Source organism: Bombus pascuorum, chromosome 9, assembly GCF_905332965.1.
Source record: "Bombus pascuorum chromosome 9, iyBomPasc1.1, whole genome shotgun sequence".
Lineage (NCBI taxonomy): Eukaryota > Metazoa > Arthropoda > Insecta > Hymenoptera > Apidae > Bombus > Bombus pascuorum.
In genome coordinates, this window is record NC_083496.1 from 12,364,581 (window position 1) to 12,425,528 (window position 60,948).

Consider the following 60,948-nt stretch of genomic DNA (forward strand, 5'->3'; position numbering starts at 1 on the left):
AACTGTCTAAAAAGTTCCACGTTGTTCGTAGAACATCCTGTACGCAATTTCCGGTTCGTTTCATCATCGAGCAACCTGCGCTTGATTCCTGGACCATTTTAGGATCCCCGTGCATGGAGATCATCAGCCGGCACACATGTGTGCCTTGCTACGAAAAGGAAACGCGCGTCGAAAGGAGAGCACGCGGCTCGCGTTAACCATACAGAAAACTAACGGTGACTGTTGCGTGACGTATCTCTCGCGTTCTTCGTTCTTTTCCAATGCTGATTTGCCGGTACCATAATCATCATTAGTGCAGGACCATAGAAAATTACGCATCCGCCTGTTCTAATTCTTACACGCTCGATTTTACGTATGCGGAACATTATACTTATTTGAACAATTGAATAATTATCTTGATGACTATGTGATGAAAAAATGCAATATGACATGCTATAGTATCATATACTTACTTCCATCAACTTTTCTTTTTAATTTGAGATGTATTTCCTTCTTCAATGTTTCTTAAATTTCATTTAGTAATTTACATAAATGTTGCTAGACTTAGTCTTGCTAAAGTGGTTTCTTTAACTCAAGTAATACTTATTAATGACTTATTAGTAATATATATATTTATAAAAATGTGAAAAATTTACGCTTCATAATGAACAGTAAATATGTTTTAAAACAATATAAGGAAGACAATGAAGATTAAAGAAAAGTAAAGTGAAGATTGTTCAGTAAGAAAGTAGTATCACCTTTAAGAATATACCGTACCACATTACATTCTTGTCATATTAAATGAGAAATATATTTGTTGCCACTAAAACTGGTCTTAAACTTCAGTACATATCATCATATCAAATAGTCAGTATCATGGTGCAATACCCTACTGTCATCGATATTGTCGATATATGAGCCACGATTTACATGCGACATTTATATTCTTCATTCACCTTTTCTCATTGTCCTTCTAAACACTTTGTTTCATTTTTCCACGATACCTTACAAACGGTCAACAAGGCGACAAAGATGTATACAGCGTGTAGGTCGCGAGTCTTTCCTCGGTACGCACAGGCCACGATACACCACGAATACGGCTATGTCAGGATATTTTTCGAATTCCCTACTCGTAATATGATTAAAAAAGTGGAATTAGGCCGCTTGTGCGTTCACCTCGTCGCGATCCCAGCGATCTATTAATTGTACCCTCGAAATCCGCTCGATGATGGACTTTCCTTCTCGCGCGACGATGCTCACAATTTAAGAGTGTCACGCCGCGCCGTCTGGAAGAATGCGTAATGGAATCCACGGGAAACTGGGACGGATGAAAGTGATTTTAGGAATCACTTGTGTGACACAGAGAATTTTGAATGAGAAGGAAATGTGAAATGGAAATGATAAGCGACTCTGTAAATAGAAGGAGTTATTTTTGGATTCTGAAATAACATTTTAAACAATTTTGTGATATTTGAAGTTATTGTAAAAATTATAACAATTGGAGAATCCTTGAATTTCATCTGAATTGTTACTTTAAACTTTCAACATTCTGAATCTGAAGTTCCCAAAATTTGTATCTTTTAAATCTTAGGGGTTTTGATACAGATTTATATTGTCTATTTTAATTGCTAAACTACTGTAAAAGAGATAATATTAGTTGTACGACACGTTTGAAATCTTGACATTCTATGAGATTGAATATCAATCTCCGAAATATCAGAAAGTTGTTTCGAGAATCCTCTGCAGTGCTATTACACACTATCTGATGTGACTAAACTCTCGAACACTGAAAAACTCCGAAAAATCTAGAAAACATTAAATTGCTATTAAAAATACCACATAAGTATCATATTCCACATTCTAAATCTCCAAATTTAGTACATTGAAAACATTAATTTTATCAAAAGTACCATGGTGTTAATAATTATCAAAATAAATAATCTCTCTCTGTCCCATATTTGAATAAATTTTATACTTCTACTCTTAGAGCATATGACTCTAAAATATTTCTGCATCCTTTCAATTATCAAATTACCATATTTTTGATCTTGTAAATCTCCCATCTCAAAATTTAAGCTTCAAGATCTCAGCTAATTCTTCCACGATTCTAAATTCCACACCTCTTAATTAGAAAAATCATGTCAATTATAGATCCTCCATTTATTAGAAATAAATTATATTACATTTACATTTGCAATAACTCAAATCCACCTACCTAAAATTAATTTGCTCCATCAGTTATTATTTCTACGACTATATAGTTAACAAGTTAAAATAACTGTTGCATTTATAAGGAAAAATTCTCATAAATCCATAACTCCACGTTCTCCAAGAAGTATTTATACTACTATCCACCTTTACAACGACCATTAACCAGTGCAAAAATCGCTGGAGGCAGTAGCCTATACACCCGCGATCGACGAAAGGTCTGCAAAAACGTGTATAGTTGGCCGATAGTCGATTGCAGATCTTGGAACACAAGCATAGGTGCAAAATCGGCGAACGATACCTGCAGCCACGCAAGGATCCGCTCTCGTTGAAGGCGGCACACGGGCAGCGGTGGTGCTCGTGCAAAGTCGGGACAAGAAGGGGCAAAAGTGGAAACAGAGAGAGGGAGAGAGGCCGGCTTTCGTCGCAGTAGCATCAGTCGCCGACACCGCGCGATACACTGCGCTTTGCACATCTTCGAGTCTCGTTTTGCCTTGTTCGAACGATCGTTCTCTGACGAGAAAAAGATTCTAATGCGAACCTAATACGCGATCACGTGTATCTAATCGTAATTCAGGGAATATTTACTGTGAATTTTCTGCCTGAGGGAGTTCGAGATCACCGGATGGTATTTGAGAAGTCGGCGGTATAGCAACAAGTTGGGAACAGCAAGTAATTGTTTTTATCGTTGTTAGTTTGGGAAATTGAGAATGCCAATGTGATGCGTTGAGGTTGTGGTTTATGTAAGAATAATTTACTGACTCCAGTTTTTAGACCGCGAGATTGAAGTTTAGATGTGGTTATAGTAGCCGTTAGCTACCGCCGTAGCTGCGGTTTCGTTTGGAAAGTTCGAATCGTAGCACGTGTATGTGATTTTGGTAAAATTGAGAATCAGCGAGTGATCCTATTTAGTTTGATTTATTTTTTGGAAATTAATTACTTTCGTATTTGTTTTTAAATAGAACTGTACTATCGTTCCAAGTTTAATTTTTCAAAATTGGTACATATATATATATATATATATATATATGATAAATTTAGGTTTGAGAAATGAAACTCAAATGATAAGATTCAGAATGATAGGTGGTTACTTTATATTATTAATATAAGGTTTATAAAGACCTTTCTCGCTGAAAAATGCCAGCCGTGCGCAGGCAATAGATTTTCACAATGATATAGATCCTTGTGGGCGTGCGAGTTCATAACACACAAACTTCAATATTCTCTCAACGTACACATATAGTTCATAAACTTAAAAGCCTGGAAAGTGCAACTGGCCAGAGGCACTCAATTACGTGTTTATAAAACCTGAGAGATCCCGGTCATAATACTTCCTTCAGAATCCTTCCTACCAATCAAGGAATTCTACCAAAAACATCAACCGTTTTCAATGTAGCAAATAAATTAAGTTTCTCCGAATAACATTTCATAATCAAGCATTTTAAAGAAATGTAACTTCCAAATTCGACCACAGGTTTCCAGTTTATGCATTGAATAAAGTTACCAAACAGGGAGAACCAAATGAAAGATCGGATAACAAATTAAAGGATTAACAAATTTTCAATCCGACAAATAAATTAAATTTCTCCGAATTGCGATTAATTAAGCATTTTAAAACAAACGATATTCCCAAATTCTACACAGGTTTCGTACGTTGCATAAAATTGCCAAACAGGGAGAAAAATCCGTTAATTACGATTTTAATTATCGTCGAAATTTTTTATGGTAGTTACGCGCGCATGGTATCAATTTGTTATGATTATGAAAATTATTCGGTTCGATTTCACACTCGAGAACTCGTTTTGCGACTTCGCTCTTCATACAGTTACCACTTGCGCTTTGCCTCGTAATAACTATTGTCAAAGTTTTCAAAGAATCGAAAATTTATTAAAAATCGAGCATTAAGCCAAGGTACATTAAAATGACAAAAGTTTATGATCGATCGATGATACGATATAAAAGATTCGTCACGAATCGAAGTAATTTACAACTTCTCATTTTGAGGCCTCGATTGATTCATCTTTACAACTTTCCCGAAAGATTTCTTCTCGAATATTGCATAAACTACCAAGTTGCCCTTCTTCGATCGTTTTATTCGTTCGGTCACTGATACATTCGAGAGCGCACAATCGAATCGAGCAACCGTTATCATAATTTATGCTAATGAATTTGGTCTGGGAGTTGGAATGAATTTAATTATGGTAGAATGCTGTATTGAATTGATAATCGTGGAGTGCATATAGCTTCTTGGATATAATGGAAATTTTTAGATGAGATATAATTAGGCAACCAATAACTTTGTTGCGAGTTATAGAATTTTAAACTATATGATTATTCTTTTCTGATATTTCCAATAAAACTTCTATTTCGTGTGTACATTTGTATAAGAAAATGTGTATATGAATTTCGAAGGAAAAGAATTTCGCCTATATATTCCTAAAAAGATAACGGAAATTAATAAAGAAAATAACTTTCTATCGTGAATGATACGAAATTTCCAAATAAAATACTACAGTATTTGACAAAAATTCATCGCAACAAAATTCAATACAATTCAAGTATAATAAAACTCCTCGAGCTGACGTTCTCGGATAATATAATATTAATCACAATGGCGCAGTGGATAATTATAACGAACGATGCCTTAGAAGCCAACATTTCAATATTTCAAGTTTACAATATTTCATTGACCCCTATAAAACTCCTTTTACAATTTCTCCATATCCGATTCAATATAAAGATACCACTCCGTAATACACGTACACACGCACCAAATAAAAACGTCTGCTTTTATACACACAATAAATACACCCCCATTCTCCAATAGCCGGGCAACGAGCGGGTAAAAATCTCGAGAACCCGTGAACGCGCTCGACCGCGAAGATCGTCAGACAGTCGCTCGTAAAAAAAGCTGGGACAAGCGGTTTAAGAGAGTCGAAATCCTCGCAGATAAATCAGTGGAGAGCCAAGGAGTCGTGACAGGTGGGGAGAGCTTTCCGTGCGAGGCATCCGGAGGAATTCGCGGCGCGCGTCCCACGGTTCTCTTCGAGGAACGAAGACACGAAGAACTCGATTATCTGCGCGAGAAAACGAGTGGCTCGCACTACTATCACCCCAGGAAGAGACGCACGACAAGGACGTACGCTGCCTTCCAGACGATCGACAGCATGCTTCTGACGAAACCGGGCAAGTGGTGGTCCCGCGAGCCAGCGCGAATGCACGCGCGAAGGGTTGCGCGAGCGAGAAAAGCGAGCGTGCACGACACGGGCACGTAGTCTGTCCGAAGGTGAATAGAAGCGTGCGTGTGATGTCGATATCGCGGGCTCGATCCTGGCCGCTTCTGGATCCGTGCGCCAAGCAAGAACACGAAAACGTTCGTTTGGAGAAGGTGGAGCAGAAACAAAAAGCAGCAGGAGAGACGGAAGAGAAGAACTGTCATCCACATAACGGCAGCCCACAGGTGCAAGCCAGGCGACTTCTGTCGAGGCATTATTATCCAGAAGGAGGCTGGGGATGGGTGGTCACGGTCGTTAGCACGTTGGTACATTTGCTGGGACCAGGTTTGCAACTCTCCATCCCGGCCACTCTCGCGCTACCTGCCACCGTCAAGTTTTATCATCATCCTCTGCATACCGCCGGTGAGTTTGCGAAATGTGTATTTGCAGAAGTAAACATAGTAAAGTTGGCTATTCTGTTTGGAGATTTTGGGGTTGATGGTGTATAGCTGATGAAAAGCGTAGGTTACTGGTGGGTTGATCTGGACGGTTATATCATATGGAGCAGATGCTCGTTTTGAGTGGGGGTCGAGGGAGTCACATTATCGCGCTGCAATTCAGGGAGAATTCGTGTTAATTTGTGTTTTGTTGGCACGTAGTATGTGGAATGCGTTTTATAGACAATGTAGTAGGATAATTCTTTGTTTATGTATTTGTAGGAAATACGGTTACTTTTATTAGAATCGCACGCTCTTAAATTTGGATTAGTTGTTACCATTTTGGAAGAATCGTTGGCTGTAAATATTTTAAGTTATGATAGTATATTCGGAGAGTGATATACTGTTATTAGCCACATACACCTTTTAACCACGGGAGACGTGAAATTGTGCAGAATGAAATATGAGATACCCAAACATGGAACGGAGGATTTATTTTCGATGAAGTTTACGGTAACGCTTTTGACGTATAATATCTGTGATAGTTTTCCTTGTAGCACAGAGATAATAGCAATTTTCATAAATTCTTTTTTATTGCACCATTAGTATCGTTCCAATGTACGACCACACGAAACAAATGTTTAATTAGAGGTTTGCCATGATCTATTTTACAGCAACCACATATTTGATGGAGAAACATGAAAGGAAGACACCTCTTTATAGAAGCTTAGGTTCGATTTAACAATCTTGTCCAAAATTTGCGACGCGCAAATGGTTTCTCTGGTTATGCAACCGAGTGGCGAACCTCTGTCAAGTTATGAATGCAACTTCCTATTGAAATTATCTTTTAATTGGCAAAGTCCACGCGATTGTTTCTACCTCTTGATAAAATTTATAATATAATCATATATATATATATATATATATGAAATATATGATATATAAATCATATATATATATATATATGATTATATTATAAATTTTATCAAGAGGTAGAAACAATCGCGTGGACTTTGCCAATTAAAAGATAATTTCAATAGGAAGTATATATATATATATATATATAATTAATATAATTGGAAAATAATATTTAATAGGTAATTGGAAAATTGGAAAATGTGGTATTTAGTATACGAAATTTACAATCCAACTTATCTGATTGACAAATTGAAGATGGAAATTGCAAAACTAGAAACTATTGACTTCGGTATTTGTAAAATTACGAATTTGCATAATTGCAACAAGTTTAAAGATTTTAAATTCCCCAAGTTCTGGGTTTGTTGAAATAACTTGACGATAATTATTGAAATTAAAAATGTTTGAATTTGTAAAATCATTGCGATACAGGAACAGAATATGTACTTTATAAATATTAAATACGTAATACTTATTGATTACATTAGACAACTCGGTTTTCAAGCTAATAGTAGAAATTTTTCTGTTTCATCCCTAACCATTCTGTTTTCCTCGATTTCTTACGTCTCTCCTTCAGGGTGCTCTTAAAGGCAACATATAAGACAAGAGTTTTTATAGGAGAAACTTGCGGTGGCAGTTATGAAAGGCATTTATCACAGTTTTCAAACTCAATCACTCTTATTAGCACCAATACTATAGTATCAATCAGTACATTCATCAAAAGGGATAAATGTCTCATACAACTAATGAAATTATAAATACGCAGATGTTTCGCGTAAAAAAACTTTCTATACGATGCAAATACCCTTGTATTATATACTGAATATTCCAAAATATTTTTCAAATGATATAAAATATTTTAGAAAATTGTTTAGAAAATTTTATGAAATAAATTAAAATCTATAATATATTACTTTTCATGAAAAAAGTTTAAATCAATACAAGACGATTCCTGTACTTGAATTCAGAAAGATTTAAAGGTTATTGCTTTGATTTAATGTTTTATATTTCCAAGTTTATATCAATAATAAGGAGAAATATATTTTTGTTAGCAATAAAATGCATTAGAGACTCGTATAATATTACGATATCACGAATGCAAAGACCGTTTGTTGTTTCTAAAAATAAACGCTGAGTGCTCATACTAAGTTTCATAGCCCGCGGTAACGTTTATATCACATTGCGTTTACGACTAGCGCTCAGGGCACATCATACAGTGACATCTTTCAACGTCGTCAAAAGTCTAGGGAATTTACATGACTTTTAACCTGAATTACCGACTAGGACAGAGTTAACATCATAGCGCACTCTACACTTCAACCGTGTAAGATCCAAAGAAAGCAGTCGATATAAAGTAAACTACTCGTTTTTCATTTACTCCTTTGTCCATCAGTCGGAATTTGCAAAATATGGCGGTCTATTTAAGAAGTTCACAGTTCTGACGAGTTCTATGTAAGTTTTAGCTTAAGAGAACTTCGTTAATATACTTTATCTCTTCGCAACTTGAGAAATATCTTTTATCTATGTGCCTATTTTTTAGTGAAACTTTACTTCTAGGAGATAAATCATTGATAATGTTTACAGAAGAAATGGATGTACTAACTGATCAGAAATATGATTATCCTTTCAGCAGAATATAAATAATTCATATTTGAAAAATATTATAAACATCTTTAAACTAGCAAACGTAGAAAAATATAAATGTATATATAATTTTCATAGATCGTACAATATAATACATACTTCGACTAATTTATTCATTCATTCAAACCAGTTCTATCATTCAAATGAATAGAAAGAAGAGCGATTACAATAAAGAGTAGGCAAGCTTAACTATCTCAATTATCTCAACACCTGCTATACAATGAAGCACTGAGAGTTATTGAAATCAAAATCATCAGGTTATTTTAATAGCAAAATTGTCTAAACCGTAATGCAATCTTATTGAGCAAATCTTCACTTTTATTAAAATAAGAAGAACTCAAAAACTACGAACGATATAATACGACGCAAATGACGGTACGCAAATGACGGCAAATGACGGTTTTATTGCGAACATAATAATCTACAACCCATAACAAAGATCTGGAGCGATTTCTTGCAGACCTGCCGAACACGTCATCCTGGCGTGTAATAGCTGGCAGCCGGTTCTTTTCTCAACATAACACGATTTGGCCCTGTCTAACCCTGATATTACATCAACGTTTAATCCTAGATCTGGACATGTATTCGACCATGAAAATGTGAGCCACATTCAAAGATTGACAGTGAGCAGATTACAAACTGCATTAATTACGTGCTGGAAATATATCTGGAGGCACTATGTTTATCGTTATATCTACATCGACAGATCGCTACTTTCATTGCTACTTTGATCTACCTATTCTTATAAAACTACTCCAATTTGATGCATCAAGGATTCCAATTTTAAATATCTTTTATTATTAAAACACAATATTCCTTACAAAACAGTATTTACATAAACTGTTCTAGAATAGGTGGTACAACCAGGCAAAAGCTCTGTTGAGTAGGCGTGTGCTTGATTCACTTCTGTAATAAAATTACTTTAATTCAGTGCGCGTTAAACGCATCCTATGGAGAACTAATTATCAACAAATTTGCGTATGGCCAATTAATTTTTAAACTCTATCTTCTCATAAGCATAGCTTCAAATAAGAGTTTTTATTTTTATTCGACTTGTTTTCGCGGATAACCTCCTGTTTGAATAATTGTGTCTATTAATTGTTAACAGTAAATTAGTTTACTTTAGACCATTAGTATGTCATTAAGGAATTATTGTAGTTATTAATAATTAATTTACGTTAAAATCATCCAATACGTTCGTAATAAATGCAGACAGTCCATCTCATCCACTTCATAAATTTCTAATATCTCATAAAACAACATAACAGTGAAATTACGCTAATAGGGAGGTTAATAAGGACATGTAAAAGTGTTTAGATTAGTGTCGCGCAGTGTGCTTATTACCACGAACGTGTTAATGTCAATCCATACAGCGAAAATACTTAATTTATGCTGGGTTTATGATCCGAGCCGCGTCACAGCGACGTGTCGTTTAATGTCCGCTAATGATACATATCGGATGATGGAAGGTAAATACGGAAGGCTCACAAATTCATGTATGTATTTCGCTCGAATAGGGGAGAGTAAAGAAGCGAGTAAAGACGAGCGACTACAATGGGCAGGGATTTTCGGTGTGTAAGGGGTGAAAGCACGCCGCGAAACGAAAGGGCTTTCCGACGCAAATGAAAAAGTTAGGATCATCGCGGTGATTTCGTCTTTTTTTATTCTCGGTCTGACAAAATTACTCACGATCTCCGAGATCTCTGAGCATAATTCTATGATACTGGAAAGGATGGAGGCTAACGGGGGTTGCGTCGGATGAAACGCAACTCGGGTAGATTAAACCGGAGACGCTTTTGGTAATTGACGAGCGTCTTCTGGCGACGTGGGTGGTGTTTCGTTTTAGATTCGCCTGTTCTGTTGCAAGAAATGCGGAAAATTATATAAATTGCCAGGAATATTATAGGAATATATTAAGATTATCACCCATTTGAATATTCCGCCCGAATTTCTTTAGAAAGCGCTGGTTGTTGTACTAATTATGAGAAATATCAGTTGAATGTCCTGCAATTTATAGACAATGGATGCTTATGCAAATTTAAATTTATATAATTTCTACGGTTAATATTCTTTAATTATACATTTAGTTGTTGTGTGTTTTATTGTGCACTTTCTTTTTAAGGGAAAGGAGGTTATTCTTTATTGGAATATTAAACTTCCCTTGGTTTATTAAAAAATGCACATAGAGTAGTGAAAATTGCAACTCATTTTCCTCATCAGAAAAATTAAGTTCTGGCTTAATAAAGTACATTATGAAGCTAAACATGTTCGGGGCGCATAAAGTGTCTGAAATACGCTTACAAGCTGCATCACGATCTTTTAAAGGAATATACCGCAAGAAAGTATATCAACTAACGAAGTATCTTAATCGAATGGAACTACGTGGGAAGAATCGACTTGAACAACAAGCTTTTCTGCACGAGATATCTTATCTATGCTTCGGCTATAACTTTAAACACGTTCCTCTCACGAAGAAAGCTTTTTTGTTTACCATGATAACCAATCTCTCTATCAAACGAACCACTATGAACCTTCTCTAATAAAAATTATCATTAAGCAATAACAAATCCATATGTTAACCAACAGGAAACAAATAAGCACAATTGAGGAACTTCCACAGTAACTCAAAGGAGTTTGAATATTTTCATAAGCCACTATAAATCAAAAATCAAAGTAAGCAAGTCAAAAGTAAGCAAGTGTTCACATCTTACTTTCAGTGATAATGTATACAGCCAGCCATAGGCCAGTCATGTATTAAAAGCTCAATCAATAACTTTTGTTTTATTTTATATTAGAATATAAATTAAAGAACAGGTTTATAATAAAATACTTAGGAAATAAAAGCAGGGACTAGCATCCAATTTGTACTAAATGTCAGTTGTTGTTCGAATACTTATAGTCTACACTGGATATTTACCATAAATCTATAGGCTCTTTTTCTGAAAGCTCCTCAATCACCAACTGCACAAACAATTACTTCAAGTATCGCTCTCACATTCTTCAAACCCTTCGAATACTTTCCCGAAACAATTACATTTCTACCTTCGTTTCAAGTAACAAATTGACGAACGTTACTTACGCAACAAGCTCGTTGGAAGCAGCATTTCTCTCGCACAATTGCTTCGCTTTTGCCATCGGAACAACGGCTACCTGAACATTCCGCGAACATACAAAGTAGCTGAAGCAACCAGCGCGGAGGGGGTTTAGAAAAAGAGAGAGGGATTCCTCCGGCTTCGGTTCCAGAAGCGCAGCTGTCGAGCGTGGCCGCGCGGACAGCCGCACGATTCTTGGCCGACGCGGTTCTCCGGCCAGTTTGCGTGCTGAGCGTGGCGCGCTCGGTTGCTTACTTCTCGTATCTTCGACAGCCTTCAGATCGCCGAGATATCTGTATTCAAGCCGTATAAAATCGGGTCCTGTATACGTTGTCACCAAAATCGCGAACCGGTTGAATTTGTTTTAAGCCAGAGAATTTCTGTTTTAAGTCAGATAATTTCTCTAATTACTGTTATAATATTGAAATGTAACAGAATCGTGTAGTTGCAATTGTCAAGTATGCATCGTAACTTTCCTCTCCTACAATGACGTTTAGAAGTCGCATTTAAAAACGGAAGAAAAGAAAATGAATATAAAAGAAAATTAATGACTGGAGATTGTTTTGTAAAATAGAAAAAAGTAGATTATATAAAATGTGTATTAGCTCAAGCGTTGAAAATCATTCTGCAAGTCTAAATTGTAAAATCTTCAACCGGATGATTCATGAAACGCAATTGAACACGTAATTTGACTGTCGCGACATAATCTCGCATTTTCGCTCTGGTGGACAGTAAGTAAGGAATCGGGGATCCTTTGGTGGAGGGGAAATGGAAGAGACAGAGGAGACAGAGAATCGACGACGAAAACGGCGAAGACGACGAAGACGCGAATGGGAAGAGGCTTGAGAACACCGGATAATGGCTGCCTCTCGCGTCGATTTGGAAATCGGCGACGATCGAACGACAGCCAATAAGTCATCGCTCCCCTGTGAATTTCTGACTTCGGAAGATTCAAGTGTCACCAGCGATATCGAGAGAAAGCGAAGGATCGCGAATAAAAATGACGGAATGAGAGGACTCGTCGTCGTGGAGAACCATCACAGGACATCCAGCGAGGACGTCCAAGGACAAAATTTGACGGTTCACGAACATCCAGATAAAAACAGATCGCTTCTCGTTCAAGATGGAAGGAGCAAAAATACGAGAACCACAGAACTTGCTGACAAACCGAAAAGTTCCCGACAGCATGACGCATACAAGTTTCCCACTGAGCACAAGCGGCTCAGCTCAAACTTCAGGCACGATAACTCAATACAGATTAAGAAACAGAGGGTCGCGAAGTCGAGGAAGAAGCCGGAGAACACGCAGACATCGATCTCTGGGGTCATCTATAAATTAGTAGGTTCGACCAGGCAGCGTGGATCGAAAGAGAACGTTGGTAAAAAGAATCGACGCGAACTTTCACCTCGATATAGACCACGGAATCACGCGAATTTGATCGTTGATACGGCGGAAGGTACAATTGAGAGAAGGTCTCGAGCAGAAGTGCCTCGTAAACTCGCCGATTCTACGAGAGACAGACCGACAATAAAAGGGCGCGAGGACATCGAGAGGAGGGTAACTCGATCATACACGAGCCAGGAAAGTCCTTGTGTCAGTGAACCTCGATCCTCCAACGACGTGACGCCTGTTCGTAAAGTCGGAAAACACGTTGGCCAAACTAAGTGTCCAAATTGTGATGAACCGCATCTTTCTTACGAAAAGTCTTATTTGCCTAAATATTCCGGATTTTTAGAGTGTGAAGGACTAGCGTACGAAGAGAACTACGTAAAGGAGGCGAATGGAAAGAAATCAAAGCACGAGACCCCTGTTGCGTCGTTGCTATATCACAGCAGATCTTTGCCACGATTATCTGTACACGACAGTGGTGTCGCGTGCAGTGGAAACGAACAATCGCCTGCCGCCGGCCACGCGCACAATTCCAAACAATTGCTAACTGATTTAAAGCAACTGCATACATTGAAACAACATTATTATCCGGAAGGAGGCTGGGGATGGGTCGTGATGTTTGTTGGCATGCTGGTGCAGATGCTGTCGTATGGAGTACATGGGGCCAGTGGCATCTTCCTGCAGCAGGTGGCTGACAAGTTTGCCCACACTGTGTACTGGGAGTCAGGTTAGTTTGGAGATATTGTTCGGAAGATTTGGTTGAGGGGATAAGAATATTATTTGGTACGATTTATAGATAGATGATTTATATACAATGGTTCGTGTAGATTTTTGTACACTTACAAAATTTTTCTCGCGTGTCATATGAAAGATTACCTATATATATAAGTTATATAAAAAATTTGAAAGTATATATACAGTATCTACAAGAAGTATATGCGCACTATTTTATTTATTATAACATTTACGTAGTAATTAATTATGTCCAAACATATTAAAATTACATGTTCGTAACACTTGCATTTCAGTGTATAGTCTTCAACCCGCTTTTAATTTACTATTCAAACTTTATAATAAATTCGCTATTCAAACACCACACGTATCAGTACCTCGTGTTGCAACAGGACGATGTACAAGTACCAATTTAACGTTCAGTTTCAAACAATCTATTCACGTGTATGTAGCCATTTGCTCGCCCTATTCGATCATCTACTCATTTGCATAACAAATCGATGGACGAATCGTTGAAACTGTAGTAATGCCGATTTTTCTTATGTTTTATTCAACATTAGACTTACGCGAAGCCTGCATGTTTTTAACATATTCGATATAATAGTAAGCTGGAGCAGCATGTTTCTTTCACTTTTATTCATTTAATACTATAATATTTTTATAAGGTTTGGGTTAGATACTAACCACAACAGGTACATATATTTTGTCAAGAGTATCTCCGTCTCTCTGATTAATTATGAAGAAATAATTTAGAATGTGTCATTTCACTTGGTTTAGTAATTCTTTAATAAATCAATCAGTAATAAAATCCAAATATATTAACTAACATAAATAATCGAGGAGCAAGAAAAAGGAGCAGAAGAAGGAAATGAGTAATAAAATTGGAACATTAACTACCGATAGAGTTTCAGTCTGTTCCAATTCAGCCATAAAACGGCGCAGAACGTTATCGCGATTGAAAGGGGCAGAAAGTTGGAACGTTGTGGGAATAGTCGGTGAAATTAAAGAGCGTCAGCTGGCTGGACCGTGTGAAACAAGGCTGAAATCACGATGCATCTTTCACCTTGTTGCCCGTCTACTAGCGCTTTGTCTGCGCGCGACTGTTTCTCTCGTTTCCGTGGCCACGGAACGTGCATGGTCGGGCACGTATATCGCTCTTTGGCGAACGTCCAAGCGGTACGAGTGTCGCCGAGTATTCTTACATCTGCCGCCTAATAAACGAGATATGAATCGCGCTAATTATACATCACACCTTCTCGCCGTTCATTCACTTTGGTTCGTGGCTACGCTTGGAGAAAAAGACGCGGATGAATGCCACTTGGCAAACGTTCCACCTCTTGTCGTTGGCAAACTTTACGAGTCTTCGATGAGTTATCAAGAACATTGTAAGATTATAGTAGTAGCTTTCGTCGCAATATGATTTTCTACACATCTTTGATTCCTATCTGTGTAATTGATGATATGAAATAGTCGAGCTTCTTACAATTACAAGTCAAACTGATCAACTCCATCCTTTACCTCCTATCTTATATAACATACAATTATTCATACACATTACCTAGTATACAAAAAATAATTTAAATATATGAAACTCATCAGTACTCTACATGATTCGATTGTGACTGATAAGAAAAGATTCTAATGATATCGAGTTATTAGGAACTTTGTAATGAATGTAATATTTGGGTTTATTGAGTTTATTCTATTACGAATCAAAATCTATTTTTAATTGTTTTATGTAAGAAGAAAGATCAGAGTTAATTTGTAAATTCTAAATGATTTCAAGGGGCATAGCAACTTCTGATGAATTGAAGTAACATGGAAAGGCAAATATGAATATGTATTTCAATATATTCTAGTTGAATCAACAAACATAAGTTTCTCAATACACTTTGCGCACCATAAGCGACATGTTGGCGAAACCACAGGGAAAATCTACACAGGCCTGCGATGGTGCCGGCCGGTCTAATAATCCTTAGAAAATATTCGCAATTCTAAGGAGATGGCGCGTTGTCCTTTACTGTTTCTCACACGTGGCCCAGTTATCTCTCGAAACGGAAGCAGGCGTTCCCTTATCGAAATAGTAATAGCTAAACTGAATTGGAAAGCAGACGGCTATTCAATTATCATAAAACACACGAATGAAACGTGGAAACAATATATTTTTGCTCGCTTTCCTTTCATAAAATATCCATAACGATTTCCAATTTAATGATATTTTACTGATATTGCCTACAATCAGATTAAATAAAGAAACCCCGATTTCAAGTGTTATAAAATTAAATTTATAGGTAGACACAACTTTACCAAGAGGTCTCGACAAATGTATTTACTACACAAAATTCTATAAATCTGCACATTACAGCTACATTTATTTGAATTCCATTTATTGAATTGAAATTTTAGTTATTACCCAGTTAATTGAGCTACTGATTGATCTTTTACCCTCAAGAATTTATTATGATACAATCGATCAGCAGTCGGACCAGAAAATTTTGAGAAACTCTTTAAAGCAACATTTTCTCCAAAATGCCTAAAGACATCAGTAATTTCTTAAAATTTCACCCACGGCTTCTTTCGAACTCGTTCCACTAACGAAGCTGCAGTAATGGTTTATGAATCGGCCAATAAAGACGAATTGTTCTCTCGCCTTTACGTCATCCTCGGGTGCTCGATGTCAGTGAAACGATTCGAAGACTTACCGTCTAGGAATGACGTCATGATAGAACGTTGATCCTGTTCTCGTTTGAGAAAGCGTCGTTCATGAGTGCGTGCACACTTGAGAGCAGGTGAGGGACTCGATTATTCAGGTGGGCCTAGTTCCTATTCGAAGACGACCAGAACGCTCCAAATCACACAATCGAGAGCAGAGTTCCAGCTGACTCGGTGACTGCTCTTTGCTCGAAATCCATGAGAGACTGTTCCTTTAATTATGTTTATTGTAAGGTATATTAAATTCAGAAAGGTCGATCGTACGAATTATGACACGTTCGCTCAATTTTCCCTATTTCCGGCTATTTTCGTCGGTGTCGTGACCTCGTTATGAAAACGGAAGGTAGCGGTTGATAAATTGCTGGCATTTATGTAAAATAGTTGAGCCACGTGATTTTCATATTTAAGTAGCATGAGATAAAATGGGGACCAGGTAATTAGAAATTGAATAGACAACAAAATTTGGAGGTTTTATCTGTTCAGGAGAAACGTGCGGAAAATTCTAAACTGTTGTTTACAGCGTCTAGTTATACGAGGTTGGTTTATAATATTTATAATATTAAATCCTAACATTTGCCATATGTGTTACATGCCAGTCGATAGCTTCTACTCTCTTTTTTAATATTAATGAAATATAAAATCCTGTATAATTTTATGTTTCCTCTTTTAAAGACATTTGTATTGATATCAGATACCGCTTCCTAACGAAAATACTAGTATGATAATGTCATAATAAAGATAATTCTTTAGAAAGAACCTTCCTTGAATGGAAAGATCTTTAGTATCTACTTCGCTTCGATCCCTTACCATCTTTTTTTATTTACCGTGAAACTACTATCGAATCTACTTATTCTATAACAACGTGAAACAGTGAAAATGTTTCGAGCATTGCTTAGCATCAAAAACAATTGATTTCTTCGAGCAACAAATTCACAAATTATCGGAACATTAAGTAGAAATTATAAATAATAGTGGAAAATATTTAATTAATCAAGTCATCTTAAATAATTATGAAAAAATTATAGCCTTCAATCGCAAAAACCACAGAAATTTATTGATCAGCGTAACTTTTTTTTAACGGAAGTGCAGGTAAGACAAAGCATTTGATAACCTTTCGAAATACAATTCTCCAATGAATAATTATTTTTACAGTATCAGGTCAGGGATCCGTCAGATGAATTTACACAGTTTCCTATTCATGGCCGAATTAATTCGACATTATAATTCCATCACTGTCACTGTCGAAAACTTTCACGGTAGATAGACAGATCGCCACCCACATGCGTTCGCGGCGCAAAGCTATCGATCAAATCGCGTAGAACGGAAATCTCGAGTGCCGACTTTATAATCGTTACTGGTATGAATTCCAGTTAACAAGAACACTCTTAGAAAAAGAACAGAGAGTAACCATATGTACGTTTAAAAAGCATGACGCAGGCTTTAACGAGGCTGTCGCATTCTTAGCTACGCTATTAACCACATACGGACCGCGTAAATAGCCACACTCGCTTTAGGTGGGCCAGACGATTACAAGAAAAACATCGATCACGAATTCGATTAATTACTGAATCCACAGAAACTTCATTTGTCTTTGATTCCTGTGAATTCTTTTCTTTTTACCCTAAGATGAAGAAAATAAACGAATTAATAGCTCAGCAAACGTTCTCCCTTTTAGAAGCTTAGGTTTCTAAACTTATACGAAAAAATATGTTGCAGGGCATAATTCTAAATAAATTAAATATATTATTAATGCTCGTGCAAATGTATATTTTCTTAGGATGAAAGTAGACCATTTAAAGTAATACTCGATATATTATATCGTACATTTCTTATACATTTTGCTCATTATACATGCATATCGCGAACTAGTTATAAAAGTTCTAAGTTCCACTAAATTATTTCAATTAGAATAGTTTGATAATTCCCCAATTATTTCTTTTGTTACTATTTCGGAATTACAAATATATTAGAATTGTTCTCGACACAGTGGCAAGAGAGTTTTTCGGATATGAAGTTGCGATTGCGTTATTTAGAAAGTTAAATTCGAGGAAATGCGTGCGTGCGTCAAAGTGGTTGACTGGCAGGTATAAGTATGTGAGCGTGGGGGGATGAGTGTTCTTAAGCGTGGATAGTGCGTTGTGAGAGGGAAGTTTTAGACAGAGTAACAAGCTAAGGCGGAACTTTGTGCGAAACTTCGAGAGCAGAACGAGTTTTAAGAACTTACAATCAGCGTTTAAGAGGAGCTTGCCTGAACGAGACCCAGCCTGGCATTCTCATTTATTTCATTGCAATTATACTGTTTTAAGATTCATGCAAACTTTTAATTTTCCTCGCTCGAACTACACACTATCGTGATACACGCGGAAGAGTTTATTTCAAGAGTATTCAGTCGGAACAATTGGTAATTCCTTTTATGGATTTGATTTTATAAGCACTTTGTTCTTAGACACATCAATCAACTAACACATACAATGTTCGACTTTTGATGAATGCCAAAAGACATACGTTTGTATATGTAAAAGTTCACAAGTTGAAATTATATGTGAAAGAAAAATTCGCATTGCCAGTTTAAAAACGATACATAAAATGATCTTCAGGAAGATGAAACTATTCGTTAAAAAGAGAATAAAATAGAATTTTGTTTCGCCAGACTTGATCACAGTCAATTGAACGAAAAAATAATTCAGTCCTTGGCCTATCACAGTCGAAGTTATTATTTCACTCACACAAGAATGACAGTACACGCAAACCAAGCCCTTCTAAAATTCTATCAGATTAAAAATCCCCCTCTGTATTCCCCTGTGTCTCTTACAACATGTTCCTCCGTCTGATCAGGAACCCTCTTCCAATAAGGCGCGAAACAGGCACGCTGTCAGATAGAATTCGTCACTTACAACACAAGTATAAAACGCGAAATACAAGGAACAAACAGAGAAACCTGCAAAGTGGAGAGATGGAAGGAACGCGATAAAAGTGTTCTTGAAATCGTCCCCTACTGCGAATATGTAGATGCGCTATTTTTCATACAGCCTGTTACGCGATACCTTCACGTTAGAATTCTTTGAAATTCCCGCCTGTTAGGGAGCGAGCTCTGCTAAGTTCAAATTCCTCCTGGGTAGGTTTTCGTTCGGGGACGCGGATTATTGTAACGGCGTAGATAAAGAAAAGTGGCCTTCGCGGAAGAAAAGAGAATCCCAGCTAAGAGGATTCTGGTATCAACGACGATGGGACGAAGCTCGTTCCACGGACGTTAACAATCAAACGGAAATGCCTTGGATCTCGTGAAATCTACCGGCTTGCGTTGCTCGCAGATTTTTCTTCATTTCTTGCGAAGATTCGTCTCGCGGTATTGCTTCTTCGTCGCAGTGGTTACAAAGAAAAAGCGAAATTACTTTCGGAGGTTACGCTGGGAAGTAGAAAATGCCCGATAACTACTGTTAGATAAGTTCACAAGGGAAACAGTTGCAATAATTGCATCTTCTTATCTGAAAGTGAAATTGATAGAGAAACTTGGGAACCACAAAATAGAATCACTGAAGATTAGAAAACAATTGGATCTTGCTTAGAAACCAGTTAGATTTAATGCGATCAGTACGAATGTAAATTAAACCTTTTGTATTGTAATTGGCGATTACTCGAAGGTAAATTTCGGAGTTTTAAATGGTATCTTGTTGGAATTTAAATTTATTGTGTAGGTATTATTAGGTGTCAAATATTAAGGTACACAAAAATATGTCTAAAATTCAGTTATTGTTTCTATTAGAAGGTAAGGAATGCTTTGAAGATATAAGGATTAAGTTATAAAACTGTAACCAGTTAACAGTAAGAAAATAATAATAAATGATCTGACATATTATTCTTCGTATTATTGGGCTTATTTGCGCAATAATTTACTAGCTACTATTAGTACTACTATTAGTAAATTGATAACTTTACATACTTTTGCATCTGATACTGTAAATGCAAATAAGTACACATACTTCCTAATCAAACAGATTAGAAACAAGTTCTTAGAACAACGTGTAACTCCAAAAGAACCAAAAGATACTAGCTCCAGTTCCGCAAACAGTTGGCCACGATCGAGCCAAACGTCAAACAAGTCTTGGTTCCCCGACCGGTCTAACTTATTTTCGTTGCGAGCTACTTTCACGGTCGGAGCGATTGCCCCATTTTATCCACATGTAATTTCTGACGTCACAACACGACGTTCCATGTACGGTGTATCACGACGACGTTACTGTCAACCGCGAATATGAACAGCGACGAGAGGGAGAAGCTGTGTGACGCGTGTTGGAATGAAGTTTGCGAGATGTAATTCGCGGACGGGTCTTTTGCTCGTCAGCCGTTACACGCGTGACAGAGCAACGATGCACGCGCGCTGTTCGCGATGCAAATTGCCCGACATAAAGTAATGAGAGATACGAGACGTGTAAAAATACCAGGACGAGAATCGAGGCTGCGAACGAACGAGGAAAAAATTGTCGTTTGAGGAAAAGATGGAGAGCAGATTTATTGGGGAAAGAGCACGGATACGTCGAGAAAACTTGACGTTTTGTGCCACAGAACAGGAAAGAGCGCGCTATACAAGTTGGGGGAACCGTTTAAAATGCCTGAAACGCAAGACGACGCGACGTCGCGATTATTTGAATTTGTCTTGAAATGAGGAAAATGCTCGAGATGCTTGGATACAAGGGGTTGTGGAAACTGAAAGAGCTTGATGTTTGATGGGGCAACTGTTTTGCTAGCTCTGCTTCATTTCAATTTCATTTTTTAAGTAATATACTTTTCTGTTCTTTAAAAAGTGAGTCAGCTATTCACGTTCTAAATTTTATAATAACAAAAATCAATATATATATAAAAATGAAATTTAAATATCAAGAATTATTTAGTGACATTTTATGATTTGTTAATGTTCATATAATAGATCTAAGCTTCCTTGCGTTATGATTTATTAACTGATAATAATTGAAAAACAAATGATAAGACGTAAATTATAGGCTTATCTTACATAGTTCTTACGATTTTAAGTAGAATAAGACGATCAGTATATGACGTGACTTCTATTGGACAGATTCTTGTAATTTTAAGTAGAGACAATCACTTGTACAACTTTACTTGTCCAGAAGAAAAAGAATATGTTATACAAAAGAAGGTATTACTGCTTATAATTTACGGTTAACTGAATTTAGCTCAATTGTACTTCACAATTCAGCTTTATCATTCAAACGAGATAAATTAGGAATTGCAGGAACCTTCTCAACGTAAACTTCCTGTGCTTAGACTTCTTGATATTAATCCAAAAAATAAATTTTTTCCAGAAATCATCGACTGACATTTCGAAATAAAATTCTATGGAAGACTCGTAAAAAGAAACATGAAGTTTCATCGTGTCATAGGAGACATCCTGTCCAGATGCGCTCAGTTCTGAAACGCATTCGTAAATCCTTCAAATTTCGGCGAACGAAACGACTTACAGGCTGCCGTCAAATCCTTTTTCTCTTTTTCCAGACATAACATTTACCCGCGAACTTTCCTGTTCTTTCGTCAAATTTACATCGCCGGCACTCTCCTTCTAGTTTTCTTCTCTTTACGAAGAAACATACAAACGCGAGCATGTTAAGCAGCAACAATCTTTAATTGGGCCTTCATCTAATGGCAATTGCAACAATTGCGACCGTATAATTGATTTTAAGGTAATTGTAACTGGATCTCGTGACTTCTGATCGTACTCTTAACCTAATAAACGTGCTTCGTTGGCAAAGTAAAGTGATGCGTTTTAAAGTAGTCGAAAATAAAGCTCTCGCTGTGGAAATGGTCGTTGTTTGCATAGTTACGTTAAAGAAAGTATAAAGAGAAATAAGTGACGAAAATTGTAATTTACGTTTAAAGTACTGTTTGTTCCAATTAGAAGAACATGAAGGGCTTTTAAACCAATTCTACAACTATCAATTTAGAAGATCCATGGTTTCACTATTTGCTTGGTTAGAAACTAATAACACTTGTAGTTCGCAGACTTTTCTTCTAATGCTGATATCAATAAAATAGCATTTAACGAATATTCATTTCAATTCGAAATATTACTAATAAACTACTATGTGTCTGTTCCAATTCTGAAATCATCTACAAAAACACAAGTAGAATATTACACACTTAAAACACCAGTTATCTGGCCGAATTTCGCAATTGGGGCAAAAGGGAGCGGGTATAGATTTCAGGAGCGCAGAAACAGAGTTTATTTCTCAGCGTACGAAGGAATTACGTTGATTTACATCGAACGAGAATAAAACTGGACTAAAATGCTCAGGAGAAACGGCGTAAAAAAGACGCTTAAGAGACAGTGACGTTGTTCGAGACTCGTGTATCACCGTGCGCGACTCGCGTGTCCGTTTTTAAACGTTATAAAAATGACCGTCGAACCTCGTGATAAACAGAATTCTTATTCTCTTTGACAGTTATACTTTTTCCAGTGGTCGTGCTCAATTTACTTTCGCCGACTATATTGCGCATGGTCGCTCGTAAATAATTTTTAATATAGTTTTCCACGGTTGGTATATTATGTCTGTCCTCCCGGGCGTAGTTAAGTTCATTTCGGTGAAATACTGGGAATTTCCCTCTCGATGCGCCCAGGTGCCCGTATCTTTAAATAAATTAGAGCGCATTACAAAGATTACCGACAATGCTTTCTATATTATTTCCGGTTATCGTAGTTATTTCCTGACCGTATGCTTAGGACTCTTACCTCGAAGGGATAAAGCAACATGTTGTTAATATTAGTAGGAATATTAACGAACCAATGCTCTCACGGATATCCTCCGACTTCCAGTTCATTGTGAATTATTTTCACTCATTTTCACGATATCCTACAGTGACTTGCGAATAAAGGAAGTAAACCGTGACGTTGTTCCAGTACTCGTAGATAAGTAAAGTGAAAAAAATGTAAGTTTGGAGTAAAGAGAGTTCGAAGTTTCAGTACTCTTTTTTATATTGAAAACTTTAAATTAAATGTAACAATTAGAGAGAGAAAATTCAGAATTTTTAATTTGATTTCTTTTGCCGAATCGCTTCTTTTTCAGTTCTTCGACTGATATCGTTAGATTTGAATGCTTGAGTTAAATTAGACTAATTTTCTTCTGTGTTCTATATTTTATGTAGTAATGTTATACAGTATACGCATACCAATATCGTCATATTCAACCCAATGGTGCCAATTAATGGTTAAAAATATTCCTTTCACTCCTGAAGTGCATACAAAAAGTCATAAAGAACCAAACAAAGATTACTTGAATGAAGGCACAATCTTCAAGGTGCAAGTACTTCGACGTCATTGCCCCAATTGAGGAACCTCGGAATAGAAATTCTATTTTTCACTGGGTTAATTCCATTCAAAGTACCAAACATATTCGTAAACCAAAAAATATAGTGGCAGACATTTTGTTGAATTAATCAAAACGTTCGTATGAAAATGTAAAGATAAATCATAAAGAAAATTTTATTATTATTTCTACATGTATCATGTATTTTTAACGATATTCAAACTACATATATATTAAATGAACAAATAATGACTATGATAAACAAATGATATCTTATGTGAAATAATGACAAAATTGGCAACTTTTATCTAAATCTACAGAATGATATTATTACATACAATAATATACAGTTGATCCAGATTTCTTGTCCAGATGATACAAGTGTCTCCATTCAACGACGTTTCACCATTCCGTTACTCATACCAACGAAAGTGAACGCGAGTTTCGTTTCGAGCGGCGATCTATAAAGGTTCTGAGATAACTGATATTGGAAGGTGAAGTTCTCGTTTTTCGTCGACGTATCTCTGGTAGATTGTGCGAAAAGAAGCAGGTCGATCTGACGAAGACTGACATGTTAAACTGGGTAGAAATTCGACGATTACGAATGCGTGTCCTCATGAATGAAAGATGTCGTAGCATGTAATTATAGGAGTTTGGGTCGCTATGTTTTGAACGGCATTTACAATTTTAGATCGGTGTTTGGAACGTGGAAACATACCCGTTGACAGTGATTCATTTACCGCGATCGTCAGCGTGAAGGATTTATTTTATGATACTTCGTGTTGACAAGTATATTAAAACTGCCGACTATTCTTGTAATATATATAGTCGATTTCTTCTAAATAAACATTTTGATATATTTTCCATGTGAAAAAAATATTAAAGATGTTAAAATCCAGAAGTTTATTATTAGCAGGTTAGTAAATGTTTAGTCAAAACATATCGAATTAGAAACTTCGATTTAGAATTAGTGTTTCAGTCTCGTTGAATAAACTTGTTTTAGTGAAAGTTATTACAATCGCAGCAAATGGAGTCGTCAAGTGTATCCAATATTTAAGTCGTGTAAATTGTTTTAATATCTGATGTCATGCCTCATTGATCTTTTAATGCGTGCAAGTTATAAAAACGAGAGAAAGTAACCTTTCTGTTTTCGGAATAATCAATTAAGTATGCAATGTCGAAAAAAGGTGATAGCAAATCTTGAAAATAAAATTCGCATTCTCCTTAAACGAAAAAAAGAAGGAAAATTAAGTTACTAGAATCAGAGTTTCAGCAATTAAAATCTCATTTATATGGTTCAAATAGACAAAAAGCACTATTCAGCCAGTTCCAAAATTCATATTCCGTAAATTCCCAAACACGGGGCGACCCTCCGATTTCCATTGTCAGATAAACGACATTAAAATTATAAAGAAATTTTGTCCTTCCCCATCGTCGATATATCATACAATGGAGCATTTTCTTCTGGCGAAATCGAAGGGGATGCCCGTATCTTGCAGACGCTCCCTTTGACCACTTCGTCATCAAGTGTACATAACGCCAACGCCTTCTGTCAAAAGCATTGCATCGTCCCCTAGCGAGAGCCAACAGAAGCCGAGTGCAAAAAGTGTTGGGTGTAACCCTCTATACGGAAAGATATTCGACGTAAAAAAGAGGGGCCAGGATCCTTTTCCTCGCTGTCACCGACAGAGAGATTATAACCGTTCCTATATATCTGTGTTAACGTTCAATCAGACTCACCACGTATAAACACGGCGCGTAAGAGCGACGAACTGTTCTGAAGTCATTGCTTTCGCGAAAGATTCGACCGCCTTCCATGGGATAAACGAGTTGCATCGTCAGATCAGGAAAGTTTCCTTCTGTGAAAACTGGTTGCCTCGTGGAAACCGTAGCTTGAGTCATTCTAGTTTACTATGTGGAAAAGCGTTCGTGCGTTGGAAATTCGATGGGATACGTCGACCAACTTCTAGTTCATGTCTCTTCTTTAATGCGTGAATTTTGTGAAACGAGGATAGTTTCTACACTATTTTTTGAAGATATATGTATTCTTGAACTCGCCAGAAGTTTCTATGAAAATTTCGATGTAAAAGTAGAAAATTGGACAGAATGTGGAATACAAACTTGGAAATTTCTACTCAAGTGATTTAAGAAAGCGAAATATAAAGAAATGAAGAGGAAATTTTGATAATAACGACTGAAATCTTAAATCACTGATGACAAATGCATGAAAAAGAAGATGAGATTGATGTGGTAATGTTATACTCCAGAGTAGAATATCATTTAAAGAGTGCTGACTTGTATTGGAGAAGGAAAGTGCCAGCTTCCGGTAAAATATCTGTCCCTCGAGTTTATCCGGTTTAGATAAGTCGAAAAGCAGAGATCAAAATGAGAAACCTTCTTTATCGGCTCTGAAAGCTTGCAAGCTTAGTATTCAAATGTAGACGTGGATGATGTATAAGCTAACAATACATTTTTGTGTAGCCAGACTTGGTAGCTGCTGTCTCCACTTTAGTATCGTATCCACTGTTACCGATTCGGTATGAGATACAATTACAATATCTCTGATATATACATGTTTGTTTTTTTAGTGACAGTATATCTAAAAAAGATGAAATAGAATAGATAGTAACATTAAAAGTTACTAAAACGACTTAGGTATTATATTAGATTTTGATACCAATGTTTTGATTTTTTATGTGCAAAAATTTTGAAGAATGAGAATAGTAACTTGATTGCTGTGAAAATACTCAGTCATTATATTAACTGTCATAATAATGGTTATTAAAAATAATTTTTTGAAATGATCATGTAATATCATAAGTGTAAATTATAAAAATTTCTACTTTACTTTAAATGTGTGAATAGAATAGTCAAAATCTAGTAGCGAGCACCCTCAGCTAGTTGATAGCTCATGTCGACCCTATTCACATCTCAGAGTCACCCTAATTAATTTCACGATCTGTCTGATACGAAGCTTGAACAGTAAATGAGCTCGTACCACGATTTCACGGTCCTTATATAGACAGTGGCCACTACCTTCCAAACGTGACGTAATAATATATACTGCTGCCACAATAAATAATTGTTATAGCTATATCAACACATTATTTATTAAGTTTCATGCTTTTATTATTATTTTCTTTCGACAATTTTTTCTCAACAATTTATGACAGGTATGATACTTTACACATTCCTTCGTTAATTAAAGTTACCTTTACATTTCCATGTTATTAATTATGGAAATGTGAATGAAATGTAAATGAATGTAAATGAACTATGGAAATTAAATGGCATATGGCTACGTCAAAATATTGTTTTACCTTTTTAAGGTACAAGTAGGTACAACAAACAAAAACCAATAAATTTAAATATTGCAATTGCAAAAATTCAGTCATCATAAAAAATCAGGGCTGTTAATTATCGTTTTTTATTAGTGATTAATTACAAGTTTCTTTTAAGTGTAAGTGATCAAATTTACTGTCTCGGGAAGAATATTTTTGTGTATTTACAGTATTAGCTTACGATGCCAGAAAGCAAAGTCACACGTTAATGCACAAAGTAGCATTTTAGTCAAATCGATAGTCCCGGAACAAAGGAAATCCTCACGCGACTGAAAGTTATACAGTAGTTGAACAAACATCAACAAAAAGCTTTCTTCCACGTATGGTAAATACAAATATTCGGGCAAAACCCTTAGCTATCTCTTAGCAAATTAAGAACATGATTTTTCCCCTGTAAATATGAATCTTGGTAGTGAAATGATCAGATTCATTTTCTTTTACCTCTATCGACGACTTGCTGATTTATCATAATACTTAGTCTTTACTTATCTAATTAAGCGTTCTTTCTTAAAATTTATTTAGTTATTTAATTAAATTTTTGGCTTCTCAAAGACCACATTTGTCTTTTACTTTACTTACATATTTAACTTTTATGCAATTAACGAGGAACATAAATAATTCATCTTGTAAATTCATTATAAAATTATAAAAGCATTATTATGTATGTAAACGTTGAGTTTGTAGAGCAATTAATTTAATAAATCAAGTTGCGTACTATTTTGAAAGTCCGTGACAGTTTGCATAGAAATCAGCCAAAATTTGAAATTAGAAAATTGGAATCCAGAGATTTCTTCAAAGGATAAGGTCCTTCTGGCAATCTACGTGAGTAACTCGCGTCTATCCTCAAGAATCATTGTGCTTCTTACTTTCCTTCTATCTCTACCTACTCTTTTCTCTCGCTGACGACGCAATTTTTCGTTTCTCCTCTTTTTTCCATCTCTGCCTCGATTGAATTTCCTTTTTCTATTGTATGAAAAAGCAAAAACGAAAAGTCAAATTTTATACCGTTGTCCACTACATAATAAAAAATTCGAATATTCGTGCTTAAAATTTAATTTCCTCTATTTTTATAGAATTACTCGAATTAATAATAGAATTCTTGAAGAACAACAAACGATATCATCAAACAAATATACAATTAAATTCTGAACTTTCAAAGTCTACGAAAAGTTCAAAAGAGGAGAATCAGAAGTTGTTCAAAGTATCTTATAATAAATGTATGCGAAGAACATAAAAAATATTATTTAAAACGGACTAAACAGATAAGTCTACCGCTTGCCACTGCGCAGTAGCTTGATATTGCAAATTTTCAGCCATACCGGTACTCCAATCGCCAATCTCGTGTTTGTAGATCACCGTTAATACCCATTGCTGGACGAATTCGACAAGATTGGTTAGACGAAGTAGAAGAGCAGCCCACTAACCAGAGCCATTTGTTAAGAAGAATGGTGACCTCGGGCAATTTGGGTGCCAATGTATCTGCCGTTATATATTTCGTTCTTGGCGACATAGCACCGATTTTGTTGAACATACATCTTCTTTTATTCCTCGGCGATTAAATAGAATTCAAGACAACTACGCGAATAAACTGAAATTTTACTTTTACTTCTTTACTAAATTTATACGGAGAATGTTTACTATTATATTATTTTCGAAATCTCATTTTAATAATTGATAATCACTTAATCGTTTCATCTTGGGTAAACATGACATTGTACTTTTACGAACTAACTTGTTCTTCCGTTTACTAAATTAGTTTATTATAATCTAATTAAGTAAACGAATAATGTATTTGTCTTCGATAAAATTGACCTCAGATTTCAATATATTACGTCGTCTTTGCAAAACCATTAAAACAAGATATTTCTATTGACAAATGCTATATCTCATAAATAAAACAACAATTCGATCACGAAGGAGTGCATAACAAAATTTAGAAATATACTTACTCCAATCATTTCTACAATTTCCAAAACTCGCGTACCACCTTATCAAAGGTAAAGCTTATTATCTGCCTGGCAATTACACATAAGGTACGACGTCGTTTAGCGTTCTCCCCTTTAACATTACGAATACTTCTTTATTTGTCCTGGTCGTTGGGACGTGTCTCTGATCTTGTGATCAAAGTGATCTTGATTTTGGAACACGTTCAAAAAGAAAAGGAGAGGCGAGAAAGTAGTTACATGCAGCGCTCATGGTAGTTAATCGTTAACGTGGTCAAAGAGAATGTAAAGAAACCACGGCGTTAATGTAAAGATGGTGCACGACGCACGCAGAATTTATAACATTTGACGATTAGACAGCTGCAATACGGAGAGCAGGATAAAAATAGGGTTGAGCAGCAGGTATACGACATGACGGACTGTGAAATTTCATGAGATATTCGCGTGTTCCCCGAAGCCAACTTAATATAATAAGCACGTTCAGAGGACTTAAATATTCTAAGAGTTTGCACGTGTAGTAGATTTGGAAGTTTATCGTCTTCTGAAATCATCGAAACAGATTTCGATAAACTTCCTTTATTCTCTGTGACGTGCCGCTTAATTTGTAGATTTTACGAACGTCATCTAAGAGTTTTACAGATTGAGATATCGATTAAGATATAACCACGAATTTTTAGTGGAAAAGTCTTAAAATGGAAAATTTGTTGAATTATAAAAATACATGCATAAATTTATGTCTGATTGAATTATTTAAAAGTAATTACATGAAATATGTAGGAGCGTCATGTTTCTTGGATTCACGCGTAAGGTTTGGCTATATTGCTGGGTACATTGAAGAAAATAGAAGGTTTCCTTCCGGAACGCTCGCGGTGACTACGATGTGCGGTAGATTTATTTCAGACGTCTACTTGCGCATTCAGCCGACGATTTGAAAGCAGTTCGCGCGTCGTACCTTAGAGGAGCTTTGCAAAGATACTAACTCCTCGTCTGCATAAATTGCGACAGTGGCGTGATTCTTTTTAACATCTGTATTTCTGGAGGGATTTGCGGCCGAAAATTGAAACTCAATTTTATTTCAGGACTCTATCGTATCGAGAAACTTCCACAAAAAAAAAGGCAGTAGAAATATATTTTCTAAACAAATATGTAATCAAATATTTTATAAAATTTGTGTTTATTATGTAAATATAAAAAAGTCAAAATCCTTTAAGAATGAAGATTTAAAGATTAAAAACTAAAATTAGAGACACTGTTTTTCCAGAAAGCTTCTCACTTATATAACTCAACACGCGATTTATGATAGATACCATTTATCACGAGTGTATCGAGCAATCAAAAAATGAATGTTTTCAAATAATTTATGTATAATATTTCGATTAGTACGATGAAATTCGTACTCAGAATTAATTAAGTATATCGTCCATAAGGCATAAATCTGTAGGAAGTGACTATTTTTATGAGGTTAAATAGAGAAACAGGTTTTCTTGTTGATTCCTGTTTCCTTTAACTTATTTTATATAGGTAAACTAACTAGCAGAGTTGTCAAAAGAAATCGGAATTCAATTAAGATTTTTCTCGCGTCGATCTCTCTCTCTCTCTCTCTCTCTCTTTCTCTTTCTCTTATAATTGATTTCTTCCTTTACTGCTAATTTGCCGCGAAAGCTATGCGTGCAAAATGTTCGTAGCTAACTATCGTGTCACGCGACGATATGTAAATTGTTGTAGAATAATTGGATAAAGATACGAAGTATCGTTAATTCAAGAGTGATATGTTAAATAACAATAAATTATGTTAGAACTCGTAATCCAGCAATTATTATAGTACACGCTTCGGCAGTTAAATTTTTAGAGTTTATCTCCGTTACTATCTTTTGTAACGATCGATCGACTTTTCCTGTTGACATTGATTTATCGTTCCTCGACAGATCGGGTAAACCGTTTTATCGATTTGCTCAGCGGGCTGAATGCATTGGAACACTGAATTTAATTCAATTCTTGGTTGAATATTACGGTTTTGTGCCACTTCAATTACCTACATTAATTAAAAAGAGTTCCTGATTTTTTTTCAAAAGCCTATAATTAGTGGGGATAATAAATCGATACTGAATTTTTAAGTAACGAAATGATATAGCAAACATATAATTGTTAAATATATATGTTTTATTAGATGATTTTGTCCAATGTTTCTTAAATGATTAAACTTTACTAACAGAATTTTTTGAATTAATACTATTTGATATTTTTTCTTATTTAATTTCTTAATTTTTATCTTTCATTCCCAGAATAAGTCCATCAATTAATATAAAAATAATATTAATAAAACCAATATAACCATTCTATAATACATAATTTATACAAAGATTAATTTTAAAACACTTTTCTGTTGTAACTATGTTCCAAGATAAATCAAATATTGCAACCCAAAAGCCGTCTATTAAATAATTTAATCTCCTTCGCTCCTTCAAAACTGATCAAAAAACCAGAGACAAACAATTGGGAAAATATACCTAATCGTTCTCGCCTGAAACTAAAATATCGATTTTTCATCCCTTAGTTCTCCCCATATGCAAAACTGATAAGCTTGACCAGCGTAGATATTTGAATCGATCCCGATTTATCGCGGGCCAGCGCGAATCCAAACGCAAACTGTATGGCCATGAAAGCACGTGGCTAGGTTGGAAAACGAAGGGATTGGCCCACTGGTTTCCCCTACGCAAGTCCAGCTTGCGACGGTCCTCTTCTGTGAACCACCTAACCGAATCCAGTCAGCGTTCGACAACGCGCCCCTCGTCTAGCGTGTTACGTCCCTTTTCTACTGAAATCCCGTGATTTTTTGTCACAAAGTGTCAGTCGGGTTTTGCTCCAGACAGGAAACAAAGTGCAGTCGATCTGGCTCGAGGGAATAGGTAGTTTCAAATACGAAACAGTGCACGTGGCTTCAAGTGTTTATGGTGGTTTGAAATACAGAGACGTGGAAAATATTATTATCATCGTTTCATAAATTTTTCATTTTGTGTTTTAATTAGAATCGATAAGAGAAATTTTTTAATTTTTCTATGATATTTTGATGAATTTTAAAAGTGATCAGAGGGGGAATGATTTTTGTTGAAAAAGCTAGTTCCAGAAAGATGAAAATTGAAAAAGATGAGAAAGAGAAGAAAAAGAATGCTACGTGATACTTTTTGGTATGGCATGTTGTTTTAGGTATTTTTATTTCGATCGAACAACACGTAGCATCGTTGACCCCTTTCAGCTGGAAACTGATTATTTTAGAAAATTTTTACCGCGATCCAAGCATAATGTAGTGGACAAAACTTTATTGAATTTTCCATAGGAGGCACTTTTTCTATAGATACCTATAATACTAAGGGAAAAATTGAATAAAAAATTTCCTAAATGAAATGCATTAAAAAATCTTTCCATTGTAATAGGGAAATCAAATTTCGATTAAACCATTTTTCTCTTCCTTTTCGCTCGACTGAGCTGAAATACCGTAACGAATTTGCAATAAATTTGACCAAAAATCATCCGGTATTGAACATGAAATATGAGCAAAGGGCCGAACCGCTTTAGATTATATGAATCGTCGCATTGTTACGGATCGTTTACCTTTCAAAACCGCACGCTCCGCATTAGGATTCTGTTGCTGGTATATTCACGAACTTTTACTTTCGTTTATTTACCCGTTCCAACTTGACTCAATTACAATGGACCAGGAATATGTCTACATATTCAGCTCTTTAGTTAACGCACCCCCTTTGCTCTTGTTTGCCGAGCTTTTAGTGTAATTCAACGGAGAACACTGCTACTTGTGACCTGGATACGCACATGTTAGATTTAAACGAGTGAGTTAGATGAGTCTTTGGTTTGTCTCGTGATCGTATCGATACTCTTCTTTTATATATGGTATCTTTTGTCATTTTTCGTACAGATTACATAAGATGATTTGGTATTACGAATAGCGAAATATTCAAGCTTCCGATTCAAGGACACAATTGCTTATATTCAGTCATCCACATGTGAATTATTCTGAATCATTTAGAACATTTTATTTGTCACGTTCTGTATTTATAAATATAAGTTCAGGAGAGAATTTCTTTAAGTGCACGTAGGTTTTAATTAGTCGACTCTCGATTTAATTATTTCGCTACTTCGTTCATTGCAACGTAAACTTTACACGCACTGTTAGGTAACGAAAATAAATTATAACTGTCTTTATGCAAATAACATGGACTAATAACGCAAGACATTTTTACATTAAACTTTCTGCATCCTTTCGTTATAAAAATCCATGCAATATTTATGCGATCAACTCAATTCGATCGATGTCCACTTGGTGACTTCCAGGAATGCCAACCCTACTTAATTGCTCATTATCAACAGAATTCGAAATAATTGTCTTCTACCGATTTCAATAAATTTATACCTAAAGAAATTACTATAGTATATCTTTCTAAATATTCAAAATTTTATTCGTTTTTAACAATTCCGATATTACAAGTTTTTTGGCAATTTAATAACGTTAGGTTTCTAATTTCGATGTATCGGTAATCGAATGTTTTACATTCTTTATCTGAAAAGAAAGACATGAAATGAGCGAGAGGAAACAATATTACTTTTTCTCTTCTATTTCATTTAACAAGTGGAAAGATAGTAGGTTGCTCGAGTCGAGGCATTAGTCTCGAATTCAGTTTTGTTCTGAAGTGGAACTTCCGACTCGGTTTAAAACTTCTCCCGCGAAACTTTCCGAGTAAAAGAATAGAAAGGACACTCGGTTTACCAACTTTATCTGCGTGGCTATCTTCCATCTGCCACAAGGTATGGGATTTAATCTCCACCATGGCCGGAATAAAGTTTCCAACATATTTTTACTGCTAATATAGTCGATACCTTGACCCTACGAGCTTATCATGAAATTGAAACCCAATGACTTTTATAGAATTTTATTAACAATATTTCTAAACCTGTTTACTATAGAATATTCCAGATCCGATTCTAAACATAAATCTATTGTATCATAATTTCTCTCCATGTGGTAGTTTTAAAACTAGTTTTGAAACGATGAATCCTCCCTGAGGATGATTTTCGGAATAAACTTATTTATAGGGTAATCTTCGAACAGCGAAATTTGACCGTTGCTTCTTTATCATCTTTCTCATCTGTCCCTCGGGTATTAAGAATGGCAAATTTATTTTGAAAGTTATATGCTTTGTGGACCTTCTAATATAAAGGAAGGAAACAGAAGGCAGCCGTAAAATATAGATACCAATAAAAGATCAAAATACGATAAAATATTTTTAACATAGAAATCTCTAACACTGGAAATTCAACCTAAACATTAAAATTTTAGTCTTATTTTTTTATGATACGAAAATCTTTAATTTAATAAACTACAGTGACCAAAATAATTAAATAGACAGAGATAGTATTCCATAATGAGAAACAAAAGATAGTAAATATGGACAGTGTGCCTTGGTGAAAATAGTCAAGGGATGAAGAATCGAAACCGTAACGAAAGGAATGTCGTACTTTGTCCCGCTCGCGAGGACAGCGGGGTAGCGACTTCCGGTGAAATAGGTGAACTTTCCTTCTCAGGAGAGTGCGAAGGAGTCGTTTGTCTGCAAGAACGAAGAGGTCCAAAGGAGATCGAAGAAGATGAAAATCAGGATCCTAGGTCTGACCTTGCGGATACAATTTACGTGGTCCTTTTAGTCAATAATTTGACCATCCATTCTTTTTTATGGTGCATATTTTTTTACTGAAATTTTATTAACTTCTAGATTCTATTTTTGCAAATTTACTAACAAAATCTAATTTGGCCATTTATTTTAATAACTGTAAATTTTAGGCAGCTGATTAAATATTCAATACAATGAATGTTAACTTTTATAAATCGAGTTGTCATTTTCTGTAAGAAAATTTGAAATGTTCTTTGAAACATTCTACAGTGATTATAAAATATACTATAATGTTCATAACAATCTTATAGACACGTCATAGCGATAAGTATACGCTACATATTCCTTCGCTAATAATAATTAAGTTAAAGTGGAAATTTTTAAATGACCATAAGTAAATCGTATAAGCCTTCAAGGCAAGCGTTCAGTGCTCTCATTATGGTTGTTTTTCGTGCGGTGTAGATACATCGCACGATGTACCATAAGACAGCATTACTACCCGGAGAGTGGTTGGGGTTGGGTAGTCGTAGTAACCGGCGTTATGGTACAAATTCTTGCCACGGGAATTCACGGGGCTGTCGGAGCATGGTTGCTGTTGGAAGGAACGAAACGATACCGTCAACCTGTTTTCAACGTAGGTACGATATGCAAGGATCAACGATCCTATTTTCTAATCTTAATGTTTAACTGTGCGCTCACAGCCTCTCCGTGGCTAAATTACTTAATAAAACGCGCACGCTCTTGTGTATCTATCTTGTGAATATATCTATTTTAAAATTCGTAAAATATAAAAAATTTCAGAATAGAAATGAAAACTTATATGAAGATGTTAAAATTATACGTTATATACAATAATAAAATATATTTTAATGAAGCATATGTTATAACTAAGATTATGGTTAAAAGAATTTTAGAGAAAACGTAATATATGATATTAATCTTTCGCAAAAGTTACTTTTTTAATAAACCAAAATAAAGTGACAAGTAGGAATAGGTCTAGAAATAGAACCAAAAATTTTTATGGCTTTCAAACAACAAAAATTAGAAGAAAATGGCACGACATAAGTGTATAAATATAAAAACCAGCACATGTCGTCATAAAAGCTTACACCAGCTACTTTGCAAACTCTACACATTCGATGTTTCTAAAAGAGCCATCTGTACTAATTCATCACACGTTCCTAAATCATCAGCCCCACACACAGAACATATTGATATCAAGTTATATTTAAATTTGCCAGAGGAATACAAATCTAACCAGTGTTTCCCTACGATCCACATGTTCTCGAACAGGACTTTAAAATTTATCGCGCGCAGTCAGTGCCAAACAGAGAAACTCGCGAAGTTGAACTCTGACCAGGACCTTGACAACGAGACGGAAGCGTCCAGTATACTATATCGTATGAATATTTCATGCGGCTGGGAAAAAAGGAACGATTGTATTTGAGAAACTATAATTATGACCATTTCAGAAATGTTTTACGTATCGAGTGTTGTTAGACTGAGTTGAAAGCGATTCTTTATTATTATTTACAAATGGTCCCGGAAACTTATATTAAAATCACTTCATGTTAACGTCGTTGTCGTAAAACTCTAACTCTTGTATCGTCTGACTTATGTTTTTGGAGCCCTGCCGCCTCTTTATTCTTTATCCTCTCGATGCTCTTCTAACTACTAACGAGCACTACTTTCCCTTTTTGCTGTCCGTTTATGAGCGTCGTTGTTTAAGAACCAAGCACATTTCGACGACACGCGAAATTTTTTGTGCAACCTGTAAGGTCTTTTACGATGACGATGAAGAAAAGATAAATAGTATTTTTAAGAGAATATCTGGATTGTGAATTTTAAATAATATCGAGCAAACGATGATACAATCTATGGTAAATTTGAATTAAATAAAAGATTAACACGAACACATACACACACAAAGATATTCCTAAATTTTTCGCGCAAAATTTCACTCGTACTTGTTCAAAGCGAATTTTTATTCTTCTTGGAAAATTATTTAAAGATTTCACTTAAAAAAGAATCATATAATATAATAGATTAAAATTAAGAAAGATTCTTTGAAAGACTAAAACAATACAAAAATGTAAACGTTGACACAAATGACCCAGGTTTTTCGTGATGTGTCAAAACAGAAAAGGAGCAATGAATTCTTTGAAATGAAGACATTTATCGCGTGAGATTAAGAAAACAGACCACATTATGGAATTTTTGTAATTATTATAATAAACGAATGATCATTGTATAGATCTTCGGTTATACTTTTTATACTTTATCGAAATTCCTTCGAGGTAACCGAACTTCTCGTTCAGATACAGTTGCTATGAAAGCGAGCTTAGAATCTTGCAGGGTCATTGACCTTCTCTTTCGCCAATTCACTCTCCCTCTCGTTCGTTTTCTGGCTTCAAAAGAAATTCAAGGGTGAAACTGTGGGCCAGACACTGGTGGGATTTTCGATAGAGGATCCTGATCTTGACCGATGACAGGGGTGGCAAGGGATCAAGAAAAGAGAATCGGTATATAATAGAGGCAGCGTTATACAGTGGATATCTTGTTTGAAATCTACAAGTTCGGGACGAACCTTTTTGCTTTCACTTCCCACATTATTGCAGTACTAAATCATGTACGTTATGACAATACATTACTAATACATGGTATACAATGTTCTTTTAAATGTTTTATGTTTATGAAGAATTATTTATAAATTATATTCTTTAGTACTGTGATTACCAGAGTTTTGTCTAGTTCTATTAAATATATCTTTCCTATATTTTCGAAACGATCATCAAATAATTTTCTGTATTAAAAGTAATTTACTATTATCAGTAAATGTAGGAAAATATCTATGTTTCATTTTAATGAAAAAACTGCAAACAATTGTGTTTATGAAAACGATATTTTCTAATCTTTTTATGAAGCATTTTGATTCGGTTTTTCCTGCTAATGTTATCAAATAGCAATTATAATTAACTGGATAATAGTATAATTGTGATCAAAACATTGCAAATATGTCTTTATACTATTATTTAAGTTCATTGTTTAAGTTCCTTGCAAAATGTATTCAAAAACACACGCCAAAAAAATTATTTTCCTTATTTCAAATCTTATTTCTAATTTATTTATTTTATGTCCACCTTTTTTCGCCACCAAAATACCGAAAAGAACTGTGGCTGTCACAGAACAAAAAAGATGAGGTATTAAAGGGGAAAGAAAAGACCGAGAGTAAAAAAGCGAGCCATGCCTTACGAATAGGTTATTTCCCACAAACGTGGAATCGTTTAACACGGAGCCTATCATGTCCCAACCTTTCTGCCGTGATTAATAAGTGGTCCTTTTTGTCATCCGTATAACTTGGTGTCTTTGTAACTAAGTCGTAAAAAGAACTGCTCGGTCAGATGATCGATAAATTCGTCCCAAACAGTTGTTTCGTACTTAAGGGAAACATCCCTTAGTCTTCATACTTTGTATCTTTCGTTTGGGAAGAATAAATCTAATACGTGGTAAAAGTCAGATTCCATGAAATTTCTACACATTCTACACAATTTATACCACGAATTTTTCTCTTCGAATTAAACAAAAAGAAAGTAATTCTTCAAAAGAAAAGTACAAGAACCCTTTCACACTTAAAGAATCTCTCAAGTACAAGTATCGCAAGAAAGCTTTTCAAAAATCGCAATTCACTTACTCGAAAGACTCCATTCGAATTCATCGTGTTGATCCGACGACAAAGCTATTGAATCAAAGTAGATGCAGCAACACGCCAGCCCACTTTCTCAATAAAGACTGCATCCGTGACCGTCAAAAGCAAGTTGCAAGATTAATAACCTCTCGTTTCATCCTCCAGAGTACCCTTTTGTCTACGAGAGCCGGCTCTATCTTTTACGATAGACGGCATTCTTCGAACGATTGATCGATGAGCCGACTCGACAAACGCGGCTTCAGCAAACAGTGAAAATTAATTAAATGACCGAGCGGAGCGCTGCTAATCGTTCAGGCTATTCGTCGTGGCCGTAATTAAAACAGTCTTAACCTCGATCGCGAGTCAACTTCTGTTTAGCAAGGTAGTCGACATTTAATAGGCGGTTTTAAGAAGACCGATCGCTGCGGTTGTGGTAAAAGAAAACGTGTAAGCAAGAAAGAACGATTACTGGTACGATCGTTTGTGGTCGTTTCAAAATGGATTAGAACCGACGACGAAAGTGGTAATAGTTCTGTCTCGGAACGGAATCGATTTATCATATTCGATCTCTTAACGGTGAATCAATTGAACGAAGGCGAGAATCGTGGTGAAAATACGGTGTCTAGCACGAAATGGCGAGTCAGAAATATCGATCATGCCACTACACGGTTCTAATTGAGAGGAACTCTGGGTACGTAAAGCGTTTATTATGATTACAAACCGCGAAGGTGAAATATGGATCGAACGTCAAGGGGCGAAACTCGAGTCCGTAACAGCATACGAACCGCATAAATCGTATATCGAACGGTGCAAATGAAGCTTGAGAGAAATTGAATATCAATGAATGATAAGGCGCGAATTTATATATACAAAAAATTATCGAGGTATAGTATGGTTTATAATTATTCGTACGATACACCTCTTATAGTATTTTGTACACTTTATATAATATTTCATATACTTTAATATTTTATGAAGTATCAAGTTTCTAATAAATTGGATCCGTTACTTTAGTAGCTGTTTTTCGTGAAATATCAGATTAATATCTACTTATTGATATCTCAATCACTAGCTGCTCTCATCAATCAAAGGAAGACAGTTCCTTTAAGAAAATCTGTCGATCAATATGAAAAAGGAACGGATCTAAAAGGTGCAAGCGCTATCCATTAATGTACAGTGATGGAAGAGAATCATTTTATCTACATATATATAGCTTGAAAAAGTAATAACTTCATTTAGGATATAGAAGCAGAATTGTGCAATAAGAAAAGTATAATAAGCTACAAACGTCGCATAAGGAAAGAACAATAAAAGTTTCATCAAAAATACTAAAAAAATTCGCGTTTAAATTCATACTTGTAATAAATGAAAAGTTTATATAATAGATCCCAGTTTTTGTAAAGCTATTTTATCTGTTTGAAACTCCGAAACATTTCTATTATGCGGTCATAAAGTTACTAAAAGAAGAATATGTATAGAGATACAGCTATTTAATGAACTTGCACGGTGTTACGTATATCACATAAAGTCTTTTTACTGGGAACAATATAAACCAAACAACGATGTTCAACGATCAAAAAGCGATTAAGAAAGTTTTATCTTTTATAGGGTGGCTGGGAGCAATGTCTACAGGAGTGGCTCTACTAGTTTCACCCGTAACAATAGCGTTCTGTCGGAGGAAAAGTACAAGACTCACCGCGGTTTTGGGTGGCCTCGTTACAGCACTCGGTTGCCTTTTCACTTCTTTTGCTTCGCAGTTCCATCAGTTGTTCTTCAGCTACGGTACAGTTGTCGGTGAGTCACTGTAAAAATACAACTATTTCTTCTACTGCTGTTTCTTCTCATAGAAGAAAGAAAAATGACAGAACTTATATAATATAACGATTCTTCTTCATCGATTAAACATCATCCATCTTCCATCTTAAGCAATTGTGACTCGACTTTTACAAGTTTTCGTACGTCACTTTTACCCTCAACAGTTTCAACACAAACGATTCCCTTGAATAATTCCTTAGATAAAACTTCACTTTGGGAAGAAATACTGAGGGATCGAGATAATGGCAAGTTCATGGACTGTGTTTAATTACTTTACGCAGGTATAGGGGTTGGCATGACGAGGGACTGTAGCACGCTGATGGTGGCGCAATATTTTAAAAGGAGAAGAGAACTGGTTGAAATTTTCATCGTATCCGGAAGTGGCCTTGGTATCGCTGTAATGTCGGCTTTCATAAAGGGAATGATTAGGTAACAAAAGAGATATTCTTATCCGAGCTATTACATAAAGCTCTAATTCATATTCATTGATATTTGTTAAGTCAAGCGTGATGTAACATAAAAATACTTGATTCAAAATGAAAAAAGAGAAAACAATTTCCTAAATAAAAAAAAGCAAAATTATAAAAAATCCTGTATTCCGATTTTAGCAAAATTGGTTGGCGTTTAGGACTTCAGGCAGTAACGGGTGTCGTTTTCCTGACATTCATCCTGGGTACCTTTTATCGAAGCGCATCCCTATATCATCCACAACGTAGAGCCATTTTACATTTGAAAAATCAAAAACGTAAAATTAAAGATAAAAACAAGACAGACGACGGACCACCGTTCTTTGACTTCAGTACGCTGAAGAGCAAAACAGTAAGAATATTGCTGGTGTCCACTGGAATATCTGCCTTCGGGATCAACACCCCGATATTTTACTTGGTAAAATGCGTAATAAATTTCTTTAAATCATTAAATGCTATATGTTTGGAATATTTGAAAGTGCAAAATTAATAGAATGCATATAATATGCAATAGAATTATAAAATATTCACAGAAAAGTGCTTGTTATAATGTTCAATAGGAGAAACAAATTTCTATATAAATTCCATTTTATTGGTGGTGTCTATAAAAATATAAAATTGCATGAACATCCGCAATCTAATAACTGCAAGAGTGGGAAAATATTTTGAACTAAATTTTGTCGCTTAAATATTTTATTTCATTGTAGGCACATCAGGCCGAGGAAGAAGGTCTTGGTGACACGGTGATCCTACTTCAGGCTTACCTCGGTTTGGCCTGGACCCTCGGCTGTGTCGCCTTTGGCCTTTTAGTTGTGCATCGCAGCGTCGAATGTAGGATAGCGCGTCAGTATCTTACGCAAGCGGCGATATTTGTATGCGGATTGTGCATTTTGGCCCTCACTGCCGTTCAAGGAAATTATCATGGATATGTGCTGTTCGCCTGGATTTACGGTACAGTATCCTCGCCTGCAAACATGCGTGAATACTTAAGAAAAAATATGTTTCCTTTCAGGATATACATCTACTTCCTTCTTAAGTTCTCGACTCTTTTGGATTATCTATAACTATATATATAATATATTGTATAATAAATATTAAATAATAAACTATATATATAGTTTATTATTATGTATTATTATTTATTATTATTTATTACTATATATAATATTTTTATAATTTCATCTCCTTTCTTTTTCATTAATATATTTTTCTTGATTTATTCTTCTACAAAGAATGTTTCATTGCAGATAGAGCTTTGCTTATATAAGATTAAATAAAATAGGTAAAGTTATGTTGAATAATGACAGTGACCTCGTTCAAAAAGATTCTTAAAAACTTTTCCTTTCTTAACTTTGACTTTGATTAGCTCACTAACGACTCACATTCACCCCGAAATTGGAATTTTACCACTTCTTTATTATAAATTCAAGTTAATTCCGGTTTTAATTAAGATTAAACACTGAATTTTGCAGGCATCTTCTGTGGTGGTTACCACTACAGTCTCAAAATGTACACCTATGAGAGAGTCAGAGCAAGAAATTTCGCAAGAACGTGGGGTTTCGTGCAATGTTCCCAAGCTATACCAATAGCAATTGGAGTTCCAATTTCAGGTAAAAGTGAAATATTTAATTTGTTTGAAGAATGTTCTCAATGTTACTACATTTTCAAGGACGCAATATAACATCGATCAAGAAAATTTTAAGAGTACGAGATTTTTCAGGATATATGAACATTAACTACGGTGGGAAGGCTGGTTACTACTTCAGCTCGACCTGTGTTCTAGTAGGCAGTTTCACTCTTTTCTTCATAGACCTTCACAGAAGAAATTTATCGAGGCATAAACACATAAGGTCTAACGGAACCAAGCACCTCTGCGTTTCGGATAATTGTCCACAACGCCGAAAATTGTCGTTCAGCCAGGAACCAGACAATGATGGTCCACATGTGGCTGCTGCAGGAGCTGCTGCGGCTGCTCTTGTACTTGGAACTGAGATTGCACCAAATCCAGGTAAATTTATTCATTTATGTTATTTTTTATATTAATTCTGACTAACTTGTTTTGTCTTTATAATTAAAATCTTCGACATACAATTTTTAATATCTACTTTAAATCTCTTTTACATATTCTCGGGCCGTAAGCAAGCCACAAGAGTTTAGGTTAACCCTACTGTTTCCCTCATTTATTCCTCACATTTGTATCCAACATAGGATCTCTTCTTCGAATAAAAAAAAATACACATTAAATTTAAGTACATGGAACACTAAAATCAAATATTTAAGAAATCAAATATTTAATGAATTATAATGTTCTTATTTTGGTAAATACCAATGACATTTATCGTGCAAGATATAAGATATAAATTAAGATTGAATATCCTAAAATGAAGTAACCCAACTCAAATATAATCCATATTGTTATGATCACTTATAATCCAACTGAGGGTTACGATTCTAAAACCACAAATTTTTATATTATATCTCAAGGGTCAATCAACTCTAGAAAATCAAAAAAAAAATCAAAACGAGATAGCAAACAATGGAATCTCATTGCAGGCGAATTGATCGACGGCCTTGCCCCGGAGAAGCCCGAATTGACGTGCATCTCCGAGGAGGGAATTGCGGACATGGATCTTCCTGACAACATGCTCGAGGACCTTGATTACATCGGAGACTGTATAACCTCGTGCAACAAGGTCGAGAATTATCTAATGCTGTCAGAATTTGAGAACAATCTAATAGCTGAAATGCCAATTATCACGGATCGTCGAGGCCGCAGATGGTCCCTGGCTCGTTCAAAGGGTGGTCAATCGAATTTGGATCGATCCCCAGGGCCTCAACCGACTAACGAAGAGACCGATCCCAAGCCCAAATGGCACCTGACGAATGTGCCTCCTGCTAATAGGGTGATCACAGTGATTGACGAGGCAAGCACGTAACTCAATCACCAAAATCCAAGAAGCTGTTAATACTCTCTGAGGATGCTTCTGAACGAAATTTTACGACTTTTTCGATGTAAATGGATACTTAAATTACTTTTTTTTTTAATTTATAATGTAATTTTTGTATGTACTCTATTTTACTTGCGTAAAAGAAATTTTGATTTACTTGCATAAGTGAATGTGAATTGGAATTGCAAACACTGAAAATCAGTATTTTACGAATTTTATACAAATTGAATTTTGGAATAATTCATTAATTACAATAATACAAAAAAAAGGATAGATATTATTACGTAATTATTGTTATGCAATGAGAATGACGGTTCGAGAATCAAAAGCACGAATAAAGTTAAAAAAGTTAAAAAAAAAAAGGAGGGGAATTATCCAAGAGGCTGACATTTCTCGTTATCGCGCTGCCTTCGATCGTCTGTCTCGTTTGTTCCTCTTTAATTTAAGGTACTGTTAGAGATCATATTAGCGATAGTTTTGCGAACGAAACACGTTAATCTGCGTTAAACGTCCCTACAGAGCTATAGGAAATTCCAGTAAGGGTCATTTAATTCGCGGTGTAATTAAGGACAATAACGTCGGCTTTCGACGAGAGGAACCACGGAAACGTTCCGTCCACATGGAGATAACCTCGACTCCCGTCGACGTCTTTGTTTAAAGCTTCGTATTAGTTCACTGCCACGCGTAGATATGTGCATTGAACGATCTTTCATCAATTTAACAAAAAAGAAAAATAGGACACATTCAAACAAACAGCTCAAGTTTCTTTATTTTAATGTAATTTTTATTTTAGAAATTGTGAATCATAGAAAATTAAGATTTTTTATTTAAAAATGTTGAAAAATTGAAACTAAAATTTTGAATAATTCTACTAAACGCAAGAAAAGATCGTTCGATTCATGTCGATGTAAAAGTTGTGACCCAGAGACTTTTTCGAAGGAATCTGCTTGCACGTAGGCAATGCTAGCTAAAGATATTGAAACTAGTCCAAAACGAAATTCGTACGCAGCGATAAATGGTATAATATAACGATACGAATAAATATGTAGCCAGATACAAGAGTTTATGGTTGTACCGTTGTATCGTTCGAGGCATTTTAAGAGAATATTCATGCGTGTACCGTTTCTCTTTCTGTGATCGAGCGAACCGCGATCGGTACAAACGCAAAGAGATAACAACACTATTTATTTATCAAACTATTTATATTAGAACCATACATACGCATGTTATGTACATATATATACATACTTATATACGTGATAATGAGCGTATGCACATGCGTGTGGTATTATAACGTAGATTACAGTTAAGAAGCCCCGAAATAGTCGATTAAGAACAATTTGAAGCCAACAATATATCAAGGATTTGTACAGAGAAATGAAACTGGTATTACAATTGTAATATTTTGTGCGATCGAGCGAAAAACACTATAATTTTATTTAAAGACCCCATCAAATTAATTCATTAAGGATCAACGTTGCGTTGATACAACATTCCATTTGCAACTTTTTTCAGTCAATTCACGTCAGTATATTCTATTTCAAGAGTTTTAAATATTTTTTTCATCTTTATTTCTTCCTCTATTTAGATTCTAAAGTTTTTATAGTACAATGGTAAACTGCACATTTTTTAAATTATGTAAATTTCGTATGCATTACAAATTTGTTCTGTAATTTGTATAATTAATTTCTATATATACCGAGAATTATTTTTCTAATCCGTAAAGTATCTATTATCCGAATAATATTGCGTTTTGCAATTTTCACATATTATTTCATTGCTTGATCCTTAACGAGTTAAAAATATCATTAAACTAATAGCCTGATGAATATCTAATATAATAATGAGAACCAGTCGGAGAATATTTTTAATGAAACATTACTTTAATGACTCGGCACCTGCCTACGTGATGTCGCGTTTAAGTTACGTTTATCATATTATTGTTATCACGACGATAACGCAAGGCTACTAGTCTAACGCGTTGTATAAGCGACGCAAAGAACAATAATTTACGAATTACTGTTTATTACACGCTGCAGCAAAAGAAACAACACCGAATAAACTGCCTATATTGTAATATTGTAACGTTGTTAATACAGAAACGTGATTTTATCAAGTACCTCGTTGTTTCTGCCTTTTTTAATTACAAATTTATTCCCGACATAAAAATAACAATAAATGCGAAAACAGTGAAATACTCAAAGTAACAAAAAATTTAAAAATATAGTGCGCACGTAAAGCGATTCTGCCAATATTTTCCTTCGTTAACCTACTTTATGCATACACGTCTCTCTGCAATTAACTTCTTAAAGCTGAGATAACATTATATATAGTTTGACTTGCAATTTTCCTCAAGATATGAAATGTAGCTTCTTTATTCTTCAAACTTTTAAACATACAATCGATTATTAAAAAATCATTTTCTCCGGTAAAATAGCTTAAAAAATGGAACGTTCATTTAGGAAGAAATAAAAGCATTTCACTTATTCAAGGAGAAGAAATCATGGAGGAATTTCTTTCCAATTACGACTAGAGAGCTGTGTAGAAGGAAATCAATTATGCAATTGGAACAGTATACCCAAATGTTCCATTACGACATCGGTGTACGTAAGGCCGATAATGCGGCGTTAATTACGAATTCTTGGTAGCCGACAGTTGAACATTTGTTACGTACATTGGCATGCGAGGATTATCGAACGCGACTCAGCGTGTACCAGCAACGCTTTATCGATAAATTCTAATTCTCTTTAGTCACGTTCTGGTCATGCTAAATGTAAGCTTCGTTGACTAACAAACCTACAAATCATATTTAAGAAAAATTCTTCTGTTTATCTAATTACCTCTGCATCATTATTTAAAGACACGCTTTGAGATTCGGATCTCTAAAATTACGCTAATCGAATGAAATATGGAAATTATGCAGTTTGCAACATAGTTTTGGTGACAATATTGATAATGCTTTCGACAAGATTAAAGTAATTACGGTATTAAAGTATTAATATTAAAGAACTTCCAGAAAAAAGAACCCATGAAACAAAATAATGAATTAAATAAATTAGTAAATTAAGCAAATTTGAGTTCCAGTTTCTTTATATAGAATCAAGACAAATCAATTCAATATATAGTATGTTCATAGAATCATGTTGAATATAGAATATACTTATATTTGAACTAAAATTAGATGAGTTTGTAAATTAGAGATTGGAGAATTTGTTATACTTGTTACAATTTAGGGAATTTCAAGTGACTGTCCTCGAGAAGGAAATCGATTTATATGAAAATGAGACAGACTTGATCGAGAATGGAATCAGACAGTGCGTTAATTGCTATGCAATGTAATCGTGTGCGTTAATCGGTGATCGCCAGGTTGCGTAGAACAAGAGGTACGCTAACAGCACTGATGAGCAGTCGCTCCAAGGCGTCCCATGAAGGTACCCCCTTGGCGTAGTTGCAGCTATCTCATCTAGTAAAAAATAATCCCAGAAACCTAATTATATCGTCGAGGTAAGGAATTACACTTCTGCGGAAAAGATACATCTAACTGCGATTTACTTGGAATGAGCAAAATTTTACTTTTCATTTTATTTTTCTACCAGGCAATTAATTCGAAAATGATGGCATTCTAACTAGCATTTTTTCATCGTAATATTTAGTCATTATTTTAAGTTATCTTTAAAGCCTCTTATCTTCCATTTCAATTATAAATTGGTGAAATGAAAATTTTTCGATGGCTCTGCAATAAATGCTTTAAACAAACTTGAACTTTAAAATTGAAGTAACATATATTGTGTTACAAAAATCTTACTGTACTATGCTTCTTAATTTAAGATTTTTATTCCGATTAGTGAATCATAATTAAGATTTTGATCTTTCATTTGCACTTCATTTACAAAGTGATCTAATTGTGCCGTTATTGGTATATGAGTCGATGAAACTATATTCGTTTATGAAACTCAAGGTATCTGGAATGTGATAGTACAGTTTGGTAAAAGACACGATATTTTTCAGCGCTTCGGAACGAACGAGTGCGAGGATGTCCTACGGAAAGTTGCACGTTCTTCCACTAAGTCTTTTTATCCTGATTCCGGTAACGTTTCTAATTACGTAAGTCTACCAAGAAAAAAATGAGCTTCAACGGAGAAAACTGAATTCTTGGTTAAATGATTATATTTCCTTCATGTCCAATTGCATTAAACTTTACTTTCAATTCATATTACAATTTAACTATAATCAAATTTTTATTATGATTAAATTGATTGTCAAAAATTACACATCACCAGTAGAATATTTTTTTACAAAAATGTTAATCTCATAGTTTAACTGTGTTGCTGTCGTTCAATTTTCTGTATTCCAATTTTACTTTAGTTTCCGTTAAGAAAACCATTTACGATATTTTAAGGAAATTTTTGGTATAAAATTGAAACCAAAAGCCGTACCATAATATTCCAATAACAATTTTTTAATATTTTCTTCAAATTTGAGGAATTTCTTGGCAATGGAAAAAGACGATTCGAACGAAAATGACCCAAAGGATGCAATAGGACAAGGTTCGGTGATTAGAAATATGGATTCACATTGATATAATGATTGCCAATTCATAGCAAAAATAAAACTAATGCTCACTAACTAGTTTTGCAGTCGATCAAGGCCATGGTATCAGAAACAACGACAGCCGCGCATTCTGTATCTGACAGCATGATGTAAATCGCGATTAGTTTGATTCATTATGCTCCACTGTGTACACTTCACAAGGATCATTGTTCTGTAAATAAAGCCACATTCAATCGTCGATGTGCCATTGAATGGATTTGCGACATCGAAAGCCAGCATACTTGTTGAAAGTGCTTCTTTCATTAGGGAAAAATTCTAGCGAAACTTAAACTTATCGTGATTTATTACTGAATTTAACTTTCAAACGTGATTACATTTTTCTATTAGTATTTGGCCATAACTAATTATTAATTATTAAGTTGTTTAATTTAGAGAAGAAAATTTGTTTCATTTCAGTTGAGCATATATAACTTTTCGCAGAAGTTGTCGTGGACCTTATAACAAAGTCATTCTGATTTAAAGCAAGCATATATAATATATTTATTTTTTAACCAGTTCTTAGTCATCTTGGCAGAAAATGCACTAACTTCAGTATGAAATTTTCTAAGAGTTTATTTTTAAAAAATTGATCTTTGTGTAAAATGCACGAAAATTTTTGCAGGTCACTGTATTATTTTAAAAAAAGCTTCTTACATTGCATTTTCGTACTTATTACATTTCTGAATCTAAATTATTGAATATTATTTTCTTTGAGCATTACTTGGAATCACGTTATCAAAATACATGTAACTATAATCAAAGTTTAACTAATCCCCTTTTCTAAATCAACACTCTACATGTAATATACGAGCATCCATTTTTAAAGCAATTGCATTTCAGATACACTATGTCGGTGCAATGGGACCACGTAGTACCAGGATTTCCGTACATATCGGAAACAGGCACCTTGTCTCCGGAATCGTGTATATTTGCCCAATTCCTTAATATAGCTGCATTACTCCGTAAATATCAACTAGTTTTACGTTTAAACGTATATCTACCGCGGTTAATGACACTGCACATGTATTTTAGTCGCCTGTTGCGTATACATTAGACATCGACAAGTTTCCCAATGGCAATTCGAAAGGGGCAACGATCTCGTTAGCAGGAAAATCGTTGTTGTGACGGCATGGTGCGGCGTTCTAGGTTGCTTCGGACTCGATATTCTGGCGAATTTTCAAGAAGCCCGTGTTGTCGCGGCTCATATGATTGGAGCAATGACTTGTTTCACGGCTGGAACCATTTACTTTTGCCTGCAGGTACGATAGATTCCTGATAAATGGATAAGAGAAATAAATTTAAAGGGAATTTTTATTGTCAGCAATAGTACGTATCACTTGTTCTACCCAGATATATTCTGGAAATTTACTCCTGCGTAACATAGCATAATGAAACAAAATAGTTTTGAAATATGACTATCCGCTTCTTTCTCATAAAGATAAGAAAAAACAATTTTTCAAGAAAGATGCACACAAAATTTAACGCTAATCAGTTAAGTAGGTTTTCAAAAAATATAGATTTAAGAAAAATGCATTTAAATATCTTTTCATGTGCCGTCAAAGAGCTATAACATCGTTATCTTTAGAACCTCAAACCAAGAGTTGTACATGTGTATTCTTAAGGCTATATTCTTTAATTTAAAAAATGTTGAGAAGGTCGACCTTCTCGAAGATATAAAATAAACTATGTCCTTAAATTTCGTACACAAGAAAAAAGATAATATATATTTGTTACATGTATAATGCTTTCAGACATATTTAAGTCACAAAATGGTACCAGCAGTGAATGGCAGAATTGTAGTATACATTCGTGCAGCACTTTCGGTGTTGACGCTAATTTTGACAATTACCACGATCCTACCTGGCTACATTTCAATGTTAGAATTTCAAGGTGACATTATTTCTCCACTTGCCTTATTTGAGATATGATAATAAGCGGACAGACAATAATATGTGATAATGAGGTTTCTGTGAATTGCAGGCGATGATTACAAGAAATGGCTGCCAACCGACGGTGGCTGGGCCTGGCATGTCGCTAGTGCCATTTCCGAGTGGGTTCTAGCGATTGTTTATTGCGTTTTCCTGCTAACGTTTGTGCCAGAATTTCGATTAATCAATTTCGAGGATCCTGTGGTTACGGTACTTTTTTCTTATAACATTATATTTAATACACTGTGGCTCGCGAAACCAAAAAAATTAATATTTGTACTAAAAATGATCTTATTAAATATTATAGTCTGTTAATATAATGAATAGTTAATTGTTTCAATACTTTGATGATCTTTGAGAAAGGTATACTTGCAATAAATACCTCGCGATACTTGTGTTTCATTATAGTGCTAATAAAATTTTAATAAGTTCTCGGTGGTAAATGTTCGAATATTTTCGCGAGCCATTATAAATACAAGTATTTATCACACGATGGATACAAGCGATTAATATTGCACGTTGAATCATAATTTACAATGTCATGCTTCCTCTTCGTGTTCAAAGTTCCCAAACAGTTACATCATAATCATGATTCAATTAATCTTATCGGAGTTCAATCAACAGAATTCAATCAAAACAGCGTTAAAATAACATCGCAATGACTTCCAAATCTTTTGTTTTCAGTTGATATATCTAGACAAGGATCAAGATTTGAAATTACCACACAAGCTAAATTCACAAGTTCAAGAATCTTAAAACTCCTCGAATATTCAGGCGCCCATTAAGTATTAAATTATATTCCTTCTAACGTATGCATTTGAAGATAATTTCTAGTAACATTACTTTTAATTGCTTCTTTGATTCAACCCTCTATAACACCATATAACTTGGAAGTTATATACATTTTGGAAATTTTATTTTCTGCTTATTACTAGAACATTACAAATTTTTATGTAAACTCATATTTTTATCAACACAACTAAAGGAACGAATATGATTTTTTTCACTCTTTAAACATTAAATACTTTAGTTTGTATATTTTTGTATAATTATATCACATATCATATTTTTCTTTTATAAATCGAAAAAAAATCTGATTATAGAGGGTTAGTACTACGTTTAACGTTTACAAAATTTTTTAAATTATTCGTGTGAGTATCTTCCATTTCTTTTTGTTTTCATTCAACAGTTTGCTCGATTATCACTGCAGCTGATCACGTTATCTCGATTCACACCTCAATTACTAATAGATACCGACGTTACGTTGTTCTTGCGGTCGATAAAACCCATCCCGTGAAATAATAGACCCCGATGAAGTTGATCGAACAAATATTCAAATGTCTCCACAGAAGAGGGCGCGAATCAACTTTGAAACCTGCAAACACGGTAGCGGTCATCATCTACCAGCATTAAAGCGAAATTTGCTGTTTGAACGTTCGTACTACAAATTGCTCTTCGTGGACGAACGTGATTTATCTTTCTCTCTATTCACTCGATCAAAGTTACTTCGAATGTGGAAATTCTACACGAATCTTACCCTGAAGTATTACCCGCGACCAAATTTGAATGTCGACTGACACTCGTCACGTTGTCAATTGTCAGTCGATACCTGCGACTTCCTAACCAAATTAAAAAATCCTCGTTCAACGAATTAATGAAGGAATAGATTTCCAATCTATCGCTTCTCAAAGTTAATTTGTAATATGAATGAAATTTTTATCGAAAAATATCGTGTGGTTCGCTTCGCATCAATTTTAATCGCAGAACGAAGCCTGCCGTCCGATCACGCTCAAGGAACGTGTTCAAGGAATCCCGCCTCGATATACGTATTCGGTTTCAACGCGAATATTTGCGGCTCAACGAGTTCGTAGAAAAGTAGAAAGAATCTGCAGAGTCATAAATTCGTTAGAAAAAATTCATCCGGACGATCGTAAAGCGAAAAGGTGATTATCTAAGTAAAGTATACCGGTATTGATAAGAGTTACGCCTACATGTATGTACGTATTATCGCAACACGTTCGCGGGTAGTATTAGGACAAACGTTTCTTGGAGAACGTCTGTCAGTAACGACGACGGCGCGGCATTAGTCTCGTGGCGCAGCTGCTGAGAGCGCCGTTCTCGCTGGCACAACATCGATCGCGCACAGTCGGCCATAACCTCTGTGATTCTGCTCGCTCTTCACCCTGGCCTCTCAAACAAAAGCTCGAAAATCGCGTAATTACAAGAGAACCGAAAGAAAAGGAAACCAAGTGGAACCTTTGTACATCGTCAACAACATAGTGTAAAGAGTGTTAGGTGTTGTTGGGTGCTATTGGATAAGAAGACCTTCAACCGTGTGCAGCCCCTTCGAAAGAGTTTCTAGTTTCAGTACGACGAGCAGTTTGTGGAAGGAACGTCGGTGTTCAAGAGACAACGAAAACGACAAAGGTACTAGCAATTTTTTTCATGTCCATATGAGTTGGAAGAATCGACTATTTTCGAGCGTCGTTGCTACGTAAGATTTCCAATTACTTCGTTGCAAGGGTTCCCTTTCCTCTGTCCCTAGACAACGCCCGCGTGAGAACACACACGTCGAGAACGGCACCTCGTGCAGGCGTTTCGAGTTGTGTCATTCTCTATTGTCGGCGAATACTTGCGGCGACCGCGACGTGTGCCACGGACACTTGCTGTAGTTTTTCTGGTAAGACACCGTGTACGATATTTCTGGCGCGCAGTTTGTGATCTACTTTCAATCGTACGCATGTAGTGTAATATACAGTATAATGTAATTTATTGTAGTATTTTACTATAGCATTATCATAGTACTATGATAAATTATTGCAGCAGTTAAATATAGTCATAAAGTGACTGGCACTGACTCCTTTCATGCTTTAAATAGAGTTGCAAATTTTTACCACTAACAATATGTATATATGTATAGTATATGCAACTCAACAGAATTCACATATTTGAAACATTCTGGATCAAAATATAACTAGAATTCGTGAAAACAACGACATCAAAAATAATACAAGCACGTTTTATATTAGGTCGCCACGTGACACATTGTTTTTTAATCAAAGGTATGTCGAAGAAGAACGTTAATGGCAATCGAATTGCAGTGCAGTCGCAGCTCCATGCATTTTAGCGACTGATTCCCGTGGGAAAGAAGTAGAATAAGAGGTCCAGCCTCTTGGAACAGACGAGCATGAGTGCTCGTACCTTGTGGACGCGTGAAACGACGCGTGTGTCTCCACGATAGCGGCGTCTTCCGCGGGCGTCATCATCTGACGTCATTGGTTCCGGCGGGAAAGCCGACAATAACCACAAACGCACACAGGAAACATGGACAAGGAGGACTTCCTGGTCAACCTGCATTATCTTCCGATTATCCTGTTCATTTCGTTGCCTTCTGTCTTTATTTTGACGTAAGCAAAATTATTGCTCAATATTATGAAAGAGTTGTTAAACTGGTATTTTATTTTCTGTTCAAAATAATCTATAGTATTTATTTTATTTTTCTTTGTTTCGTTCGATTTCGTAGATAAACAAATTTTCTTTATATGCAGTCAGTTTTCTTTAATTTTGATTGGAGGTATTGTTTTTCTTTACTAAAAGAATAATCCATAGTGTTCGTTCTATTTTTAGTTATTTCGAACTTTGTAGACAAAAGAATTCTGCCTGTGTGCAGTCGGTTTTGCTTAATTTAAATTCAACGTTCGAGAGTTTCCTTTTTTTATTTTCGACGCACCATGTGTGATTGAATGCAAAGTACAAAGCATAAAACATTCTCCGTCGAAAATTTGTTTTGCAAATTACGCAGATCTGCATAGTACACCGCGAATACTAGTTTGCAGATTCTGAAGCACATATAAATAAACATGAAGATAATATTCGATCTTTATTATTGTATATATTAGAAATATATTCCGATTAACACTTGACTACATAGAAGTCAAACAATTCGTAAAATAACACATTTAGTAAACCAAGATAGTAATTAATATGCTGTGTTTTAATCTTTTAACGTAAGCAGATATAATATTACATTAACATCTGCTGAGACGAAATACAGTTACTTAGACTGTTTTGCATCTTGTTGAATATGCAGATAACATCTTATATTTGTAATTAATATTTATTATGTCTTCTGTTTTGCTACATCTAGTCCTTAAGTGCAATGGAATATGTTATGATATCTTTATTTTCCACAAAGTTTTCAATAAAAAATTTGTAAATAAATATTCCGATAAAAAAGTATGGATTTATTTGTATTTTGCAGTTACATAATAGCAGTTCTATTGGGTCATGTGGAAGCCGAGTTTCCTTACATCTCGGATGCAGCTACCTATGCACCGGAAAGCTGCATATTCGCCCAGTTTATCAACATGATCGCAATGCTCAGTGAGTGTCCAACATCAACAAATGTATTTAAATCTTCGATTCACTCGGAGGAAGAAAATCGATTGATACCTCGCACACGGTACACTGACCTCGATTCCCGTTCACTGGGAATAAGCGAGAGTTTAGCGGAGCAAAAATAGCGTTTGCTTTCGGAGGCGATCGTCGTTAAACTTGGAGTCGTAAATTTAAAAAGAGATATCTAAACCCGTGCAAATAACGAGTGTCTCAGAATTAATGAAAATTGTTTGATATAAAAATAACTGATAGATATATGTGTTATTTGTATTATTGTCTCTGTGATAGAATAATCTTAAAAATGATAATTAAGGAATATTGAACGCAACATACTGCAGTATCATATTGATAATTGATATTTTCTTGAATTGTTTCAGTGTCCTTCCTCGTCTACATAAGATACTCTCAAGTGAAAGAATGTTCGAGTACGTTTAGGTTGCAACATTCTCTACCGAAATGGAACCATTGGGCCTTGATTTTTGGCCTAATATCGACGTTTGGTCTCTCAGTGGTCGCAAACTTTCAAGAAACCTCTGTCATAGTGGTACACTTTATTGGAGCTCTTCTATGTTTCGGTGGTGGAACTGCATACTTTTGGACACAGGTACATTAAAATATTTTATTTTAATAAGAAATTGCAATGGTAAAATATATAGATACAGATCCACGAATTAACTATTTTAGCCAACTATAATAAAACAAAACCGATAGTTTTTCTCTCAAATTATTTTCCAATATTTATTCTACAAAATTTAATACCCATGAGCTTTCATTCCACATAGTTCAATGAGACGTGGCATTCGAAATTTTTCGTTCTTCTCTCGAAAAGAATCCAACAACTGCCATCCGTCTTGATAAAAATACAAAAATTAAAACTAGCTGAAAGATCGTGGGTAAAACACTAATGTCGCCTAATTGGATCGTACTAAATGAAGTCTGATACGTGGCTTGCGTAATTTCCTGGAAAGCTGATTTATTCACGTCATTACATTGTCTTTCGTTGTCTGGCTCTTTCTCATTTTTCACACATTTTGTTTCCAGGCCGTGTGTTCGTTCTACCTGCATCCGCTCGGATGTTCGTTGAAACTGGCACATCTTCGAGCGGCATTGTCCACCTTTTGTACTGTTTGTTTCGTCGTAACTCTCATCACTGGCGTGCTGGCACGCTTGGCCTATAAGGGTTAGTTCGGTTGTGTTTCCCCCTTCGTTTAACACGTTCTTTTTTTACATATTAAAACGATGCATCTGTATTTACGTTTCCAGGTACGAATCCTCGGAAATGGTACAAGGAAGATGGCGGATGGGAATTGCACGTGGCTAGCACTATCACTGAATGGCTGTGCGCTGCGGCATTCTGCGTGTACATTTTGACATTCACCGAAGAATTTCGCGATGTTAAAGTCACTCATCCAAAGGTAGATAAAGATAATTAACGCAATAATTATTTTAGATAAGTCAAATTATTATATTATTAACTAAAATTATTATTATATTATTAATTAACATCATAATGATATTAGTAATTTCAAATAATTGATGTGCCATAAAGCATGATACAAGTGCAATAAAGGAGATTTTATGGCTCAAACTAAGATAAAAATTAAGAATAAAAAAATTGCATTGAAAACTTTTAAATTTAAAAATTTTAAGAAAATTATATTGTATTCTAACTGCAAATAAATAGTAGAGTGCGATAATCCAGACATACTTTTGTAGGTGACACAATATCGTAGTTTATTTATTATCAGTATCACAAGTGCTACTGATTCCTGATATTAACTATGAGTTTTTATTAAATATGCGATATGACGCGATATAGTAATGTACAACATAATAAATCACATTTTGATCAAAATGATAAACTGAACTCTGTTTCGTCTACATCTATTATTACTGTCACTTAGCAGATTTATCGTGTTCATTCTTAAATTCTTAAGAGCGAATTAATATGTAAATATTGATACTAACTAAGTTAGTCACGTAGGTAATATAAAGAAAGTTATAATAATCTAGTGAATTTTGTAAAATCAGTTATCACTTGAGTACACGTGTACTCGAATGATTCTCAAATGCATTTTTCTCAAAAACGAATTTTCCAACACAGCTTTTTATCTTGGATTTTTGGATTATTTTATAGAAATATTATATTCACTATTTCAACACTTCCGTTATTCTATAGATAGTTCTACTTTTTTACAGTAAATTTAACATATTTTATTTATTTATTTTTCTGTATTAAGGTTATATCCACCCTTAACCGTACAAGATTGAGCAACGAAGCGCTGAACGAAAGCCAGGACTCCGCGATGGGTCACAATAGAGATGCAACAACGATCACCTGATCACTCATAGGCAGAGGCGCCGGTGGTTACGTCAATCTCCTCTCACACTCTCCAGTGAACACTCCGTGTCCCGGTTACAGGTACCGTGAATCCCGCGAGGCCCTTTTAGACGAGGTCGCACCACTGATTGCGACCACACCGCCATCCGCTTGCGACGTTGAGAGGAGAACCGACGTCCTCTGCCCGGTGCAAATACATGTACACGATCCTACGATATGCGAACGACGAAGACAGACAAGCGAACAGAATGAAGCAGAAAGTAGACAAAAATGGGGTGAAGATCATTCAAGGAATTGGATCGATTTGGATGAAAATGTTTTGGATGGTTACATACTCATGGATGATTCCTGTTTAGAGCCTGGCATCGTGCCTGATGAAACGCAAGAAATTCCCTACCCAGAAGGAGCAATAGAAGTAGACGACGAGAACGATGACGCTGATAGTCACGGTAAAGAGGACTCCTCCATTTACAGCAAGACAAGAGTAGTTTCGAGAAGGCCTCGAGAAGATTTCGATCTAAGTACGACCTATCCTTTGGCAAACAGTCACGAGAACGCTTACAAAGATTCTAGCAGTCACACTAGGTATAGCGAGTTATATTCGGAATTGGCCGTTAAGAATTACCTGGATGCTAATCGAGAAGAAGTGACCAATTATTCAGTAGCCAACAGTCATGGTGATCATAGTGTGTCGTCAGAGAACAGAGAACGAAGTTTCAGAGAAAACGCGGAAAGTGATCAATTAGGTTGGGACATTAGACAGCAGACCAACTATGAGGTAGCCAATAGTCACAGTAACTATAGAGTATTTTATGATAGTCAAACGCAGCCGAGGGAATTATTACAGGCGGTTTGCTGGCCGATTGAATCCTGGAGAGAACATTTAGGCGCTAATAATCGCGTGTTGGAAGATCAAAAGCAGAAATCAGCGAGTATTGGACAGATGTGTGATGATGAATCTATTAAAACTAGTCGTTCTGGCGCGAAAAGCGATCCAAGCTCGGAACCAGCTTGTGACATCGAACAGTGTCTTGTGCAGATAGAAGAGAGTCTCTTAAATATCGAGCAGAATTTGCTTCACGTGCAAGACCTCGATATACCGGAATTGAGGAACCTATTGTACAAAAGTCCAAGTATCGAGAAGAGTCTTTACGAAGTCCAGGATCTTTTGTACGCAGACGGTATTGTTCCTGTAATAAATAAGAGAAAATCTCTTGGGTCTGAAGACGAAGACGATGATGAAGAGGAAGATGAAGAAGAAGAGGAAGAAGAAGAGGAAGAGGTTTGGGTAGGTCATAGTATAACAATGAAAGACGACAACGAAGACGATGATGCTGGTGCTGGCGCCTTCGACGCTTCCAACGAAGAGTCATCTGACACCGCTAATATAGAAGAAAACAATCAATCAGGATCAGTAGATGATCGTTACAACACCGACAGTATAGACGGTTCTACGATTTTCCGCGAAGAAACCGCCGATCCCAATTGTAACCATGAAAAAGCCATGAACTTCATTCCAAACAGTCTGAACAAAACTTTGCCTAGAAGAATCGTTCTCGAAGGTGCCAAGGAGAATATCAGACTCTGTTCGTCAGAACCCGAAGAACCGATAACAATCGACTACAATCTGAACACCACGTGTGCTGAGAAGAAACTATTCTGCCGCGACAAGTGTCACAGTAGGACAAACTCTCTGGATGAAAATTCGACGTTTTCTAATTTGGATTCTACCAACAAACGCGATACTGGTAAAAGCTCTTTGCAAAATTTGCTATTCGAGTCGACAAATGGGAATTTTCCGGATCTTACTGGGAAAGCGAGGTCGGAGGAAATGTTGCAAACACCGCAAAATAAATCTATTATGACAAATAAGAAAAGATTGAACGAGAAACGTTGGACTATCATGGACCCGAAAACGGAGGATTTTCGCAGGAAACTCGACTCTATTTCTTCTAATCGATGTTTCACGATGTCGAACGTGAATGAGCAGAAAAGGGCGAAGATTTCGAAAGAAATTACGGTAAATACACCGCGTCCACGAGAAAAATCACCAAATAGAACGAAGCGTAGCTCAGTCTCCGTAGAAAAGATACAGGAGAAAGAGAAAGAGTCCGGTGGCGGTAAAAGTTCCGACAAGAGAAAGAGGAAGAAGATATCGAGCAGAAGTCAAAGTTCCTCGGAGAACGCATTAGTGCCTAGCAAACTGATCTCTCTTTCACTGTCTCTTCTCCTCGCTGCTCTGTTACAAGCAGTCAGGTGTCTGACGGATCTAGTCGAAGACGCGTTCAGGTCCGTCAGCTACGACAGAAGCGGTCTACTGCAATAACGCTATTCGCGAATGGTTTTCGTACGGCACGAAAGCCACTCACAGAACGTAGTAGCATCTACGAAGATATCGCGTAAGAATGGTAACGTTAGATGGCACTAACTACATTTATTTTTCGTCGCACTCCCACTTCGTATCAAATGTTTCCCACCCAAGACCAGATTTCTGTCAAATTAACCAGACACCGTTTTACTAACTACCCAGGAATCTCTTTTTATCGATGTTTAGAAGTTTTTTAGAATTTCAATCTGATTCTAGACTTTCTAGTCTTCTGAATGTGATTAGCCGTCGCACTATCGCGTAAATCCAATGTTAAGATACGATCCAACTGAATTCTCAAACGTAGACATTAACGATAGTCGAGAAATATAGCAGGTGTTTGTTCTACTCTATTGATCAACAGAATTCATCATCGAGATACATGAGATAATTGTCAGTAACGAAAAGCATAGTCGCCGAGTACTAATCTATGTCACTTACCCACAACCCATACATGTTTTCTATACAGTCTTCTAATTATCGATAATAAAAAGCCAGTCATCGTACCCAATCAATTACATCTTCTTCTAGCGAGGTCACCTTTTCAGAACGTCCAACGAAACTGGTCTTGGGTATCGCGGAGGGGAAATAGGGTCATTCTAATCCAAAGACTTCCGACCACGAAGAACATATGATTTGCAACCATAAACGTCCAGAAGCTGCAGCTGATGTCTGTGATAATCGCTATGCTTACAATCCATAATTATGTTTTTACACGGTACGCTTGCTATACGGGACAAGGAGTTTAATTGTAGGAATGATATACGATTCGTTCGTTAGTATACACGCTCGTTTAATAAGGATCCATCACGATGAGACAGACTTTTCCAATTTTTCTTAATACATTTTTTTTACTTTTTTTCATACCATCGAAAATTTATCGAAGGGTGCTACCGCGCGCAACGGTCGAAACGCGAAAAGTTCGCGTACAACGAAGGTGAATGAGGGTCGTGTGTCCCATTGGGAACACAATCAGAACTTTTTACGAGCTTCCAAGGAAGATGTTTACGGATCGCTAGACGGGTATGTGCCAGAAACAATGATAAAGCGTGAAAACGATAGTGCACGATAATAGAAAGAAGAATGTCGCAGATAAGTCTTATTGGTGGCGCAAAGTACGGGCTAAGCATGTTACGGTATTTAGCACCGCGTACGTAACGTTCTAAAGTGCCTAAAACTCGTCGCGTATCGTGGGTACGCGAGGTGCAGTACATATTTGTCTAATTAAACTTTAATCTACCGATTTAACGCTACTTATGTCTACCTATCGTAACCCTCTTTTTCAAGGTGTAACACATTGCTGAGAGGACTAAATAAGAAAAAAATATGAAAGAAAAAAAGAAAAAAAAACAGAGAAAATAAAGAAAAGTGAAGCAAGCTGGCGAGAACGCTTACAAACGCGTTGATATCGCTCCTGTGTGTGAATCACTTTCATCCCCCTTGAGTTTTCATCCTTTCCTATCGTTCCACACGGCGAATGGTACAAGCCTCGAAGTTTATACCCGTAGTTGAGCAAATTAATTTTCCTATAGCACAAATTACGAGACTTTCATAGGAAACTTTCCGACGAAATTCGTGGATTCATTTTGATAAAGTTTATTTTCGTTTGACATGCCGTGCTCGTGATCCTTAAAGATCTTCAAGATGTATTTTTGAAAACGTAAAATCGTTGGAATGAATGCGTAGCGAATTAAAAGGATCATCCTGCTTTTGAGGACTGTGATACGGTATAATTAAAATCCCTTTCATTTCACGAACATATATATATATATATTTAATATCAAGTTCCAATTAAAATCCTTTAAGAAATATT

The 60,948-nt window shown here is 35.6% G+C and overlaps 3 protein-coding genes across 6 annotated transcripts; all 3 read left to right on the forward strand.

The window, feature by feature from the left end:
* Positions 1 to 2,637: 2,637 nt before the first annotated feature.
* LOC132910628 (monocarboxylate transporter 2-like) lies at positions 2,638 to 45,632 on the forward strand. 2 transcript variants are annotated; one of them, XM_060966425.1, is made up of 9 exons: positions 2,638 to 2,859; positions 5,137 to 5,825; positions 39,892 to 40,077; positions 40,380 to 40,527; positions 40,707 to 40,983; positions 41,273 to 41,516; positions 42,038 to 42,175; positions 42,286 to 42,573; positions 43,119 to 45,632. In XM_060966425.1, exons 2-9 carry the CDS (start codon positions 5,495 to 5,497, stop codon positions 43,499 to 43,501), a joined length of 1,995 nt encoding a protein of 664 aa, XP_060822408.1. In that variant the 5' UTR covers positions 2,638 to 2,859; positions 5,137 to 5,494; the 3' UTR covers positions 43,502 to 45,632. The 2 variants fall into 2 exon arrangements, with proteins under 2 accessions (XP_060822408.1, XP_060822407.1); XM_060966424.1 differs by lacking the exons at positions 2,638 to 2,859; positions 5,137 to 5,825 and adding an exon at positions 11,641 to 13,606.
* A 1,143-nt stretch (positions 45,633 to 46,775) lies between these two features.
* On the forward strand, positions 46,776 to 51,034 carry LOC132910996 (DNA damage-regulated autophagy modulator protein 1-like). Its single transcript, XM_060967260.1, has 7 exons — positions 46,776 to 47,017; positions 47,522 to 47,617; positions 48,944 to 49,065; positions 49,136 to 49,362; positions 49,855 to 49,993; positions 50,084 to 50,241; positions 50,716 to 51,034. Exons 2-7 carry the CDS (start codon positions 47,547 to 47,549, stop codon positions 50,785 to 50,787), a joined length of 789 nt encoding a protein of 262 aa, XP_060823243.1. The 5' UTR covers positions 46,776 to 47,017; positions 47,522 to 47,546; the 3' UTR covers positions 50,788 to 51,034.
* Positions 51,035 to 52,064: 1,030 nt separating this feature from the next.
* LOC132910994 (DNA damage-regulated autophagy modulator protein 1-like) lies at positions 52,065 to 56,807 on the forward strand. Of its 3 annotated transcripts, none has more exons than XM_060967259.1 (8): positions 52,065 to 52,458; positions 52,554 to 52,711; positions 53,094 to 53,438; positions 54,293 to 54,414; positions 54,807 to 55,033; positions 55,471 to 55,609; positions 55,693 to 55,844; positions 56,670 to 56,807. In XM_060967259.1, exons 3-8 carry the CDS (start codon positions 53,356 to 53,358, stop codon positions 56,769 to 56,771), a joined length of 825 nt encoding a protein of 274 aa, XP_060823242.1. In that variant the 5' UTR covers positions 52,065 to 52,458; positions 52,554 to 52,711; positions 53,094 to 53,355; the 3' UTR covers positions 56,772 to 56,807. The 3 variants fall into 3 exon arrangements, with proteins under 3 accessions (XP_060823242.1, XP_060823240.1, XP_060823241.1); XM_060967257.1 differs by having other exon boundaries at positions 52,577 to 52,711; XM_060967258.1 differs by having other exon boundaries at positions 52,577 to 52,711; positions 53,133 to 53,438.
* The last annotated feature ends 4,141 nt before the right edge of the window (positions 56,808 to 60,948 follow it).

Excerpts from the sequence above, each read along its gene's own strand:
- LOC132910628 (XM_060966424.1), top strand. The coding sequence starts at position 12,349 with ATGGCTGCCTCTCGCGTCGATTTGGAAATCGGCGACGATCGAACGACA. Across the intron at positions 40,528-40,706 it reads TTCATAAAGGGAATGATTAG|CAAAATTGGTTGGCGTTTAG; the intron begins GTAACAAAAGAG and ends TTCCGATTTTAG. Across the intron at positions 42,574-43,118 it reads TGAGATTGCACCAAATCCAG|GCGAATTGATCGACGGCCTT; the intron begins GTAAATTTATTC and ends ATCTCATTGCAG.
- LOC132910996 (XM_060967260.1), top strand. The coding sequence starts at position 47,547 with ATGTCCTACGGAAAGTTGCACGTTCTTCCACTAAGTCTTTTTATCCTG. Across the intron at positions 49,994-50,083 it reads TTCAATGTTAGAATTTCAAG|GCGATGATTACAAGAAATGG; the intron begins GTGACATTATTT and ends TGTGAATTGCAG. Across the intron at positions 50,242-50,715 it reads TCGAGGATCCTGTGGTTACG|TTGATATATCTAGACAAGGA; the intron begins GTACTTTTTTCT and ends TTTTGTTTTCAG.
- LOC132910994 (XM_060967259.1), top strand. The coding sequence starts at position 53,356 with ATGGACAAGGAGGACTTCCTGGTCAACCTGCATTATCTTCCGATTATC. Across the intron at positions 53,439-54,292 it reads CCTTCTGTCTTTATTTTGAC|TTACATAATAGCAGTTCTAT; the intron begins GTAAGCAAAATT and ends TGTATTTTGCAG. Across the intron at positions 54,415-54,806 it reads CAACATGATCGCAATGCTCA|TGTCCTTCCTCGTCTACATA; the intron begins GTGAGTGTCCAA and ends GAATTGTTTCAG.